This window comes from Rattus norvegicus, chromosome 8 (genome assembly GCF_021556685.1).
Source record: "Rattus norvegicus strain SHRSP/BbbUtx chromosome 8, alternate assembly SHRSP_T2T, whole genome shotgun sequence".
Lineage (NCBI taxonomy): Eukaryota > Metazoa > Chordata > Mammalia > Rodentia > Muridae > Rattus > Rattus norvegicus.
The window spans coordinates 45,372,026-45,444,114 of record NC_141541.1 but is presented as its reverse complement, the minus strand read 5'-3'; the positions used below and the strand labels follow the sequence as shown (position 1 = coordinate 45,444,114).

Below are 72,089 nucleotides of genomic sequence, written 5' to 3'. Positions count from 1 at the left end.
TCTTGTTAATATTTTTCACGTGTGAAAATACTTTTAAATATTTATATTAATATTCATTTTAATCCTTTTTTGTTTTAAATTGCATTCCTTATGAATAAAATTTGATTTGTAAGTCTTGACTCTTGAAACCATCTTGCTTATTCAAGTGTTCTGTCCCCTCCTGTGCTCTTAAAAATGATGGCTAGAGATGGATTCTGCATGGTCCAGAGTTTCTGGCCTAAACAGTGAATTCTAAGTCATCAAGGGGTACTAAGTGTGATAGCGTATATTGGCTGGATAATGTGTTCTTTTCTTGGATGCACATTTTATGATGTGATCACTGCCATTCTTTATCCATGCGGTCATGTGTTCTGCTAATCTTAGTATATAATAGTCTACAACACACATTCATCATTGATCCTGTGTACCACATATTGACTAATATACACTCATAGTTGTAGAGCTGCAGAAAAATTGACAATGATTCCAAAGAAATATAGAAGTAATCATAATGGAGAACCATGTGCTTCATGCTTTCTTGTAGTACGCGGTCAATATATCCACACAGATAATGACCTTCAAAATCATCTTGGGAAATAGGTTTTGATAAATGCTGTTGTCCTAGACCATACATATGCTGTGTTGTTATTGTTGCGGATTAGGCATAGAATGCTCATTTATGTCAATGGGTCTTTTTCTCTACTGAATGTCTGTGGCTTGTCCTGGGTGAAATTCCCTCATAGTCCAAAAGAAGAAATCACATCCCCTGTTGTAGATGATTGTTAGGAACCATGTGCTTCTTCTGAGAGAGCAGCAGATGCTCTAACCTGTGAGGCAAGACCACAGCTCCCGCAGGATGCTTTTGTATTTTGAGAGCATGTGCTCTCTTAGGTGGACAAGGTCACCTCCAATTAAATAGAAAGATCTCAGGGAATGTGTATTCAAATTTACCTTACTGAGCTGTGCAGGCTCAATGTGTTAGGCTACCAGGAATCCATACAGGGCCCTCTGTCATTGAGGATTCAGGATGTTCCTCCAGCATCACTTAGTTTCCATATTAGAGCAGATCCTTCACCTAGTATCAGTGATGACCATATCTACTATGCACATTTTATAAAACACAGAATGGAAACTATCTTCCTGTAGGCCAGCTGCACATAATGAATTCTTTTGATAGACAGCAAGAAAATTATCTTAATCTAAGCAGTTTAGGGAGGAACCTAAGAGCAAAAATAGTTAATGCAGCCTACAGCTGTGAGCACATGTTTCATTTGGATAGCAAGCCTGTGCAAACCCAGAACCTAGGTGGGCCAGTAAAATCTGCCTTTTTTCCATGACAAATCTAGGTCCCTGTTGTAACAAGTATTTTTTCCAGGTGACTGATTTCCAATTTATGGAATTGAACTGATTTACTCAGAGTCTGAGTTACTCAAAACGTAAAAATACAGAAGAAATAATCCAGAATGTCCACAAACAGTTGCTGTCACACCAGGGCTTTAAAGCTCAGCAGTTACAGAAGCAATGTAGTGTTTGTTTATTCTCAAACATAGGTCCTCTAGTCATTCATTATGAGCTAACCATGCCACAGAAAGTGTCATCTGTATCAAAACAGAAGCTAGTGGTAACTAGACATCCACCACACTATAACATTGTTACTGTATTTGAGGTCCTCAGTTACTATGTAAGGACCTGGGTCTTGCTACACATACTCATAATTTATAAGACTTCAAGACCATATGGGCTTTGTCCTGTTAATGCTACCATTGGCATACAATACCTTGGATAAATTCAACTGACTTCTGTAACAGGAAACAAAATTTCATGTCATCCCTTTCTGAACAAACTGTCCTTAGTGTAAAGTGTAATCTCAGGGGCCTTCCATTCTCTCTGTGATTCCCAAACATTTCAAGTCTTCAGACATTTCTGTCATTGTCCAATACATGTCTTGAGATGTCCACATTGTCAGCTAGGTGTCTTCATCCAGCTTGGCCTGTAATTTTCTAGAACATTAATAGTGTTCCAGCCTTAGGATTTCATTCAGTGTTACAGTACTTGCCAACCTGCTGAAAACCCTACTTTCCACCCTAGTCCTGTGTGCTATGGCAAAAGAAAAAAACGAACCCCAATTGTACTTGAAGGATAACCTCCAACAAAAGGAGAGGCTGCATGTGACCTTTTAAGTAACTCTAAGCCACCATTTCCCCACACCTTCCTCCATTTATTCAATTACTAGTATATTTTCATTAATGCTCACCTTATTTTGGTGTACAAAGAATATGCACCATGTCAGTAAAGTGTGTGTGTTTGTGTGTGTGTGTGTGTGTGTGTGTGTGCGTGTGTGTTCATGTCTAGGTTTGTGCCTGTTCTTCCATGAACTCACTATAAAATTTTATAAAATGACTTAGAAGACTCTAGTGAAAACTGTCGAGGTGCATGCAGACTTGTGTTACTACTGTCCCATGGTACCTTGCAGGAAACACTGAAACTATGGCCTACTTTAATACAACCTGAATCCGGCCTCTGCATGGTTCTCAGTAACATTTTGACATCGGTACCACTATAGAGAGCAGCAAAAGCTTCATTTAAGACATGCTGTTGGTACCAAGGTGAGGCAAAGCCTCGCCCCATAGACAAACTGGTAGGATGTGATGGCAGCAAATAAACAGGCTTTTCCCTGTCCTGTGTGTCTTTCCATCCACAGAGGTCTCTCCTGCAGGAAATACTTTCACGTGCTTCTTTAAAAGCACATGTTCCTCACATCTAGATCAGCTGTGAATATAGACTTTTCCAGGTAAGTCTGAGTGTTCCCACTCCCAGCTCAGAGCTGCACCACCATAGGGTCCTCCAGCCACAATGAAGGGTAGGTCCCATGGAGGAGTTAGAGCATAGTGCCCCTTCTGAGAAGTGACATAGAAAAGAAGGTTAAGAAATTATAGTCAACACCCAAGTGTTTCTTGTAGAGAAAGGAACCAGATCACACTGTTAAACAGTGTAGTCTATCACAGGACCCAGTTCTTTGCCTGCAGAAGATTGTTCTGGAGATTAGTTGCCCAGTCAGAATGGGGTTACATTTTTGATCCATGCTCACTCCCACAACAAAAGCTCCTCCGCTAGAAGTCCTTGAGTTGACCCAAGTCCTTTTAGGACCAACAGACAAGAGAGAACAGAGTGCATCCAAGGGAAGAGAAGAGGCCAGAATGATTATACCCTGGAGAAATCCCCCAAATCGGCCACCTAACAACTCTAGGGTTTGTGCTTATTTTGGATTTCAGAATCTTAAGGTCAGATTTTTCTGATAACACCTGCTAGGTGAAGCTGAAGTCTACTGTAGGTGGGATTATCCCAGGCAGGGAGGGGATCTGGGTCTCTAGGCCTGTCCAGCTTCTTCATTCTCCTGAATGTAAATGTTGGTCAGCTCTAAATCTGAAGTGGGAGTTGGTTTTTCTCAACTCAAACAGATGATATTTCAATTCTCATACACTATGTGAGAGACACACAGTTACCCACGGGGGATTTGAACTTATTTCTATAAAAGTGACTGTGGGCCGAAAGAGGGAAACCATTCCTGCCTTTAGCATTCTGCCTTTTTCAGAGACTACAGGGACTAGCTTCCTGGACATACATGTACAAGCAGACAGACATTGTAAGGGGGAAAATTGAGGTAAGAAATGTGCTGGGGACAGTGATTTCAGATTGTGCCTTTAGCAAGAAAACTCTGTTGTCATTAAGGCAAGCAGCCTTGAGCCTGCTGACACTTGTTACCACTTCTCCGTGTCTCTGCCATTATGACTACTCCAGGTCCTCCTTATATAAGGGCTTTCTTTTAAAAAAATTATATAAAGCAATGTTTCTCAGCCTGTGAGGCACAACCTCTCACATTGACAGCATATCAGATACGTTGCATATAAGATACCTTGCATATTATGACTTATAAGAACAGCAATATCAAGTATGAAGTAGCAATGAAAATTTTATGGTTGGGGTCACCACAGCATGAAGAGCTGTATTAAAGAGTTGCAGCACTAAGAGTGTTGAGACCCACTGCCATAGAAGCTGACACATGGGAACAGACTCCTCACATGAGTAGAGGCACATGGCAAGGGATACTGTGTCCCACCCTAGGACCCAGAGGCAGAATCTATCCCAGGAGTCTGTGTGCTCATCTTGTCTTCAGTTCTCCCAGGTTCAAGAAGAGCATTGATCATCTCAGGAGAGTCACCTTGCACAGCTCACATCAGGCCCAATGCTTCCCTTCACAGAGAAGGATGTGGGTCTAACTGACAGCCAGTGAGACTGAGGGATCTGGTGATCAATGGTTCTGAGCTGTGATTTCTTCACCTGTAAAATGGAGGGCTTTCTGCTGAATTGGGTTGTTGTGGAGATGAACAGAACATACACACTTGTCAGGGCCTCCCTGGCATGGTTAATTGGAAATTTTCTCTGGTGATGCATTGAAAAGTAGAATCTCCAGCCACGTGGGGTGAGATGCCAGGTGCCATACAGGTGGTGTAAACATACTGTGACTGTAATGCTACCTCGAATTTACACCCTAGGCTCTTGTTTTGAATTTAAAAAGACAGATCAAGTACAAACTGCCAATGTTAAATAGTCATGATCAAAATTAAGCTAATTCCTCTGAAGTCATTTAGTTTTTCTTTTTCTGCATCTATATTGAAGGCATCTAGAGTAGCACTAAATGAGATCCTAAAGCTTTCTATTAAAGTGCTACCCATCCATTCCTCTCTCCTTGAGGACCTCTCAGGTGACTAAAGGAAACCTGATTTCTTGTCAGATTGTTCCCAGCTGGTGTGATCTCTCTGTCCATGGACCTTGCCAAAAGCTGCAGAGCCAATGTGCTGTTTTACAACACAAAATTACAGACATTAATTTTACCAATGAAGTTCCTGGACTCAGATGCTGACATCAAGTAAAGCTCCCAAGTGTGCTTCATATTCACTGACCTCCCAGACGAAGGGCATTCTTGGTCCCTCTGAACACTTTCTTAAATATCCTTCAAATCAAAGACTTTCCATTGCCTTAGTTATCTTCATTTGCTTTCAAGTCCTGCCTTGATCTGCTCTGTACCTAAGTGCACTTTTTACCTTTGCAATAAAGGTGTGTGGTAGGTGAGCCATACAGTAATCAAGTCCATGTTACAGCAAGCAAACGGCTCTTGTATAAATGTCTGTGCCCTGGCAATGCTATAACACAAAATAGTTTTTCATTAAATAATACATTCTTTGAGATCACAGTCTGATCAGATATTTTGTAACCTAACTTACAAATGTTCTCTCTATTATATAAATCAAGTTCCCTCATGTGTATTCTGGTCTTTCTCTATCATGTCTGATTGCATCATCGTAGGAATCCCAGGGAACATGAATCCTGGGCTTTAGAAACTGTTGTATATGGCCAACCAGGAAAGAAACCCATCCAGGAGACTACTGATACTTGACACACAAGTTCACCTCCCTATTTACTATACTTTATGGCAAGAGGTCACCATTCCTGACCATGTCTCATTATCCATCAGGATAATAAATTGAAGAGTTGGGGTCAAGGAGGTCACCCAAGAAAGCACAAAAAATCCATCTCAGATAAACATTTACAATATATTGAATCCAAATATCCATGAATTTCAGGACACAACTTAAGTCTAAACCTAAGGATAACAGATATAGAGAGAATTGAAAAGGCCAAAAAAAAAAAAAAAAGAAAAAGAAAAAGAAAAACAGAAAAAAAAACCAACAAGCCTACAAAACATCAAATTAATTGTAGGAGAAAAATTCCTTCCTTCACATAAAAATTAAAACATTAAATGCACAGATCCAAGAAAGAACATTAAAAAGGGGTAAGGTATAAATATCCAGTACCAAATGAATTCAGACCTATTTGAATTACACCACATTTCTCAACAGAGACTCTAATAGCCAGAAAATCTTAGGCAGATGTAATGCAGACCCAAGCTCCTATACACTGTGTAGTTCCCAATCACCGTAAATGGAGAAACCAAGATATTACATGACAAAATCAAATTTAAACAATATTTTTCTCTAAGAAAGCACAAAAGAGGATGATAGGAGGTAAAATCCAAGACAATGAATTAAATTTTACCCAAGAAAAGCCAAGAAATTAATCATCTCACAAAAATTTCAAGAAAGAAAGGACACAAACATAATTTCCTCTATAACCAGAAAAAGAAGAGAAAGCAGCAATCATTGGTCTTTAATATCTAACCAGACCCTCTGTGACCAATTCCCCAGCTCCTAGGGATCTAACTGCAAGCCAACGTGTATACAAGTATGGGTCTATGTTCCTAGGTACTGTGTATAAGAGGATTGATTTATTTTGTATCAATGTGGTTGTAGGACCTTGACTCTGGTAGACCTGTTGCCCCACCAAATGGAGATCCTAGAGGTGTGAGGTGGGAATGGATATGTGTGAGTTGGGGAGCACTGTTATATAGGGAAAGTTGAGCAGAAATGTGATGATAGGCTTCATTAGGGGATTTTAGAAAGAGGAACAATATTGGAAATGTAAATAAATAAAATAAACAATTAATAAGAGATAGCCAAAGATCAAATAAAAAGTAAAAAGGTAAAGGAAAAATTAAACCAACCAAAAAATAAAAAATAAAAGAAAAGAAAACCCTTTAGGGGACTGACCTAATTCTGCTTGTATTTTAATGCTGATTGGTAGAATGTAAGACTGGTTAAACCCCCCAAAAAAGTGATTCTGCTCCCAGTTAATTGTGATTATAAAGAAGCACAGCAGAGAGATGGTGGAGGTGAGTTTTTGAGGGCTTTGCTAGAGAGGATCACTAGGAGGGAAGAAGGAAGAAGTAGCTGCCAAAGAAGAAAGGACTAATGGATGTGATGGTGAGGAAGGAGGAGGCAGGACAGCAGCCATGGTTTAAGGCAGAGGAAAGCCTGATCCTGAGGGCTGTCCAGGTGGAAGAAAGAGCAGCCAAGATGCTGCATATTAAGTAAGAGTTCAGAATCATTGTTTGGAAATGAGACCTATTTCCATGCAGGACAGGCAGCTGCCCAGCTACTGTGCTGATTATGGGATATTATAAATAATTTAAAAACTATGTATAACCATTAAGCCAGCTCTACAGAGGATCCTAATAGGAATACTTTATTTGCAGGGAAGGATAAAATACCAGAGGACACAGGAAATAAATTTACACCACTAGGACAGTCAATCAAAAGTAGCCTACAAAAATCTCATAAATTAACCAAATGACAACAGTTAACACAGAGGTTTAAATAATATTTTCATGTCACTAAACTCAATTCCCTAGTAAACAATTATATATTTAGCATGAATCAGGATTACCATCATGAGAGATATAGAGGGTATACTAGGGAAACAGAACTAAGAAACATGTCCCTATAGCAATCCTATGCAGTTTCTCTATCTAGCTGACAGAATAGATTTCAAACTCATCCTGTCCAGAGATGTAAGGAAATTCACTTCATACTTTGCAAATACTAAAACCTACTACAATTCTAAATATATACATATTAACACAGGCATTCCAAATTTAAAAATATGTTATCAAATAGATATGAAACTACAGATTAGTTATAATAGTAGTCTTGATTTGTTTTACTTCTCCATTTTGACCACTTAACAGATCATATGCAAATAAACAAAACAGGAGGTGCAGAATTAAGTGACATCATCAGGCAAATGGAGCTAACAAACTACAGTGTACTATACATATTTTTTCTATCAGCCTGTGGACATTTATCCAAAATTGACCAGAGAGTACGAAAAAAACAAGCCTCAGAAAATATAAGAGCGTTGAAATAATGTCGTGCGTTCTATCTGAGCCCAAAGGAATCAAACTGGTATCACACAATTAAAAGTACAGAAAATACAGACACTCATGGAAAGTAAGTAACATAAACAATATACTACTGAAAGGGTAAGGGGAGAAATAAATAAGGAAAAATGAAAAAATCCTAGAAATGAGTGATATTGAAAACACAACCACCATCCACAGATCTATATGATACAACAAATGTTTATGAATTATGTTTCAATCAGCAAAGGCAGAAGAGTGAACCCATCTAATCTCTTTCTCTTCTGTCAGAAGGAGAGAATGTGGAGTGTGGGCTATTGCGATTATGCCTTGAATTGGCTCGCCATCCTTCCCAACTTCACTTTGCAATGATAACATATGTGATTTGGCATTACACATTGGATGTGTGTAATTGGCCATTTGATTTCATAGGGGGAATAATTAAGGGACTGCCTGCAGTTTTATGAAGCTCTTTGGATAAACCGTGTAGACGGTGAAAGACTATAGGGCTTTTGCAAAGCAAGCTAAGTGCATTTTTCATTATGATATGTTTAAGATCCTATGGACAATTGGGAGTAGAATGTGGTCTTTTGAATGATAATGGTCTCCATAAACTCACATGTATGAATGTTTGTTGCTGGTTAGAGGAAATGTTCTGGAAGCAGTAGAAGATATAGTTTTGTTTTGTTTTGTTTTGTTTTGTTTTGTTTGGTTTGGTTTGGTTTTGTTTTGTTTTTTGTAGGATTGTTCTGGGATTGGCCTTTGAGGTTTCCAAATTCAATACCATTTGCACTTAAGTCTCATTTTCTCAGTGTCCAACTTGCAGATAAGATGTAAGATCTCAGCTAGCTCTCTAGAAACACGGTGACCTACCTGCTCCCATGTACCCCTGCATACTGATCACAGACTCATGATCCTTGAAACTGTAAGCCCCAATAAACTCTTTCTTCGAAAAGTTCCCTTGCTCATGGTATCTCTTTGCAGCCTATAAAACAAACAATGATGGGAAGGAACACATAAGTGAAAAATTTCTCAATAAAATCCTGGCAAATAAAATTCAGACATATACCAAACATATCAGGTACCATGATCAAGCTGGCTTGACTCCAGAGAGCGAGAATGTTTCAACAAATACAAATGAATAAACAATACACCACATGAAACCAAGAACAGGAAACACATGATCATTGCACTAGAGGCAGACAATTTATTTGGCAAAGTCTCACAGTGATACACAAAATAGTCGTGGAGAATCTGGGATATGGAGAAGATATACCTTAACAATATAAAGGCAATATACAAGGCCAACAGCATCCTAACTGGAGAATATCTTAATGCATTTCACTAAAATAAGTAATAAGTCACAGATGTTCAATCTTTTCATCTAATACAAGTAGTATGTGAAGTCTTATCAAAAACAGAAAATAGAAAGATGGAAAGGCATGTCCATATGAAGGAAAGCAGTCAGAGTATTCTCATTTGCAGGTGATATGATCTATATGTAAAGAACACTACGGTTCCACTAGAAAACTCCTAAAGCTCATGGACCCACTAACTAAAATCACATTAAAATCAATAAAATTCCTTATTAGAAACAATAAATATCAACAAACATACCAAAAAACAAAAACATTCAGAATAGCTTTAAAAATCTTGTAATAAACCTAAGAAAGTGAAGACTTGTTACAATGAAAACATTACAAAAATTAAGAAAAAAATTGAACAAACCAGAAAATGAAAAGACCTTTCATTTTCATGCATTACTATGATTATTATTGTTATATCAAATACTACCAGAATCATTTACTAGTTAACATCCATCCTGTCCTAATTAGGATGCAGGGCTTTATGGGAATGAAAAAAAGATCTCAAAATCCATGAAAGCACAAATGAGCAGGGCAGTCAGACACTGCTAAATAGTAAGACAGTACATCACTGCAGGATTCATCACCTTTAATAATTTCAAGTTCATTTTGGGGAATAGTAAAAAAGAAACCCAGCCTGTTGATGTCATGAGAACAGACACAAAGTCTATAGGAATTATATAAAAGACCCAGTTATTGGTGTATGTTCTCATCAGCCTCTGGTTTTTGAAAAAGAGGCCAAACTAACAAACAAAAGAAAACAAAAAACCCACCACCACCACCACCTCCACACACAAGATGCAGTTTTCAATCTGTTTCATGCAACCCCTTCTCAGGGCAATCACTCATGAGACATACTTTATACAGGATAATTACATTACAATTCCAAAGAGTAGTAATCTTACATTTATGACTTAGCAATGACATGATTTTGTAATTGGGGGTTGGTTACCACAATGTGAAAAACTGGATTCCTTGAGATGTTTTTGGTCATGGTAGTTTTTTGCAGTAATAGATATGTGACGGATATATAAACTGGAACCAGCACTAGTGGACTTTTTTTTTTTTGCGGGGAATCTCTTGTTTTTGGGAGGAGGGTGTAAGACTTTAGAGTGGGAAAACTTTTGAAATATGTAAGCAGATCATAACAGTCCATTTTAGTTTGCCACATGGGAGACATAAGTATTGTGAGTATTGTGCAAAATAGAGCTTCTCTGAAAAGACTTCAAAGGATTGCAGGAATTCTATTGGTGACTGGCATAGAAGTAATTAACATTATTTTGGCAAACAATCTCTCTCTTTTCTGCCTGTATACTAAGAAGATAAATGAAGGTATATAAAATAGTAATTGACCAATAATTTTGAGCAAACATCAAGAGGTAGATAGTGAGTGACCTTCCTCAAATTGTATGAATGTGTGTTTGTATTTTCAATTGTTAATGTAGCAAAGACTTCAGTTGTTCCCTCCACATTCAGGGCCTGAAAGCATAGGAAACTGTAAGAAATCACAGGATTTGGAAAATATCCCAATTATTGCAAGGTCCACAAAACTTGTTGTCACCCCACACTCATAAGGATACAACTTTAGAGAACATGACACCCTCATTCTCAAAAGAAGGATGGGTGGCTGCTTATTTGTCTGCAGTGGGTTAGAGATGTTTATTTTCATTTAGTGGGTTGGATGCAAGTTTTTACTGGTCATGGAATGTGAGGAAACAGTAAAGGTGGATAGAATCAGGGACATCTTACTTACTTTCTCTTTCTCTCCTCAACCATTTATCTCTCCTATCTAGGGTTTTGGGAAGCAGTAGAAAGGGGCTAACATGACAAAAAGCATAGATTATTCAATCTTTTTTTATACTAAGAAGCAACACCAAGTGTCAAATATTTTAGGATGACATGGAATTTGAATGATGATAGAATTTCATATTATACTTGAATAAATGATTAAACTCTTGTTTAAGATATAAGTATATGCATCTTATTCACAATTCGGTGTAAAATTCTAATTGTATAAAATTACTACTGTACACTGCCATGGATAATTAAGGAATGCAAATAGTACTATCCAACTATAAATACTCAGTGTTCTAGTGATGTTAGGTACTTGTTTAGTTAGGTACAGAAATAAGCTTTATTTAGCTTCTTGTATTTGTATTCAAATTAAACAGTAAATCCTTTGAAAAAATTCCACATTTGTGCACTGAGATAGACTTTACATAAAAAGATGGTTCTCTAATTCTTTAGAGATCTGAAGAATCTGCCATTTCACATGTCCTAGTAGTCAAAGGCTTTTCACAGTGGGAGAGACCGTAAGTCCGGGCAGTGTCCTCATGCTATTCTGAAGAAAATGATGGGCACTAAAGAACCCTAACTGGAGTGTCCTTCAAATGTGGCAAAGTGGCCATGGGGTGAAATACTACCCACTTACCTCCACTGCTGCCAGAAAGCTGTCCAGACTGTGGAGAAGGCTATCATGGGGAAGTCTATTGTCCCAGGCTTTGGAGAGAAAGTGAGGATAGTCCTTCAAATGACCTACTTCAAAGGATTGTTGTCAGAGCCCCTGACCCATTCAATTGACACTGGATGCCACAATGACACAAGAATATTTGCTGACTGTCTGTCACGGTAGCCAACAATTTCTGTCATTTCTTTAGAATTGGAAGCTATTAGCTCTGAATTTCCTGTTTCTTCAGGCAACATTTCTCCTTCTCAGGTCTCAAATGGAGTTGAAGACTAGATAGTTTACTGTTAAATTTTCTTGTCATGAGACTCAGAAAAGAAAACGAGGTCACCATCACACAGGAATGTGACAACTAGGAACCTGACAGGAACAGGGGGGACATGGGAGGTCCAGAATGAGGGGCTCGACAGACAACCCACTGCAGCATCAAAATGCCCACCACAACCGCTCTGGCACCATAAATCCTGAGCCCCAATGGGGATGACAACAGAGTGTGCATGGCCTGACTGCTGCCCTGGGCTTTTCAAAGCTTGTATCACCCCCGAGCACTTAGAAGAGCTTGAGCAGAGAGGGAGATGCCCAGATGCTGCTGCTGTAGTAGGAGGCAGTTTCAGCTATTGGAGGTGGAGATAGAGGCAGAGGTGGGATGGGAGGAGTTTCCCTGGAAGGACCAGAACAGACACTGTTCTTACCATGCCAGAACCCCACCCAAATACACCCCACCCCCACAAATACCCAGTCCACTGCCAAACCTCTGCACGCTAAGCATTCACTTCTTTATCCCCAATGTGCACATTTTAATTTTTTAAACTTCTCATTTGTTCTCTGTGAATTTCGCATCATCCAGCTCAACTCCATTGATATCCACCACCCCCTCATATCTGAAGTCCACCCTTGCATCCTTCTCCATATCAGAGAAAAAATAATCTACTTGTGGAAGATGAAAAAAGAAAAAGATTAAAAAATGGCAATATGTCCACAAAAGAGGTGTAAAATTAAAAAGAAGAAGGACATAGACCGTTAAATTGTTTACAATGAAAAATAGTTCTTTTCGATTCAGGGCAGTTTTTATGGTTAATAAATGAAAGTTATGATAGACAGAGGATAAAAAAGATTAAGAACTGAGAGAAAGTGATTCAGGTACAAAATTTTACACTAATATAATTTAGTTAATGAAGTACCTTCTCCAATTTTGCCAAATAGAAATGGACTGAATATTGGGACTGTCATTCTTATGTGATGCATCTCAAAATTTATCTTACTTTATCTAGCTTATCAATGTAAAGATAAAGGTATTTCTTGTTGTAAAAGAGGAAATGCTGAGGTGACGTCTCTTTGTACTTTGGTGTGTTAACTTCAATTGTTAGTTCTTTACTGGCAGAGAGCTAAGTGATAGCAGGATTTCTTTCTAATAATTTTATGATCCATCATCAGGTTTGCTACTTTGTAGATGTTTGTCCTTCTCATCAGCTCAACACAAGCTGAGATATCTATCAGGTCTTGTCTCACTGCTGATTGTACGTAATGAAGATCTTATGGCCAAGAGCTACCTCAGAATGTATGTGGGCAGAACTCCAGGCATACAGAGGAACATAGGGTGAGGCAAGCTGAAGCTGGAGATTCAGAATAGACATGGTAGGGAAGCGATATGGAGCAAAACAGTACGTACTTGTAAAAAGAGATAATCACCAGTTTGGTCTTAAAACTAGAAGAATAGGGTTAAATTTACAGAAGGTGAGGGCATGCCAAGTGAAAGGTAAAAACTGTCAGATAGGATCTCATGGTATAGCTTACAGAGGCCTGTGAGCAATGGTCCTTTGGTGAAATTGGTGCAAGGAGGAGAACCCCACAAGTAGCATGAGGGTGCCTTCATTGGTGGCTCCAACATTTTACTTTTCCTCTGTCAATTGGAATCCAAACTGTTCCTAGCACAATAATGATTTCAACTCTTTCTCCTAAGGGATTTTGTGGCAACTGTGGAATGCTAAGTACAAGGCTTCATGAGAGTTCCCATAACACACACCCATGTCGCAACCTACCCTGCAGGCTATTTCTTGATGTGATCTCAAGCACATGTACATAACGAGGCAAGAGAATCTTTTGACTGCATATTCAAACTGGTGTTATTTTTCAGGAATTTTTAATGGCTAATATTGCTGAATGAGGATAATTTGAGTTAAGATGAGACATTTTTGGGCAGGAATAGCAGGGAAATATTCATTAAAATGCATAGGAATTACTAAGGTTTTCATAATCAAGCCTTGAGGAATACTTGGCCTTGGAATCAGGAGTTGCTCAATGTCTATGCCCTAGGAAAGTCTCCTGGAAAGGGCACCTCAGCTTATGCACTATACAGGGAGGTTATTAGCAGGGAGGCAAAGTCTGTTCACCATGATATCAGATGTCCCTTCTTGGAAATTCTATGGTTTCCTAGAGAGTTCTTGGCATCGTCTGTGATGTCACCAGGGTTGTAGTAACAACCAATGCCCTACTTTTTCTCAGTCCCTGCCTGGCAAATACATAGGAAGACATGTTTTCCCATCTTCACAAGAATTTTGGGAGAGTGAATGGCGATTTTGGACAGACTAGTGTGAGGCAATCTGGCCTTTCATTAAAAAAAAGAAAGAAGGAAAGAAAAAGGTGGACAAAAGAAACAAGTCTGGGGAATGTGGAGTAAGTTCTGTGAACTGTATTCTGAGCTTTCTGTCAGTGGGAGTATAGGTTAAGCTGATATTTCTAACAATGGGCCACAACAACTGGAGCATCTGCAACGGAATTGAATTTCCATGAAGATCACAATTCCTGAGAGTCAAAGATTTCAGAACATTAGTTTACCCATCCCCAAAGGGAGGATATGGTAAGGCTAATGCTATTATTCTGTGAACTTCTGGCCTTTATTTTAAAGAGTATATGTTACATATGTTATGTTACATTGATATAATAACACCATCAGGAGACATTTAGGCTCCAACATTTCTGAATTTAGACAGGGCATCAATCTACCCCACTCTCATTGCTTCTTAAATACAGTAGATATCTGACTTTAGATTGCCCTGTAATTTTGTAGAACATTAATAGTGTTCCAGCCTTAGGATTTCATTCAATGTTACAGTACTTACCAAATATTCTGAAAACCCTAGCTTCCACCCTAGTCCTGCGTGCTATGGAGAAAGAAAATAACGAACTCCAGTTGCACTTGAAGTTTACCAACCAACAAAAGGCGAGCCTGCAAAGGACCTTTTAAGTAACTATAAGCCACAGTCTCTACACAGCTTCCTCCATTTATTCAATTATTAGTATATTTTAATTAATGCTCACCTTATTTTTGGTGTACAAAGAATATGCACCATGTCAGTAAAGTATATGTATGTATGTGTGTGTGTGTGTGTGTGTCTGTGTGTGTGTTTGTGTGTATGTTCCTGTCTATGTTTGAGCCTGTTCTTCCATGAACTCACTATAAAATTTTATAAAATGACTTAGAAGTCTGTAGTGAAAACTGTCCAGGTTCATGTAAACGTGCGTTACTACTGTCCCATGGTACCTTTCAGATAACACTGATACTGTGGCCTACTTTAAAACAGCCTAAGTCCGGGCTCTGCATGGTGCTCATTGACATTTTGACATCGGAACCACGACAGAAATCAGCAAAAGGTTCATTTATTACATGCTGTTGTTACTAAGGTGAGGCAAACCCTTGCCCCATATAGAGACTGGTAGGATGTGATGGCAGTACATAAACTCGCTTTTCCCTGTCCTGTGTGTCTTTGCCTGCAGAGGTCTCTCCTGCAGGAAATACTTTCACATGCTTCTTTAAAAGCACCTGTTCCTCACAACTAGATCAGCTGTGAAAAGAGGCTTCTCCAAGTCAGTCTGAGTGCTCCCAATCCCACCTCAGAGCTGCAAGACCATAGGATCCTCCAGCCACACTGAAGGGTAGGTCCCATTGAGGAGTTAGACAAAAGTGCCCGTTCTCAGAAGTGACTTAGAACAGAAGGTTGAGAAGTGAGAGTCAACACCCAAGTGCTTCTTCCTGGAGAAAGCAACCAGATCTCCCTGTTAAACTGTGTAGTCTATCACAGGACCCAGTTCTTTGCCTGCAGAAGATTTTTCTGGAGATTAGTTGCCCAGGCAGAATGGGGTTACATTCTTGATCCATGCTCACTCCCACAACAAAAGCTCCTCCCCTAGAAGTCCTTGAGTTGACCCAAGTCCTTTTAGGACCAACAGACAAGAGAGAACAGAGTGCATCCAAGGGAAGAGAAGAGGCCAGAATGATTATAACCTGGAGAAATCCCCCAAATCAGCCACCTAACAACTCTAGGGTTTGTGCATATTGTGGATTTCAGAATCTTAAGGTCAGATTTTTCTGATAACACCTGCTAGGTGAAGCTGAACTCTACTGTAGGTGGGATTATCCCAGGCAGGAAGGGGATCTGGATCTTCAGGCCTGGCCAGCTTCTTCATTCTCCTGAAAGTAATTGTTGGTCAGCTCTAAATCTGAAGTGGGAGTTGGTTTTTCTCAACTCAAAGAGATATTTCAATTCTCATACACTATGTGAGAGACACACATTTACCCACAGGGGATTTGAACTTACTTCTATACAAGTGACTGTGGGCCAAAAGAGGGAAACCATACCTGCCTTTAGCATTCTGTCTTTATCAGAGACTACAGAGACTAGCTTCCTGGACAGACATGTCCAAGCAGACAGACATTGTAAGGGGGAAAATTGAGGTAAGAAATGTCATGGGGCCAGTGATTTCAGACTGTACCTTTAGCGAGAAAATCTCTGTTGGCATTAAGGCAAGCAGCCTTGGGCCTGTTAAAACTTGTCACTACTTCACGGTGTCTCTGCCTTTATGTCTGCTCAGGGTCCTCATTATATGAAGGCCTTTCTTTTAAAAAAATTATATAAAGCAATGTTTCTCAGACTGTGAGGCACAACTTCACACACAGATTGCATATCAGATACCTTGCATATTATGACTTATAAGTACTGCAAACTTCATTAGGAAGTAGCAATGAAAAAATTTTATGGTTGGGGTCACCACAGCATGAAGAGCTGTATTACAGAGTTGCAGCACTAGGAGTGTTGAGACCCACTGCCATAGAAGCTGACACATGGGAACAGACTCCTAAGATGAGGAGAGGCACATGACAAGGGATACTGTGTCCCACCCTAGGACCCAGAGGCAGGATCTATCCCAGGAGTCTGTGTGCTCATCTTGTCTTCAGTTCTCCCAGGTTCAAGAAGAGCATTGATCATCTCAGGAGAGTCAGCTTGCACAGCCCACATCAGGCCCAAAGCTTCCCTTCACAGAGAAGGATGTGGGTGTAAGTGACAGCCAGTGAGACTGAGGGATCTGATGATAATTGGTTCTGAGCTGTGGTTTCTTCACCTGTAAAATGGAGGCGTTTCTGCTGAAGTGGGTTGTCGTGGACATGGACAGAACATACACACTGATCAGGGCCTCCCTAGCATGGTTGATTGTAGATTTTCTCTGGTGATCCAGTTAAAAGTAGAATCTCTAGCCACGGAGTGTTAGATGCTGGGCACCTTAAAGGTGGTGTAAACATACTGTGATTCTAAGGCTACCTCGAATTTACACCCTAGGCTCTTGTTTTAAATTTAAAAAGACGAATCAAGTATAAACTGCCAATGTGAAATAATCATGGTCAGAATTGTTCTAATTCCTGTGAAGTTATTTAGTTTTTCTTTTTCTGCATCTATCTTGAAGGCATCTAGAGTAGCACTATTGAGATCCTAAAGCCTTCTATTAAGGTGTTACCCGTCCATTCCTCTCTCCTTGAGGACCTCTCAGGTGACTAAAGGAAACTTGATTTCTTGTCAGATTGTTCCCAGCTGGTGTGATCTCTCTGTCCATGGACCTTGCCAAACGCTGCAGAGCCAATGTGCTGTTTCACAACACAAAATTCCAGACATTAATTTTACCAATGACGTTTCCAGACTCAGATGCTGACGTCAAGTAAAGCTCCCAAGTGTCCTTCCTAATTCACTGACCTCCCAGAGAAGGGCATTCTTGTTCCCTCTGAACACTTTCTTAATAATCCTTCAACTCTAAGAATTTCCATTGCCTTAGTTATCTTCATTTTCTGTCAAGTCGTGCCTCAATCTGCTCTGGACCTAAGTACACTTTTTACCTTTGAAATAAAGGTGTGTGGTAGGTGAGCCATACAGTAATAAAGTCCATGTTTACAGGAAACAAACAGATCTTGCGTAAATGTCCTTGCCCTTGCAATGCTATACCAAACCATAGTTTTTCGTTAAATAATACATTCTTGGAGATCACAGTGTGATCAGATATTCTGTATCCTAACTCAATAAGTTAGAACATTAATAATGTTCTCTCTATTATACAAATCACATTCTCTCATGTGTATTCTGGTCTTTTTCCGTCATGTCTGATTGCATCATCATGGGAATCCCAAGGAACATCAATCCTGGGCTTTTGAAACAGTTGCATATGTCCAACCAGGATCCAAAACCACCCAGGAGACTACTGATACTTGACACACATAAATTGACCTCACTATTTTCATATAGTTTATGGCAAGAGGTCACCATTCCTGACCATGTCTCATTATCCAACAAGATAATAAATGGAAGCGTAGGGGTCAAGCAGGTCACCCCACAAAGCACAAAAAATCCATCTCAGATAAACATGTACGGTTTGTTGAATCCAAAATATCCATGAATTTCAGGACTCAATGTAAGTCCAAACCTAAGGATAATAGATATTGAAGAGAATTAAGAGTTCCAGTTCATAGGTTCAGTAAATATCTTCAACAAATCATCGCAGAATACTTCCGTAAGCTGAAGAAAGGAAAGGCCAAAACATACAACAAGCCTACCGAACGCCAAATTAATTATACCAGAAAAATTCCTCCCTTCACATAAAAATTAAACACTAAATGCACAGATACAAGAAAGTACATTAAAAGGGGTAAGGTACAAATACCCAGTACCAAATTAATTCAGACCAATTTGAATTACACCAGACTTCTCAAGAGAGACTCTAAAAGCCAGAAAATCTTGGGCCGAAGTAATGCAGACCCAAGCTCCTATACACTGAGTAATTCCCAATCGCCATAAATGGAGAAACCAGGATATTACATGACAAAATCAAATTTAAACTATATTTTTCTCTATAAAGCACACCAGAGGATAATAGGAAGAAAACTCCAAGACAATGAACTAAATATTATCCAAGAAAATCCAAGAAATTAATCATCTGACAATAATTACAAAAAAGGGAAGTATACAAACATAATTTTACCTATAACCAAAAAAAGAAGAGAAAGCAGCAATCATTGGTTTTAAATATCTAACCAGACCCTCTCTCACCAATCTTCCTTGGTCCTAGGGAGTAAATAACTAGGCAATGTGTATACAAGTATGGGTCTATTGTCCTAGGTACTGGGTAGAAGAGGATTGACTTATCTGGTATCAGTGTGGTGGTAGCACCTTGACTCTGGTAGGAATGAGGCCCCACCAAATGGAGATCCTAGATGTGTGAGGTGGGAATGGATATGTGTAGTTCGGGGAAGGCTGTTATATAGAAAATGCTGAGAAGAAATATGATGATGAGGCTTGATGAGGGGAGTCTGGAAAGCGGGATAACATTTGAAATGTAAATTAATAAAATAACCAATTAATAAAAGATAGCCAAAATTAAAATAAAAAGTAAAAAGTTAAAAGAAAAATTAAACCAAAACAAAATGAAAGAAAACCCTGTGGTGTATTGATAAAATTCAGCTTGTATTTTAATGCTAATTTGTAGAATGTAAGACTGTTTAACCCCCAGAAAAGTGACCCTGCTCCCATTAATTGTGATTATAAAGAAGCACAGCAGACAGATGGTGGAGGTGAGTTTTTGAGGGCTTTGCTAGAGAGGATCATGATGGGGGAAGAAGGAAAAAGCTGCCAAGAAGAAAGGAAGAATGGATGTGATAGAGAGGAGAGAGGAAGGAGGACAGCAGCCATGGGTTAAGACAGAGGAAAGCCTGGTCCTGAGGGCTGACCAAGTGGAACAAAGAGCAGCCAAGATGCTGCATAGTAAGTAGGAGTTCAGAGACATTGTTTGGAAATTAGACCTAATTCCATGCAGGACAGTTGGCTAGCTGCGCAGCTACTGTGCAGATTAAGGGATATTATAAATAAATTAAAAACTATGTATAATCAGTAAGCCAGCTCTGTAGAGGATCCTAATAGGAATACTATAGTTTGCAGGGAAGGATAAAATACCAGAAGACACAGGAAATAAATTAACACCACTAGGACAGTCAATCAAATGAAATGGATGAAAAAGTCAAAAATTTTAAAAAATGACAAAATTAACACAGAGGTTTAAAAAATATTTACATATCACTAAACTCAATTCCCCAGTAAACAGACATATATTAAGCCAGAAACAGAATTACCATCCTGAGAGATATAGAAGGTATACTAGTGAAAATGAACTAAGAACCATCTCCCTATTCAGTTTGTCTATGTAGCTGACAGAATAGTTTCAAACTCATCCTGTCCAGAAGATGTAAGGAAATTCATTTCATACTTTGCAATGACAAAAAGATACTACAATTCTAAATATACACATATTAAACACAAGCTTCTCAAATTTAAAAATATACATTATCAGATACATATGAAACAACAGATTAGTTATAATAGTGGTTGTGATTTGTTTAAATTGTCTATTCAGACCACCTAACAGATCACATGCAAATAAACAAAACAGGAGGAGCAGAATTAAGGTACATCGTCAGGCAAATGAACCTAACAAACTACATTGAACTATACATATACTTTCTATCAGCCTGTGGACCTTTCTCCAAAATTGACCACATATTGGGATGCAAAACAACCCTCAGGAAATATAATAAAGTTGAAGTAATGTCATGCATTCTATCTGAGCACAAAGGAATCAAAGTGGTATCACACAATTAAAAGTACAGAAAATACACACACTCATGGAAAGTAAGTAACATAAACAATACAACAACTGAAAGGGTCAGGGGAGAAATAAATATGGAAAATTTAAAATAGGTCTAATCTCTTTGTCTACTATCAGAAGGAGAGAATTTGGAGTGTGTGCTCTTGGGATTATGCCTTGAATTGGCTCACCACATTCCCAATTTCCCTTGGCAATGATAAGATATATGATTCGGCATTACACATTGGAAGTGTGTAATTTGCCTTTTGATTTCATAGGGGGGAAATAATTATGGGACTGCCTGGAGTTTTATGAAGTTCTTTGGCTGAACTGTGTAGATTGTGAAACACTACAAGGATTTTTGAAGGATGTGGGAAATGCATTTTTTTTGATATGTTTAAAATCCTATGGATAATTGTGAGTAGGATATGGTGAATTGAATGATAATGGCCCACATAAACTCACATGTATGAATGTTTGTTTCTTGTGAGAGGAAATGTGCAGGAAGAATTATAAGATATGTATTGGTTGGAGGAGTATTATGGGATTGGGCTTTGAGGTTTCCAAATTAAATACCATTTATACTTAACGCTCACTTTCTCTGTCTCCAACTTGCAGATAAGATGTAAGCTCTCAGCTAGTTCTCTAGACACATGGTGACCTACCTGCTGCCATGTACCTCAGCATAATAGTCATAGCTCAGAATCCTTGAAACTGTAAGCAACAATATACTCTTTCTTCTATAAGTTCCCTTGGTCATGGTGTCTCTTCACAGCCTATAAAACAAAGATTGGAAGGAATACTTAAGTGAAAAATTTCTCAATAAAATACAGGCAAATAAAATTCAGATGTATACCAAACATATCAGGTACCATGATCAAGATGGCTTGACTACAGAGGGGCAAGAATATTTCAACAAATACAAATGAATAAACAATACACCACATGAAAGCAAGAACAAGAATCACATGATCATTGACTAGAGGCAGACAATTTCTTTGGCAAAATCTCACAGTGATACATGAAATAGTCCTGGAGAATCTGGGATATGGAGAAGATATACATTAACATTATGAAGAAAATATACAAGGCCAACAGCATCCTAACTGGAGAATATCTTAATGCATTTCCCTAAGATCAGTAATAAGTCACAGGTGTTCAATCTTTTCATCTAATCCAAGTAGTATGTGAAGTCTTATCCAAAACAGAAAATAGAAAGATGGAAAGGCCATGTCCATATAAAGGAAAGCAGTCAGAATTTTCTGATTTGCAGGTGATATGATCCATATATAAACAACACGGTGTTTCCACTAGATAACTCCTACAGCTCATAGACCCACTCACTAAAATCACATTAAGGTCAATGTATTAAGGTTCCTGTATACCAACAATAAATATCAACAAACATACCAAGAAAAGAAACCCATTCAGACTAGCCTTAAAAATTTTGTAATAAATCTAAGGAACTGAAGACTTGCTACGAAGAACACATTAAGAAAAATAAAAAAAACTGAAGAAAGCAGAAAATGAAGACACCTCTCGTCTTCATGTATCAATATGACTGATATTTTTTATCGAATTCCTATAAGAATCGTCTACAAGTTTAAATCCATCCCGTCCTAATTGTGATGCAGGGCTTCATGGGAATGAAAAAAAGATCTCAACCAATGAAAGCATAAATGAAGGGCAGTCAGACACTGGCAAATAGTAAGACAGTAAAACACTGCAGGACGCATCATCTTTAATAATTTCAAGTTCATTTTGGGGAATAGTAAAAAAAACCCAGCCTGTTGATACAATTAGAACAAACACAATGTCTAAAGGAAGATAATAAAGGACACAGATATTGGTGTATGTTCTCATCAGCATCTCGGTTTTGACAAAGAGGCCAAAGTAACAAACAAAAGAAAACAAAAACCCACAACCACCACCTCCACACATAAGGTGCAGTTTTCAACCAGTTGGTTGCAACTACTTCCTGGGGCAATCACATAGGAGACATACTTTATACAGGATATTTACATTACCATTCAAAAGTGTAGTAACCTTACATTTATGACTTAACAATGAAATAATTTTGTAGTTGGGGGTTGGCTACCACACCGTGAAACACTGGATTCCTTGACATGCTTTTGGTCATGGTATTTTTTTGAAGTAACAGAAATGTGACTGATATATAAACTGGTACCAGAGGGAATGGACTTGTTTTTGTGAGGAATCTCTTGTTTTTTGGAGGAGGGTGGAATACTTTGGATTGGGAAAACTTTTGAAATATGTAAGCAGATCATAACAGTCCATTTTAGTTTGCTACACGGGAGACATAAGAATTGTGAGTAGTGTGCAAAATAGAGCCTCTCTAATGAGACTTCAAAGGATTGCAGGAACTCTATTCGTGACTGGCTTAGAAGCTATTAACATTATTCAGCAATCTGTCTCGTTTCTGCCTGTAACTAAGAAGATACCTGAAGCTAAATAAAAAAGTCACTGAACAATTGTTTTGAGCAAAGGTCAAGAGGTAGATATTGTGTGACCTTCCTCAAATTGTATGAATGTGTGTTTGTATTTTCAATTGTTAATGTAGCCAGGACTTCAGTTACTCCCTACACATTCAGGACTTGGAAGCATATGAAACTGCAGGATCTCACAGGATTTGGAAAATATCCCAATTATTGTAAGGTCCCCAAAACTTGTTGTCACCCCACACTCATAGGGATACAACTTTAGAGAACATGGCACCCTCATTCTCAAAAGAAGGATGGGTAGCTGATTATTTGTCTGCAGTGGGTCATAAATTTTTATTGTCATTTAGTGGGTTGGCTGCAAGTTTTTACTGGTCATGGTCAGTGAGGAAAGAGTAAAGGAGATTAGAATCAGGGATGTCTTACTTATTTTCTCTTTCCCTCCTCAACCCTTTTCTCTCCTATCTAGAAGTTTTGGGAAGGAGGAGAATGGGGCTAAAATGATAAAAAAAAAGCATAGATTATTCAATCTCTTTTTGTACTAGAAAGCAACACCAAGTCTCAAATATTTCAGGATATCATGGATTTCGAATTTAAAATTGTATTTGCATAAATGATTGAAATCTTGTTTCAGATATAAGTATATGCATCTTATTCACAATGTGGTGTATAATTCTAATTGTATAAAATTACTACTGTACACTGCCATGGATAATTAAGGAATGCAAATAGTACCATCCAACTATAAATAATCAGTGTTCTAGTGATGTTAGGTACTAGTTCCTTTGGTACAGAAATGAGCTTTATTTAGCTTCTTTTATATGTATTCAAAGGTATAGAGAAAATAAATCCCTTGAAAAAAAGCCACGTTTGTCCACTGAGATAGACTTTACATAAAAAGGTGGTTCTCAAATCCTTTAGAGATCTGAAGAATCTGCCGTTTCTGATGTCCAAATAGTTAAAGGCTTTTCACAGTGGGAGTGACCTCAACTCTTGGCAGTGTCCCCAGTCTCTCTGAAGAAGATGATGGGAACTAAAGAACCCTAACTAGAGTTCCCTTCAAATGTGGCAAAGTGGCCATGGGGTGAAATACCACCCACTTACCTCTACTGCTGCCAGAAAGTTGTGCAGACTGTGGAGAAGTGGATGATGGGGAAGTCTATTGTCCCAGGCTTTGGAGAACAAAAAGAGGATAGTCCTTCAAGTGACCTACTTCAAAGGATTGATGTCAGAGACCCTGACCCGTTCATCTGAGGGTGGATGACAAAATGACATGAAAAATTTGCTGACTGTCTGTCTGGTAGCCAACAATTTCTGTCATTTCTTTAGAATTGGAAGCTATTTTCTCTGAATTTCCTGTTTCTTCAGGCAACATTTCTCCTTCTCAGGTCTCAGATGGAGATGATTAGATAGTTTACTCTTAACCTTTTCTTGTCATGAGACTCAAAAAAGAAAACGAGTTCACCATCACACAGGAATGTGACAACTAGGAACCTGACAGGACCAGGGGGGACATGGGAGGTCCAGAATGAGGGGCTCGACAGACAACCCACTGGAGCATCAAAATGCCCGCCACAACCGCTCTGGCACCATAAATCCTGAGCCCCTACGGGTTTGACAACAGAGTGTGCATGGCCTGACTGCTCCCCTGGACTTTTCAAAGATTGTATCACCCCCGAGCACTTCTGCTTGAGCAGAAAGGCAGATGCCCAGAAGCTGCTGCTGTAGTAGGAGGCAGTTATGGAAGTTGGAGGTTGAGGTGGAGGCAGAGGAAGGATGAGAGAAGAGGGAGGAGTTTCCCTGGAAGGACCAGAACAGACAACATTCTGACTACTCCAGAACCCCACCCAAACCCAGCCCACGCCATAAATGCAGAGTCTACTGACAAACCTCTCCATGCTAAGCATTCACTTCTTCGTCCTCACTGTGCTCATTTTAGTTTTTTTAAACGCCTTTTTTGTTCTCTGTGAATTTCGCATCATGCAGCTCAACTCCGTTGATATCCACCATCACCTCATATCTGAAGTCCACCCTTGCATCCTTCTCCATATCAGAGAAAAAATAATCTACTTGTGGAAGTTGAAAAAAGAAAAAAAAATGGCAATATGTCCACAAAAGAGGTGTAAAATTTTAAAGATGAAGGACATAAACCCTTAAATTATTTAAAATTAAGAAAATTGTTTTTCATTTCAGGAGAGTTGTTATGGCTAATAAGTGCAAGCTGCGATAAATAGAGAACAAAAAAGCTTAAAAAGTGAGAGAAAATGATTCTGTTACAAAATTTTACACTAAAATAATTTAGTTAATGAAGTACCTTCTCCAATTTTGCCAATTACAAATGGACTGAATATTGTGACAGTCATTCTTATCTGATGCATCCAATTAATTTTCTAATTTTATCTAGCTGATCAGTGGTAAAGATAGAGGTATTTTTTGGTGTAAAAGGGGAAATGCTGAGGTGACCTCCCTTTGTACTAAGGTGTGTCAACTTTCAATTTTTAGTTCTTTACTGGCAGAGAGCTAAGTGCTGGCAGGATTACTGTCTTGTCATTTCTACAGTCCATCATCAAGTTTGCTATTTTGTAGATGTTTCTCCTTCTCACCAGCTCAACACAAGCTGAGAGATCTCTTAGGTGTTGTCTAACTGCCGATTGGATATAATAAAGATCTGAAGGCCAAGATATGCTGCAGAAAGTATGTAGCAGAACTCCAGGCTTACAGAGGAATATAGGTTGAGGAAAGCTGAAGCTGGAGCTTCAGAATAGACATGGGAGGGAAGTGATATGGACGAAAACAGGGCATAGGGGCTAAGAGATAATCACCGGTTGGGTCTCAAAACTAGAAGAATGGGGTTAAATTTAGAGAAGATATGCATGCCCTGTGAAAGGCCTAAGACACAAACTGTCAGACAGAATCTCATGGTAGAGCTTACAGAGGCCTGTGAGCAATACTCCTTTGGTGACATTAGTAAAAAGAGGAGAACCCCCAAGCAGCATGAGGGTGCCTCCATTGGTGGCTCCTACATTTCACTTTCCTTTGGCAATTGGACTCCACACTGTTCCTAACAAGATAATGATTTCAACTCTTTCTCCTAAGGAATTTTGTGTCAACTGTCGAATGCTAAGCTAACGACAAGGCTTCATGAGTGTTCCCATAACACACAACCATGTCGCAACCTAACCTACAGGCTATTTCTTGATGTGATTTCAAGCACGTGTACATAAGGAGACAGGAGAACCTTCTGACTGCTTATTCAAACTGGTATTCTTTCTCAGGAATTTTTAATGGCTGATATTGATGAGTAAGGATAATTTGACTTAAGATGAGATATTTTTGGGCAGGATTTAGAGGGAAAAATTCATTAAAATGCATAGGAATTACTCAGGTTTTTATAATCAAGCCTTGACGAAAATTTGGTCTTGCGAGCAGGACTTGCTCAGTGGCTATGCCCTGGGAAGGTCTCCAGGAAAGGGCACCTCAGCTTATGCACTGTACAGGGAGATTATTAGCAGGGATGCAATGTCTGTTCACCATGACATCAGCGGTCCCTTCTTGGACATTCTATTGTGTCCTAGAGAGTTCTTAGCATCCTCTGTGATGTCACCAGTGTTGTAGTAACCACCAGTGCCCTACTTTTTCTCAGTCCCTGCCTGGCAGATACACAGGAAGACATGTTTTCCCGGCTTCGCAAGAATTTTGGGAGAGTGAACATCGATTTTGGACAGACTGGAATGAGGGAATCTCACCTTTCATCAAAAATAAATGATAGACAACGAAAGCTGGCCTGGGGAATGCTGAGTAAGTTCTGTGAATTGTATGCTGAGCTTTTTGTCAGAGGGAGAATAGGCTTATGCTGACCTGTCTAGCAATAGGCCAGAACAACTGGAGTATCTGCAAAGGAATTGAATTTCCATGAAGATCACAATTCCTAAAAGTCAAGGATTTCAGAATATTAGTTTGCCCATCCACAAAGGGAGGATATGGGAAGGCCAATGCTATTATTCTGTGAACTTCTGGCCTTCACTTTTAACGTGCATATGATACGATACATTGATATAATAACACGATCAAGAGACACTGAGTGTCCAACTTTACTGAATTTAGACAGGGTATCAATCTACTTCACTCTCATTGCTTCTTTAAGTAAAGTAGATCTCTGTCTTTAGTATCAGGAAGTAAATTATGCTTCTGGCCTTATGTTCTTAGAACTCCTCTGACTTTTTCTAATTGGCAGAGATGGGACATCCTTAGCATTATAAATTAGAGTTTGTGTGTTACAAACATTTTTTTACAGTACTAAAAGTATTTGTAGCAGGTAGACCAAGATTCAGCCTGTAACCAATTGGCAATTCTGTGGCATTTGGTGTTTCAGTTAGGGGAATTGATAAGTCTGTTGAGCATGACATCCCCCGCAATGCTTTTTAAATCCAAATGGTGTGGCCTAGAGTATCAGTGCAGGACATGTGAGTATCTCCAATCACTCAAATCTTTTGGAGGTTGAATTTATCATCTGACTTCTGAAAGTACAGCAGTGAGGGTCCTGAAAGAAAGTTGTACCCTGTTAAGTTGATAACAATCCCGTAGAAGCCATCTCTGTGGTACATGGAGCATGGGTCAGCAGGCATAGGGAACACCCGGCATCTGACATCTCTTGGTCTCTATAGAGTGCTGGGAGACTTGACTTCCACTGAGGAGGTCTCTTAGGCAACAACAAACTCTTTGTGGTGACACTGTGTTGTACACATGCTCTCCTCCTGTTTGGGGCTTGCCATGGTCTATGCACACTCATCAGTTTCCCCAAAAATGTTCACTTGTGTTCTTCTACCTACAGATGATGGGAGACTGACAGCATCCCCTGGCCCTGTGTTAATCAACAAGGAGACCAACACGGACAACACAGAAGAGCAGAGACTGATTAGACAGCTGCAGTCAGCTACTGAGGAGAGAAATGAGCTAAGAGATCTCCTGACTTACGTGACAGAGAGATACAGGAACAACAGGTATGCATTGCTCCAAACTGCCTTGTGTCACTCATGGACCTGCAATGTCACCTCCATCGTATTCTATTAAGGTGTTGGGGTCTAGAAAGCTGTGCCTCCCAAAATACTCGTCCTAAACCTCATTTCTGATATAGAGGAGATCAGAACCTGACCCTTGGTCAGGAGTGAGATGGGAAATGGTCTCATCTGCTGCCTCCAGCTGAAAATCTGAACTTGTGGCCTTAGTGAGGATTCAGGGATAACGTTACTGGAGCATGAGTTCCCAGTGTGCATTTGGAAAGCCCTTGACAGGTGGTAGCTTTGCAAGGTTCTAGGTGCTGTGAGTTTGGGTGTGTGCTAGGAAGGTGACTGAGTGCTGGACTCTTGTTGCAGTAGCCTGAGGTGACAGATCCCAAATTGTTCATCTCAATGTTTGACTAGATGGCCAGAGACACAGGGCTTTTCCTTCTTTTTTGTTTACCTCTGAGCCAATAATGTGGCATGCATTTTTTCTGATTCTGATTGTGTTCTCCGTTTGCATATTTCGCTCCCTTTTTCATTCTCTTACTGTTTACTTTTCTTTTCCTGTGTGTGTGTCCCAGTTTCTGTGTCTCTGTGTGTACACACCTACATGCACATGCGCAATTTTTATCTATTTATATTTCCCCCCACACTTGGAATCTAGGGGTCTATGTTTTTTTCCTGAGTATATTCATGTATAACAATTTCATGGTGATGTGAGTGCTTTGTTTTGGGAGCCCCTCTTTCAACTGCACACTTCTTTGCCAATGTGGTCACATTTGTCTGTATATTTGTGCCATTTGGGCAGATTATACTTTTGTGGCGATTTATGGTCTCAACTCCATAATTGTGTGAATTGTGTGTCTCTACAATATTAATTATTCAGGATGTAGAATTCCTGTTGTCAAAACAGGAAATTGAAATCACGGTTTTCTAGGTCTTGGATGTGGGAAAGCTGTAGCCTAGGCCCTTTTTACCATAACTAACTTGACTGCAGATCCAGCCCTTCTGAGTGAAGAAAGGGAACCTGGGAACCCTTTATCTCGATGCCGAGCTTATGGGGTCCTCGGCCCAGAATAACAAGTTTCTGAAGCTGAAGAAGCTCCCAATATGTAGAACTCAGAAATTGTCCTCCCAGGGCTGGGGTACTAGAAGACCCAGCCTGAGTTCATATATTCCTAAACGCCGATGTTCATTGGGTTTTACTGTCCTAGGGCCAGCCGCTACATCAGGTCAAATCCGTTTTATGAAATATTGAAGATAAAGGAGAGGGAGGTCATGTCATTACTGCACAACTTAGAGATGAGGAACATCGAGCATTGTGAGAAATTTCTAGAGCTCCAGAAGGAAATTAACTTCTATCGGTGAGCACTGGTCAGAGAGGCCATTAACTGTACTTTGCCCACAGGTGCCATCTTTTGTTCTGATTGGAGGTCTAGCAGCTCTGGCTCCGTGTCTTGTGCTCTTTAAACATCACTGTGCCCTGGGCCTTTTGGACTCAGTTTTTAGGTCCACAGGAGACTGTTACTCATACCCAGAGTGTCTAGGCATTTTCAGAAGGCTCTAGGTAGACCAGTACTTATTCAGCTCACCAAATGGCTAATAGCTGAACTGGGCCTCTGCGGTCACACCAGGTTTAACAAAACTCAGTGTGTGGACCACATGGGTAACATGAACTTCCCTTAATTCTACTGACCTCCTTTGAGGGTATTTGCCCACTATTTATTAATGTTGCCCCCATGCCTTTTGCTTCCATGGATAGATGTATATCCCCTGTTGTTTTGGAGAGAAATGAACGCTTTTTGGTACTTGGGTCACAGAAACAATTTATTCTTCCCTGAATTGGCTGTTTGATGTTTGTGCAGCAACCTTGTGTGTATCAAGATGTATTCTATGAAGTTTTCACTGGTATCTGGGTCCAGAGCGAGTTTGTGAGACTTGGGAGTAGGAATGGGAGGAAGATGGTGCAGGATCTAACTATGCAGTGTGTGTTTCCAGCAACCTGCCCAGCCGGATCCATATGGACAAGATATGTATGCAGAAGAACTTGTTCCCATTCAGAAAGGAGAGCAAAGCAGAACAGCTTGATTCTGCACCGCTGCTACAGAAATTTTTGTTTGATTTGAACAAGAAAGATAAAGACGAACAGGAGAAAACCAGCAACCTCCAGACCAAGCAACATCTGGTAGGGACAAGCAGCTGTGTCAGCCTAAAAATACCTGATTCCATTTGCCAATTTGATACATGTTTGCTTTCCCTACCACCTTAATAATGTACACTCCAACAATACAACCACCTCATGCAATGGAATGTTCATTCCTCTGTCTGTGCACGAGTATTCTGGGAAGACAACCACTTTTCAGGAACTGCCTTATTAACAACTATGCTTTGGTGCTCTTTTTGAAGCTGCAGTCTGGAAATGGTGACAATTGAATAACCTATCATATTACCGCATGTCCCTGTGATAGAATGGATGCTATGTAGCACTTTGAACAAGTTTTGTTCCTGTGATAAATGATATTCTGTGGTCATGTGACCTCCAAGTTGGGAAACACCTTTCAGGGATAAGAACCGAGTGCAAATGGCAAATTATTCTTTGTCATTGGCTTTCATCTTGGTGACAGGTTGACTTCTCCTTTCATCCTGCAACCCAATGAGGTCTCTTCCCATTGCCCTGTTTTTGGTTTGCACTGGTTAAAGTCTGAGGCCCAGATGGGCAGCCCACATTACTGTCCGGGTTGCTGTAGACTTTGCCCTGCCCACAGACACAGCACCAATGTTATCAGTTAACACATCAATGGTGACCTAAAATAGAGCTGAGTGGGTAGAAGGCAGCAACCTGACAGCTGGCATGCAAGTCCCCAACACATCAGTTTCTGAATAACTGCCTTCCTCTCCCTGGTCTCAGAAATTGCAAAAGAGCTGGAATGGGACACACAGCAGGAGGAGAGCCTCCTGAAGAATAGGTTGCTTTCTCAGGATTCCCCTGCTGACCGCCATCCTGAATAATAACAACCTTTTTTGGATGAATACTCTCCCTCATAGTTGAATTCATATTTTGCTAAGAAACACTAAATTTATCTTTCACTAAGCCAGTCTGAATGATTGATATCTTATTCTTTTTCTGTTTTGGATAACACCACTTGAGAGACCACTTGGGGACTGCATTGCCATTTTGCCTGCTAGAGGAGAAACAGCAATATAACTGTGCTTCTAAATGTTCACTAAGAATATGCTGTTTAGAAATATTTTTGTTATGATCTTAAATGAAGTTTTTGTTTTGTTATTTCATAGTTATATGTTCTTGTTAATATTTTTCACATCTGAAAATACTTTTAGATATTTATATTAATATTCATTTTAATCATTTTTTGTTTTGAATTGTATTCCTTATGAATAAAACTTGATTTTTAACTCTTGACTCTTGAGACCATCTTGCTTATTCAAGTGTCCTGTCCCCTCTTGTGCTCTTAGAACTGACAGCTAAAGATGGATTCTGCATGGTCCAGAGTTCCTGGGCTAAATAGTAAATTCAAAGCCACCAATGGTTACCTAGAGTGATAGTGTGTTTTGTGTGGATAATGTGTTCTTTTCTTGGATGTACATTTTATGATGTGATCACTGCCATACTTAATCCATGCAGTCATGTTTTCTGCTAATCTTAATAAAACAGTCTACAACACACGTTCATTATTGATCCTGTGTAGCACATTTTGACTAATATACACTCATATTTGTAGAGCTGCAGAAAAATTGACATTTCCAAAGGTATATGTAAGTAATCCTAATGGAGAACCATATGCTTCAGTCTTTCTTGCAATACACTGTCAATATACCCCCACAGATAATGACCTCCAAAGTCATGTTGGGAAAAAGGTTTTGATAAATGCTGTTGTCCTAGACCATACATATGCTGTGTTTTTATTGTTGTGGATTAGGCGTAGAATGATAATTTATGTCAGTGGGTCTTTTTCTCTACTGTATGTCTGTGGCCTGTCCTGGGTGAATTTCCCTCATAGTCCAAAAGAAGGAATCACATTCCCAGTTGTAGATTATTGTTGGGAACCATGTGCTTCTTCTGAGAGAGCAGCAGAGGTTCTAACCTGTGAGGCATCACCACAGATCCTGCAGGTTCTAACCTGTGAGTCATCACCACAGATCCTGCAGGTGGCTTTTGTCTTTCCAGGGCATGTGCTCCCTTAGGTAGACAGGGTACCTCAAATTAAACAGAGAGATCTCAGGAAATGTGTATTCTTACTGAGCTGTGCAGGCTCAATGTGTTAGGCTACCAGGCATCCATGCAGGGCTCAGGTGGCCCCACTGCTCATTGAGGATTCAGGGTGTTCCTACAGCATCACTTAGTTTCCATATTAGAGCAGATCCTTCACCTAGTATCAATGATGACCATATCTACTATGCACATTTATAAAATACAGAATGGAAACTATCTTCCTGTAGGCCTGCTGCACATAATGAATTCTTTTGATAGATATTAAGAAAATTATCTTAATCTAAGCAGTTTAGGACAGAACCTCAAGAGCAACCATAGTGAATGCAGCCTACAGCTGGGAACACATATTTCTTTTGGATAGCAAGCCTGTGCAAACCCAAACCTAGGTGGGCCAGTTCAAGCTGCCCTTTTTCCGTGGCAAATCTGGGTTCCTGTTGTAAAAGTATTTTTTTCCAGTTGACTGATTTCCAATTTATGGAATTGAACTGACTTACTCAGAGTCTGAGTTACTCAGAAAGTTAAAGTTCAGAAGGAATGATCCAGAATGTCCACAAACAGTTGCTGTGACACCAAGGCTTTTAAGAGCTCAGCATCTAGAGAAGCAATGTATTGTTCGTTTATTCTCAAGCATAGGTCCTCTAGTCATTCATTAGAAGCTGACCATGCCACAGAAAGGGTCGTCTGTATCAAAACAGAAGCTAGTGGTAACTAGATATCCACCACACTTTCACATTGCCACTGTATTTGAGGTTCTCAGTTACTATGAAAGGACCTGGAAGAGCTTGCGTCTTGCTATACATATTGCTAATTTATTAGCCTTCAAGACAAGGTGTGCTTTGTCTTGCTAATGCTACCACTGGCATACAATACCTTGCATAATTTCTACTGACATCTGTGACAGGAGACAATAGTTCAATTTATCCCTTACTTGAATAAACTGTTCTTAGAGTGAATTGAAGTCTGAGGGGCCTTCCATTCTCTCTGACATTGTAAACATTTCCAGTCTTCAGAAAAGTCTGTCACTGTCCAGTACAAATCTTAAGATGTCCACACTGTCAGCTCGGTGTCTTCATCCAGCTTGCCCTGTAATTTTGTGTAACATCAATACTGTTCCAGCCTAAGGATTTAATTCAATGTTACAGTACTTGCCAAACATGCTGAAAACCCTGGTTTCCACCCTAGTCCTATGTGCTATGCAAAAAGAAAATAGGGAACCCCAATTGCATTGAAGTTTAGCCTCCAGCAAAAGAAGAGCCTTCATAGGACCTTTTAAGTAACTCTAAGCCCCAGCTTCACCACAGCTTCCTCCATTGATTTAATAATTAGTGTATTTTCATTAATGCTCACCATATTTGCGGTGTGCAAAAATTATGCACCATGTCAGTAAAGTATGGGCGCGCGCGCGCGTGTGTGTGTGTGTGTGTGTGTGTGTGTGTGTGTGTGTCTGTGATTGTTCATGTCTATGTTTGAGCCCGTTCTTCCATGAACTCACTATAAAATTTTATAAAGTGAATTAGAAGACTACAGTGAAAACTGTCGAGGTGCATGCAGACTTGGGTTACTACTCTCCCATGGTACATTGCAGATAACACTGAAATTGTTGCCTACATTAATACAGCCTAAATCCAGGCTATGCATGATTCTCAGTGAGATTTTGACATCGGCTCCACTACAGAGAGCTGCAAAACTTCATTTATTACATGCTCTTGTTACCAAGGTGAGGGAATACTTCACCCCATAGAGAGTCTGGTAGGTTGTGATGGCAGCAAATGAACTCGCTTTTCCCTGTCCTGCCTGACTTTGCCAGCAGAGTGGGCATTCCTGCAGGAAAAACTTTCACATGCTTCTTTAAAAGCACCTGTTCCTCACATCTAGATAAACTTGAAAATAGGCTTCTCCAAGTCAGTCTCAGTGCTCCTACTCCCAGCTCAGAGCTGTAACACCATAGGATCCAGCCACACTGAAGGGTAGGTCCCATGGAGGAGTTAGAACAACGTGTCTCTTCTGAGAAGTGACTTAAAACAGAAGGTTGAGAAGTGATACTCAACCCCCAAGTGCTTCTTCCTGGAGAAAGCAACCAGATCTCCCTGTTAAACAGTGTAGCTCCCACATGACCCAAGTCTTTGCCTGGGGAAATTTTCTGGAGCTTATTTGCCCAGTCAGAATGCGTTTGCACTCTTGATCCATGTTCACTCCTACAACAAAAGTTCCTCCCCTAGAAGCCCATGAGTTGACCCAGGTCCTTCTAGGACCAACAGACAAGAGAGAACAGAGTGCATCCAAGGGGAGAGAAGAGGGCAGAATGATTATAACCTGGAGAAATCCCCCAAATCGGCCACCTAACAACTATAGGGTTTGTGCATATTGTGGTTTCAGAATCTTAAGGACAGACTTTTCTATAACACCTGCTAGGTGAAGCTGAAGTCTACTGTGGGTGGGATTATCCCAGGCAGGGAGGGGATCTGAGTCTCCAGGCCTGGCCAGCTTCTTCATTCTCCTGGAAGTAATTGTTGGTCAGCTCTAAATCTGAAGTGGGAGTTGGTTTTTGTCAACTCAAACAGGTGATATTTCAATTCTCATCCACTATGTGAGAGACACACAGTTACCCACGGGGGATTTGAACTTACTTCTATACAAGTGACTGTGGCCCGAAAGAGAGAAACCATTCCTGCCTTTAGCATTCTGCCTTTATCAGAGACTACAGAGACTAGCTTCCTGGACAAACATGTCCAAGCAGACAGACGTAACAGAGAAAATTGAGGTAAGAAAAGTAATGGGGACCGTGATTTCACATTGTGCCTTTAGCCAGAAATCTCTGATGTCGATAATGCAAGCAGCCTTGAGCCTGCTAAAACTTGTCACTACTTCATGGTGTCTCTGCACTTAGGACTGCCTCCGGTCCTCCTCATAGGAAGGCCTTTCTTTGAAAAATAAATTGTATAAAGCAATGTTTATCAACCTGTGAGGCACAACCTCTCACACAGATTGCACATCAGATACCTTGATAACAGATACCTTGCATATTATGACTTATAAGAACAGAAATATTTATTATGAAGTAGCAATGAAACAATTTTATGGCTGGGGTCACCACAGCAAGAAGAGCTGTATTAAAGAGTTGCAGCACGAAAAAGTGAAAAAAAAATAGAAAAAGAGTTGCAGCACTAGGAGTGTTGAGACCCACTGCCATAGAAGCTGACACATGGGAACAGATTCCTCAGATGAGGAGAGGCACATGGCAAGGGATACTGTGTCCCATCCTAGGACCCAGAGGCAGAATCTATCCCAGGAGTCTGTGTGTTCATCTTGTCTTCAGTTCTCCCAGGTTCAAGAATAGCATCGATCATCTCAGGAGAGTCAGCTTGCACAGCCCACATCAGGCCCAATGGTTCCCTTCACAGAGAAGGATGTGGGTGTATGTGACAGCCAGTGAGACTGAGGGATCTGGTGATCATTGGCTCTGAGCTGTGATTTCTTCACCTGTAAACTGGAGGTGTTTCTGCTGAAGTGGGTTGTCGTGGAGATGGACAGAGCATACACACTGATCAGGGCCTCCCTAGCATGGTTGATTGGAAATTTTCTCTGGTGATGCATTTAAAAGTAGAATTCCAGCCACATGGGTTAGATGCCGGGCACCTTACAGGTGGTGTAAACATACTGTGACTGTAATGCTACCTCGAATTTAAACCAAAGGCTCTTGTTTTGAATTTAAAAAGACGAATCAAGTATAAACTGCCAATGTGAAATTGTCATGATCAAAATTAAGCTAATTCCTCTGAAGTCATTTAGCTGTTCTTTTTCTGCATCTATATTGAAGGCATCTAGAGTAGCACTATTGAGATCCTAAAGCCTTCTATTAAAGTGCTACCCATCCATTCCTCTCTCCTTGAGGACCTCTCAGGTGACTAAAGGAAACCTGATTTCTTGTCAGATTGTTCCCAGCTGGTGTGATCTCTCTGTCCATGGACCTTGCCAAAAGCTGCAGAGCCAATGTGCTGTTTCACAACACAAAATTACAGACATTAATTTTACCAATGAAGTTCCTGGTTCAGATGCTGACGTCAAGTAAAGCTGCCAAGTGTCTGTCCTAAATCACTGACCTCCCAGACGAAGGGCATTCTTGGTCCCTCTGAACACTTTCTTAAATATCCTTCAAATCAAAGACTTTCCATTGCCTTAGTTATCTTCATTTGCTTTCAAGTCCTGCCTTGATCTGCTCTGGACCTAAGTGCACTTTTTACCTTTGCTAGAAAGGTGTGTGGTAGGTGAGCCATACAGTAATAAAGTCCATGTTTACAGCAAACAAACGGCTCTTGCATAAATGTCTGTGCCCTGGCAATGCTATAACACAAAATAGTTTTTCATTAAATAATACATTCTTTGAGATCACAGTCTGATCAGATATTTTGTAACCTAACTTACAAATGTTCTCTCTATTATATAAATCAAGTTCCCTCATGTGTATTCTGGTCTTTCTCTGTCATGTCTAATTGCATCATCGTAGGAATCCCAGGGAACATAAATCCTGGGCTTTAGAAACTGTTGTATTTGGCCAACCAGGAAAGAAACCCATCTAGAAGACTACTGATACTTGACACACAAGTTCACCATCCTATTTTTATATACTTTATGGCAAGAGGTCACCATTCCTGACCATGTCTCATTATCCAACAGGATAATAAATTGAAGAGTTGGGGTCAAGGAGGTCACCCAAAAAAGCACAAAAATCCATCTCACATTAACATTTACAATATATTGAATCCAAAATATCCATGAATTTCAGGACACAACTTAAGTCTAAACCTAAGGATAACATATACAAGAGAATTGAAAAGGCCAAAAAAAAAATAAATAAAAAGAAAAAGAAAAAAAGAAAAAAAACCAACAAGCATACAAAACATCAAATTAATTGTAGGAGAAAAATTCCTTCCTTCACATAAAAATTAAAACATTAAATGCACAGATCCAAGAAAGAACATGAAAAAGGGGTAAGGTATAAATATCCAGTACCAAATGAAGTCAGACCTATATGAATTACACCACATTTCTCAACAGAGACTCTAATAGCCAGAAAATCTTAGGCAGATGTAATGCAGACCCAAGCTCCTATACACTGTGTAATTCCCAATCACCATAAATGGAGAAACCAAGATATTACATGACAAAACCAAATTTAAACAATATTTTTTCTCTAAGAAAGCACAAAAGAGGATGATAGGAGGTAAAATCCAAGACAATGAATTAAATTTTACCCAAGAAAAGCCAAGAAATTAATCATCTGACAAAAATTTCAAGAAAGAAAGGACACAAACATAATTTCGACTATAACCAGAAAAAGAAGAGAAAGCAGTAATCATTGGTCTTTAATATCTAACCAGACCCTCTGTGACCGAACCCACAGCTCCTAGGGATTTAACTGCCAGCCAACTTGTATACAAGTATGGGTCTATGGTCCTAGGTACTGTGTATGAGAGGATTGATTTATTTTGTATCAATGTGGTTGTAGGACCTTGACTCTGCTAGGCCTGTTGCCCCACCAAATGGAGACCCTAGAGGTGTGAGGTCGGAATGGATATGTGTGAGTTGGGGAGCACTGTTATATAGGGAAAGCTGAGCAGAAATGTGATGATAGGCTTCATTAGGGGATTTTGGATAGAGGAACAACATTGGAAATGTAAATAAATAAAATAAACAATTAATAAGAGATAGCCAAAAATCAAATAAAACGTAAAAAGAAAGGTAAAGGAAAAATTAAACCAACCAAAAAATAAAAAAGAAAAGAAAAGAAAACCCTGTAGGGGATTGACCTAATTATGCTTGTATTTTAATGCTGATTGGTAGAATGTAAGACTGGTTAAACCCCCCCAAAAAGTGATTCTGCTCCCAGTTAATTGTGATTATAAAGAAGCACAGCAGAGAGATTGTGGAGGTGAGTTTTTGAGGGCTTTGCCAGAGAGGATCACTAGGAGGGAAGAAGGAAGAAGTAGCTGCCAAAGAAGAAAGGACTAATGGATGCGATAGTGAGGAAGGAGGAAGCAGGACAGCAGCCATGGTTTAAGGCAGAGGATAGCCTGATCCTGAGGGCTGTCCAGGTGGAACAAAGAGCAGCCAAGATGCTGCATAGTAAGTAAGAGTTCAGAGTCATTGTTTGGAAATGAGACCTATTTCCATGCAGGACAGGCAGCTGCCCAGCTACTGTGCTGATTAAGGGATATTATAAATAATTTAAAAACTATGTATAACCAGTAGGCCACCTCTACAGAGGATCCTCATAGGAATACTTTATTTGCAGGGAAGGATAAAATACCAGAGGACACAGGAAATAAATTTACACCACTAGGACAGTCAATCAAAAGTAGCCTACAAAAATCTCATAAATTAACCAAATGACAACAGTTAACAGAGGTTTAAATAATATTTTCATGTCACTAAACTCAATTCCCTAGTAAACAATTATATATTTAGCCTGAAACAGGATTACCATCATGAGAGATATACAGGTTATACTAGAGAAACAGAACTAAGAAACATGTCCCTATAGCAATCCTATGCAGTTTCTCTATCTAGCTGACAGAATAGATTTCAAACTCATCCTGTCCAGAGATGTAATGAAATTCACTTCATACTTTGCAATTACTAAAACATACTACAATTCTAAATATATACATATTAACAAAGGCTTCCCAAATTTAAAAATATATGTTATCAGATAGCTATGAAACTACAGATTCGTTCTAATAGTGTTTGTGATTTCTTTTGCTTCTCCATTCTGAACACTTAACAGATCATATGCAAATAAACAAAACAGGAGGGGCAGAATTAAGTGACATCATCAGGCCAATGGAACTAACAAACTACAGTGTACTATACATATATTTTCTATCAGCCTGTGGATATTTCTCCAAAATTGACCAGAGAATAGGTAAAAAAAACAAGCCTCAGAAAATATAAGAGCGTTGAAATAATGTCGTGCGTTCTATCTGAGCCCAAAGAAATCAAACTGGTATCACACAATTAAAAGTACAGAAAATACAGACACTCATGGAAAGTAAGTAACATAAACAATATACTACTGAAAGGGTAAGGGGATAAAAAAAAATGAAAAATTCCTAGAAATGAGTGACATTGAAAACACAACCACCATCCACAGATCTATATGGTACAACAAAAGTTTATGAATTATGTTTCAATCAGCAAAGCCAGAGGAGTGAACCCATCTAATCCCCTTCTCTTCTGTCAGAAGGAGAGAATGTGGAGTGTGGGCTATTGCGATTATGCCTTGAATTGGCTCGCCATCCTTCCCAACTTCACTTTGCAATGATAACATATGTGATTTGGCATTACACATTGGATGTGTGTAATTGGCCATTTGATTTCATAGGGGGAATGATTAAGGGACTGCCTGCAGTTTTAGGAAGCTCTTTGGATAAACTGTGTAGACGGTAAAGACTATAGGGATTTTGCAAAGCGAGCTAAGTGCATTTTTCATTATGATATGTTTAAGATCCTATGGACAATTGGGAGTAGAATGTGGTCTTTTGAATGATAATGGTCTCCATAAACTCACAATTATGAATGTTTGTTGCTGGTTAGAGGAAATGTTCGGGAAGAAGTAGAAGATATAGTTTTGTTTTGTTTTGTTTTGTTTTTTGTAGGACTGTTCTGGGATTGGCCTTTGAGGTTTCCAAATTCAATACCATTTACACTTAAGTCTCATTTTCTCAGTGTCCAACTTGCAGATAAGATGTAAGATCTCAGCTAGTTCTCTAGAAACACGGTGACCTACCTGCTGCCATGTACCCCTGATATCAGACTCATGATCCTTGAAACTGTAAGCCCCAATAAACTCTTTCTTCGAAAAGTTCCCTTGCTCATGGTATCTCTTTGCAGCCTATAAAAAAACAAAGATTGGAAGGAACACATAAGTGAAAAATTTCTCAATAGAATCCTGGCAAATAAAATTCAGACATATACCAAACATATCAGGTACCATGATCAAGCTGGCTTGACTCCAGAGAGCGAGAATGTTTCAACAAATACAGATGAATAAACAATACACCACATGAAACCAAGAACAGGAAACACATGATCATTGCACTAGAGGCAGACAATTTCTTTGGCAAAGTCTCACAGTGATACACAAAATAGTCCTGGAGAATCTGGGATATGGAGAAGATGTACCTTAACAATATAAAGGCAATATACAAGGCCAACAGCATCCTAACTGGAGAATATCTTAATGCATTTCACTAAAATAAGTAATAAGTCACAGGTGTACAATCTTTTCATCTAATCCAAGTAGTATGTGAAGTCTTATCCAAAACAGAAAATAGAAAGATGGAAAGGCATGTCCATATGAAGGAAAGCAGTCAGAGTATTCTCATTTGCAGGTGATATGATCTATATGTAAAGAACACTATGGTTCCACTAGAAAACTCCTACAGCTCATGGACCCACTAACTGAAATCACATTAAAATCAATAAAATTCCTGTATAGCAACAATAAATATCAACAAACATACCAAAAAAACAAAAACATTCAGAATAGCTTTAAAAGTCTTGTAATAAATCTAAGAAAGTGAAGACTTGTTACAATGAAAACATTACAAAAATTAAGAAAAAAATTGAAGAAACCAGAAAATGAAAAGACCTTTCATTTTCATGCATCAGTATGATTAATATTGTTATATCAAATCCTAGCAGAATCATTTACTAGTTAAGATCCATCCTGTCCTAATTAGGATGAGGGCTTTATGGGAATGAAAAAAAAGATCTCAAAATCCATGAAAGCACAAAGGAGCAGGGCAGTCAGACACTGCTAAATAGTAAGACAGTTCATCACTGCAGGATGCATCACCTTTAATAATTTCAAGTTCATTTTGGAGAATAGTAAAAAAGAAACCCAGCCTGTTGATGTCATGAGAACAGACACAAAGGCTATAGGAATTATATAAAAGACCCAGTTATTGGTGTATGTTCTCATCAGCCTCTGGTTTTTGAAAAAGAGGCCAAACTAACAAACAAAACAAAACAAAAAACCCACCACCACCACCACCTCCACACACAAGATGCAGTTTTCAATCTGTTTCTTGCAACCCCTTCTCAGGGCAATCACTCATGAGACATACTTTATAGGGGATAATTACATTACAATTCCAAAGAGAAGTAATCTTACATTTATGACTTAGGAATGACATAATTTTGTAATTGGGGGTTGGTTACCACAATGTGAAAAACTGGATTCCTTGAGATGTTTTCGGTCATGGTAGTTTTTTGCAGTAATAGATATGTGACGGATATATAAACTGGAACCAGCACTAGTGGACTTTTTTTTGCGAGGAATCTCTTGTTTTTTGGAGGAGGGTGTAAGACTTTGTAGTGGGAAAACTTTTGAAATATATAAGCAGATCATAACAGTCCATTTTAGTTTGCCACATGGGAGACATAAGTATTGTGAGTATTGTGCAAAATAGAGCTTCTCTGAAAGACTTCAAAGGATTGCAGGAATTCTATTGGTGACTGGCATTGAAGTAATTAACATTATTTTGGCAAACAATCTGTCTCTTTTCTGCCCGTATACTAAGAAGATAAATGAAGCTACATAAAATAGTAATTGACCAATAATTTGAGCAAATATCAAGATGTAGATAGTGTGTGACCTTCCTCAAATTGTATGAATGTGTGTTTGTATTTTCAATTGTTAATGTAGCAAAGACTTCAGTTATTCCCTCCACATTCAGGGCCTGAAAGCATAGGAAACTGTAAGAAATCACAGGATTTGGAAAATATCCCAATTATTGCAAGGTCCCCAAAACTTGTTGTCACCCCACACTCATAGGGATACAACTTTAGAGAACATGACACCCTCATTCTCAAAAGAAGGATGGGTGGCTGCTTATTTGTCTTCAGTGGGTTAGAGATGTTTATTGTCATTTAGTGGGTTGTATGCAAGTTTTTACTAGTCATGGAATGTTTGGAAACAGTAAAGGAGAATAGAATCAGGACATCTTACTTACTTTCTCTTTCTCTCCTCAACCATTTATCTCTCCTATCTAGGGTTTGGGGAAGCAGGAGAAAGGGGCTAACATGACAAAAAGCATAGATTATTCAATCTTTTTTTATACTAGGAAGCAACACCAAGTGTCAAATATTTTAGGATGACATGGAATTTGAATGATGATAGAATTTCATATTATACTTGAATAAATGATTAAACTCTTGTTTAAGATATAAGTATATGCATCATATTCACAATACGGTGTAAAATTCTAATTGTATAAAATTACTACTGTACACTGCCATGGATAATTAAGGAATGCAAATAGTACTATCCAACTATAAATACTCAGTGTTCTAGTGATGTTAGGTACTTGTTTAGTTAGGTACAGAAATAAGCTTTATTTAGCTTCTTGTATATGTATTCAAATTAAACAGTAAATCCTTTGAAAAAATTCCACATTTGTGCACTGAGATAGACTTTACATAAAAAGATGGTTCTCTAATTCTTTAGAGATCTGAAGAATCTGCCATTTCACATGTCCTTGTAGTCAAAGGCTTTTCACAGTGGGAGAGACCTCAAGTCCGAGCAGTGTCCTCATGCTATTCTGAAGAAAATGATGGGAACTAAAGAACCCTAACTGGAGTGTCCTTCAAATGTGGCAAATTGGCCAAGGGGTGAAACACTACCCACTTACCTCCACTGCTGCCAGAAAGCTGTCCAGACTGTGGAGAAGGGGATCATGGGGAAGGCTATTGTCCCAGGCTTTGGAGAGAAAGTGAGGATAGTCCTTCAAGTGATCTACTTCAAAGGATTGTTATCAGAGTCCCTGACCCGTTCAATTGACACTGGATGCCACAATGACACAAGAATATTTGCTGACTGTCTGTCACGGTAGCCAACAATTTCTGTCATTTCTTTAGAATTGGAAGCTATTAGCTCTGAATTTCCTGTTTCTTCAGGCAATTCTCCTTCTCAGGTCTCAAATGGAGTTGAAGACTAGATAGTTTACTGTTAAATTTTCTTGTCATGAGACTCAGAAAAGAAAACGAGTTCACCATCACACAGGAATGTGACAACTAGGAACCTGACAGGACCAGGGGGGACATGGGAGGTGCAGAATGAGGGGCTCGACAGACAACCCACTGCAGCATCAAAATGCCTGCCACAACCACTCTGGCACCATAAATCCTGAGCCCCTACGGGGATGACAACAGAGTGTGCATGGCCTGACTGCTGCCCCAGGCTTTTCAATGCTTGTATCACCCCCGAGCACTTAGAAGAGCTTGAGCAGAGAGGGAGATGCCCAGAAGCTGCTGCTGTAAGTAGGAGGCAGTTTCAGCTGTTGGAGGAGGAGATAGAGGCAGAGGTGAGATTGGAGAAGGTGTTTCCCTGGAAGGACCAGAACAGACAGTGTTCTTACCATGCCAGAACCCCACCCAAATACACCCCACCCCCACAAATACCCAGTCCACTGCCAAACCTCTGCACGCTAAGCATTCACTGCTTTATCCCCAATGTGCACATTTTAATTTTTTTAAACTTCTCATTTGTTCTCTGTTAATTTCGCAACATGCAGCTCAACTCCGTTGATATCCACCACCCCCTCATATCTGAAGTGCACCCTTGCATCCTTCTCCATATCAGAGAAAAAATGATCTACTTGTGGAAGATGAAAAAATAAAAAATAAAAAATGGCAATATGTCCACAAAAGAGGTATAAAATTAAAAAGATGAAGGACATAGACCCTTAAATTGTTTACAATGAAAAATAGTACATTTTGATTCAGGGAAGTTATTATGGTTAATAAATGAAAGTTATGATAGACAGAGGATAAAAAAGTTTAAGAACTGAGAGAAAGTGATTCAGGTACAAAATTTTACACTAATATAATTTAGTTAATGAAGTACCTTCTCCAATTTTGCCAAATAGAAATGGACTGAATATTGGGACTGTCATTCTTATGTGATGCATCTCAAAATTTATCTTACTTTATCTAGCTTATCAATGTAAAGATAAGGGTATTACTTGGTGTAAAAGAGGAAATGCTGAGGTGAGGTCTCTTTGTACTAAGGTGTGTCAACTTCAATTCTTAGTTCTTTACTGGCAGAGAGCTAAGTGATAGCAGGATTTCTTTCTAATCATTTTATGATCCATCATCAGGTTTGCTACTTTGTAGATGTTTGTCCTTCTCACCAGCTCAACACAAGCTGAGAATTCTATCAGGTCTTGTCTCACTGCCGATTGTACGGAATGAAATTCTTATGGCCAAGAGCTACCTCAGAATGTATGTGGGCAGAACTCCAGGCAAACAGAGGAACATAGGGTGAGGCAAGCTGAAGCTGGAGATTCAGAATAGACATGGTAGGGAAGCGATATGGACCAAAACAGTACGTACTTGTAAAGAGATAATCACCATTTGGTCTTAAAACTAGAAGAATGGGGTTAAATATACAGAAGGTGAGGGCATGCCCAGTGAAAGGCCCAAGGTAAAAACTGTCAGATAGGATCTCATGGTATAGCTTACAGAGGCCTGTGAGCAATGGTCCTTTGGTGAAATTGGTGCAAGGAGGAGAACCCCACAAGCAGTATGAAGGTGCCTTCATTGGTGGCTCCAACATTTCACTTTTCCTCTGTCAATTGGAATCCAAACTGTTCCTAGCACAATAATGATTTCAATAATGATTTCTTTCTCCTAAGGGATTTTGTGGCAACTGTGGAATGCTAAGTACAAGGCTTCATGAGAGTTCCCATAACACACACCCATGTCGCAACCTACCCTGCAGGCTATTTCTTGATGTGATCTCAAGCACATGTACATAACGAGGCAAGAGAATCTTTTGACTGCATATTCAAACTGGTGTTATTTTTCAGGAATTTTTAATGGCTAATATTGCTGAATGAGGATAATTTGAGTTAAGATGAGACATTTTTGGGCAGGAATAGCAGGGAAATATTCATTAAAATGCATAGGAATTACTAAGGTTTTTCATAATCAAGCCTTGAGGAATACTTGGCCTTGGAATCAGGAGTTGCTCAGTGTCTATGCCCTAGGAAATTCTCCTGGAAAGGGCACCTCAGCTTATGCACTATACAGGGAGGTTATTAGCAGGGAGGCAAATTATGTTCACCATGATATCAGATGTCCCTTCTTGGAAATTCTATGGTTTCCTAGAGAGTTCTTGGCATCCTCTGTGATGTCACCAGGGTTGTAGTAACAACCAGTGCCCTACTTTTTGTCAGTCCCTGCCTGGCAGATACATAGGAAGACATGTTTTCCCATCTTCCCAAGAATTTTGGGAGAGTGAATGGCAATTTTCGACAGAGTAGTGTGAGGCAATCTGGCCTTTCATCAAAAAAAAAATAATGGACAAAAGAAACAAGTCTGGGGAATGTGGAGTAAGTTCTGTGAATTGTATTCTGAGCTTTCTGTCAGATGGAGTATAGGTTTAGGCTGATATTTCTAACAATGGGCCACAACAACTGGACCATCTGCAACGGAATTAAATTTCCATGAAGATCACAATTCCTGAGAGTCAAAGATTTCAGAACATTAGTTTTCCCATCCCCAAGGGAGGATATGGTAAGGCCAATGCTATTATTCTGTGAACTTCTGGCCTTTACTTTTAAAGAGCATATGTTACATATGTTATGTTACATTGATAAAATAACACCATCAGGAGACATTCGGGCTCCAACATTTCTGAATTTAGACAGGGCATCAATCTACCTCGCTCTCATTGCTTCTTTAAATACAGTAGATATCTGACTTTAGCTTGCCCTGTAAATTTTTAGAACATTAATAGTGTTCCAGCCTTAGGATTTCATTCAATGTTACAATACTTACCAAATATTCTGAAAACCCTAGCTTCCACCCTAGTCCTGCGTGCTATGGAGAAAGAAAATAACGAACCCCAATTGCACTTGAAGTTTACCCACCAACAAGAAGAGAGCCTGGTGAGGACCTTTTTTTTTTTTGGTTCTTTTTTTTTTTTTTTTTTTTTTTCGGAGCTGGGGACTGAACCCAGGGCCTTGCGCTTCCTAGGTAAGCGCTCTACCACTGAGCTAAATCCCCAGCCCCTGGTGAGGACCTTTTAAGTAACTATAAGCCACAGTCTCTACACAGCTTCCTCCACTTATTCAATTATTAGAATATTTTCATTAATGCTCACCTTATTTTTGGTGTACAAAGAATATGCACCATGTCAGTAAAGTATATGTATATGTATGTATGTATGTGTGTGTGTGTGTGTGTGTGTGTGTGTGTGTGTGTGTATGTTCCTGTCTATGTTTGAGCCTGTTCTTCCATGAACTCACTATAAAATTTTATAAAATGACTTAGAAGACTGTAGTGAAAACTGTCCAGGTTCATGCAAACATGCATTACTACTGTCCCATGGTACCTTGCAGATAACACTGATACTGTGGACTACTTTAATACAGCCTAAGTCCGGGCTCTGCATGGTACTCATTGACATTTTGACATCGGAACCACGACAGAAATCAGCAAAAGGTTCATTTATTACATGCTGTTGTTACTAAGGTGAGGCAAAGCCTTGCCCCATATAGAGACTGGTAGGATGTGATGGCAGTACATAAACTCGCTTTTCCCTGTCCTGTGTGTCTTTGCCTGCAGAGGTCTCTCCTGCAGGAAATACTTTCACATGCTTCTTTAAAAGCACCTGTTCCTTACATCTAGATCAGCTGTGAAAAGAGGCTTCTCCAAGTCAGTCTGAGTGCTCCCACTACCAACTCAGAGCTGCAACACCATAGGATCCTCCAGCCACAATGAAGGGTAGGTACCTTTGAGGAGTTAGACGAAAGTGCCCTTTCTCAGAAGTGACTTAGAACAGAAGGTTGAGAAGTGAGAGTCAACACCCAAGTGCTTCTTCCTGGAGAAAGCAACCAGATCTCCCTGTTAAACTGTGTAGTCTATCACAAGACCAGTTCTTTGCCTGCAGAAGATTTTTCTGGAGATTAGTTGCCCAGTCAGAATGGGGTTACATTCTTGATCCATGCTCACTCCCACAACAAAAGCTCCTCCCCTAGAAGTCCTTGAGTTGACCCAAGTCCTTTTAGGACCAACAGACTAGAGAGAACAGAGTGCATCCAAGGGAAGAGAAGAGGCCAGAATGATTATAACCTGGAGAAATCCCCCAAATCGGCCACCTAACAACTCTAGGGTTTGTGCATATTGTGGATTTCAGAATCTTAAGGTCAGATTTTTCTGATAACACCTGCTAGGTGAAGCTGAAGTCTACTGTAGGTGGGATTATCCGAGGCAGGGAGGGGATCTGGATCTTCAGGCCTGGCCAGCTTCTTCATTCTCCTGAAAGTAATTGTTGGTCAGCTCTAAATCTGAAGTGGGAGTTGGTTTTTCTCAACTCAAACAGATATTTCAATTCTCATACACTATGTGAGAGACACACATTTACCCACGGGGGATTTGCACTTACTTCTATACAAGTGACTGTGGGCCAAAAGAGGGAAACCATACCTGCCTTTAGCATTCTGCCTTTATCAGAGAACACAGGGACTAGCTTCCTGGACAGATATGTCCAAGCAGACAGACATTGTAAGGGGGAAAATTGAGGTAAGAAATGTCATGGGGCCAGTGATTTCAGATTGTACCTTTAGCCAGAAAATCTCTGTTGGCATTAAGGCAAGCAGCCTTGGGCCTGCTGACACTTGTCACTACTTCACGGTGTCTCTGCCTTTATGTCTGCTCCGGGTCCTCCTCATAGGAAGGCCTTTCTTTAAAAAAAAATTATATAAAGCAATGTTTCTCAGACTGTGAGGCACAACTTCACACACAGATTGCATATCAGATACCTTGCATATTATGACTTATAAGTACTGCAAACTTCATTAGGAAGTAGCAATGAAAAAATTTTATACTTGGGGTCACCACAGCATGAAGAGCTCTATTACAGAGTTGCAGCACTAGGAGTGTTGAGACCCACTGCCAGAGAAGCTGACACATGGGAACAGATTCCTCAGATGAGGAGAGGCACATGGCAAGGGATACTGTGTCCCACCCTAGGACCCAGAGGCAGGATCTATCCCAGGAGTCTGTGTGCTCATCTTGTCTTCAGTTCTCCCAGGTTCAAGAAGGCATTGATCATCTCAGGAGAGTCAGCTTGCACAGCCCACATCAGGCCCAAAGCTTCCCTTCACAGAGAAGGATGTGGGTGTAACTGACAGCCAGTGAGACTGAGGGATCTGATGATAATTGGCTCTGAGCTGTGATTTCTTCACCTGTTAACTGGAGGTGTTTCTGCTGAAGTGGGTTGTCGTGGACATGGACAGAACATACACACTGATCAGGGCCTCCCTAGCATGGTTGATTGTAGATTTTCTCTGGTGATCCAGTTAAAAGTAGAATCTCTAGCCACGGAGTGTTAGATGCTGGGCACCTTAAAGGTGGTGTAAACATACTGTGATTCTAATGCTACCTCGAATTTACACCCTAGGCTCTTGTTTTAAATTTAAAAAGACGAATCAAGTATAAACTGCCAATGTGAAATAATCATGGTCAGAATTGTTCTAATTCCTGTGAAGTTATTTAGTTTTTCTTTTTCTGCATCTATCTTGAAGGCATCTAGAGTAGCACTATTGAGATCATAAATCCTTCTATTAAGGTGCTACCCATCCATTCCCCTCTCCTTGAGGATTTCACAGGTAACTGAATAAAACCTGATTTCTTTTCAGATTGTTTCCAGCTGGTGTAATCTCTCTGTCCATGGACCTTGCCAAATGCTGCAGAGCCAATGTGCTGTTTCACAACACAAAATTCCAGACATTAATTTTACCAATGACGTTTCCAGACTTAGATGCTGACGTCAAGTAAAGCTCCCAACTGTCCTTCCTAATTCACTGACCTCCCAGAGAGGGGATTCTTGTTCCCTCTGAGCACTTTCTTAGTAATCCTTCAACTCTAAGACTTTCCATTGCCTTAGTTATCTTCATTTTCTGTCAAGTCGTGCCTCGATCTGCTCTGGACCTAACTGCACTTTTTACCTTTGCAATAAAGGTGTGTGGTAGGTGAACCATACAGTAATAAAGTCCATGTTTACAGGAAACAAACAGATCTTGCGTAAATGTCCTTGCCCTTGCAATGCTATACCAAACCATAGTTTTTCGTTAAATAATACATTCTTGGAGATCACAGTGTGATCAGATATTCTGTATCCTAACTTAATAAGTTAGAACATTAATAATGTTCTCTCTATTATACAAATCACATTCTCTGATGTGTATTCTGGTCTTTTTCTGTCATGTCTGATTGCATCATCATGGGACCCCAAGGAATATCAATCCTGGGCTTTTGAAATAGTTGCATATGTCCAACCAGGATCCAAAACCACCCAGAAGACTACGGATATTGACACACATAAATTGACCTCACTATTTTCATATAGTTTATGGCAAGAGGTCACCATTCCTGACCATGTCTCATTATCCAACAAGATAATAAATGGAAGCGTAGGGGTCAAGGAGGTCACCCCACAAAGCACAAAAAATCCATCTCAGATAAACATGTACGGTTTGTTGAATCCAAAATATCCATGAATTTCAGGACTCAATGTAAGTCCAAACCTAAGGATAATAGATATTGAAGAGAATTAAGAGTTCCAGCTCATAGGTTCAGTAAATATCTTCATCATCGCAGAATACTTCCGTAAGCTGAAGAAAGAAAAGGCCAAAACATTCAACAAGCCTACAGAACGCCAAATTAATTATACCAGAAAAATTCCTCCCTTCAAATAAAAATTAAACGCTAAATGCACAGATACAAGAAAGTACATTAAAAGGGGTAAGGTACAAATATCCAGTACCAAATTAATTCAGACCAATTTGAATTACACCAGACTTCTCAAGAGAGACTCTAAAAGCCAGAAAATCTTGGGCTGATGTAATGCAGACCCAAGCTCCTATACACTGAGTAATTCCCAATCGCTATAAATGGAGAAACCAGGATATTACATGACAAAATCAAATTTAAACTATATTTTTCTCTATAAAGCACACCAGAGGATAATAGGAAGAAAACTCCAAGACAATGAAGTAAATATTATCCAAGAAAATCCAAGAAATTAATCATCTCACAATAATTACAAAAAAGAGAAGTATACAAACATATTTTTACCAATAACCAAAAAAAGAAGAGAAAGCAGCAATCATTGGTTTTAAATATCTAACCAGACCCTCTCTCACCAATCTTCCTTGGTCCTAGGGAGTAAATAACTACGCAATGTGTATACAAGTATGGGTCTATTGTCCTAGGTACTGGGTAGAAGAGGATTGACTTATCTGGTATCAATGTGGTGGTAGCACCTTGACTCTGGTAGGAATGAGGCCCCACCAAATGGAGATCCTAGATGTGTGAGGTGGGAATGGATATGTGTAGTTCGGGGAAGGCTGTTATATAGAAAATGCTGAGAAGAAATATGATGATGAGGCTTGATGAGGGGAGTCTCGAAAGCGGGATAACATGTGAAATGTAAATTAATAAAATAACCAATTAATAAAAGATAGCCAAAAATGAAATAAAAAGTTAAAAGTTAAAAGAAAAATTAAACCAAAACAAAGCGAAAGAAAATCCTGTGGTGTATTGATAAAATTCAGCTTGTATTTTAATGCTAATTTGTAGAATGTAAGACTGTTTAACCCGCAGAAAAGTGACCCTTCTCCCATTAATTGTGATTATAAAGAAGCACAGCAGACAGATGGTGGAGGTGCGTTTTTGAGGGCTTTGCTAGAGAGGATCATGAGTGGGGAAGAAGGAAGAAGCTGCCAAGAAGAAAGGAAGAATGGATATGATGGAGAGGAGAGAGGAAGGAGGACAGCAGCCATGGGTTAAGACAGAGGAAAGCCTGGTCCTGAGGGCTGACCAAGTGGAACAAAGAGCAGCCAAGATGCTGCATAGTAAGTAGGAGTTCAGAGACATTGTTTGGAAATTAGACCTAATTCCATGCAGGACAGGCAGCTGCCCAGCTACTGTGCTGATTAAGGGATATTATAAATAAATTAAAAACTATGTATAACCAGTAAGCCAGCTCTATAGAGGATCCTAATAGGAATACTATAGTTTGCAGGGAAGGATAAAATACCAGAGGTCGCAGGAAATAAATTAACACCACTAGGACAGTCAATCAAATGAAATGGATGAAAAAGTCAAAAATTTTAAAAAATGACAAAATTAACACAGAGGTTTGAAAAATATTTACATATCACTAAACTCAATTCCCCAGTAAACAGACATATATTAAGCCAGAAACAGGATTACCATCCTGAGAGATATAGAAGGTATACTAGTGAAACCGAACTAAGAACCATGTCCCTATTCAGTTTGTCTATGTAGCTGACAGAATAGATTTCAAACTCATCCTGTCCAGAAGATGTAAGGAAATTCATTTCATACTTTGCAATGACAAAAAGATACTACAATTCTAAATATACACATATTAAACACAAGCTTCTCAAATTTAAAAATATACATTATCAGCAGCTCTCTGCTCCCAGACCCGGTGAGAGAGAGACCCCACCGCCTGGTCAGGTGGGCACTCCTGAGGCTGCAGAGCAGAAGAGACCACTAACACTGCTCACCCCTGCCCACATCCCTGGCCCAAGAGGAAACTGTATAAGGCCTCTGGGCTCCCGTGGGGGGGGGCCCAGGAGCGGCAGGACCCCTCTGCCTGAGACACCACCAGAACCAGAAGGAAACAGACCGGATAAACAGTTCTCTGCACCCAAATCCCGTGGGAGGGAGAGCTAAACCTTCAGAGAGGCAGACAAGCCTGGGAAACCAGAAGAGACTGCTCCCTGCACACAGATCTCGGACACCAGAGGAAAAAGCCAAAGACCATCTGGAACCCTGGTGCACTGAAGCTCCCGGAAGGGGCAGCACAGGTCTTCCTGGTTGCTGCCGCTGCAGAGAGCCCCTGGGCAGCACCCCACGAGCGAACTTGAGCCTCAGGAAGCAAGAAACTAATCGTCTTGGCAACAAAACAAAGAGAATGAAAGCACACAAACATAACCTCACATCCAAATATGAATATAAAGGGAAACAATAATCACTATTCCTTAATATCTCTCAATATCAATGGCCTCAACTCCCCAATAAAAAGACATAGATTAACAAACTGGATACGCAACGAGGACCCTGCATTCTGCTGCCTACAGGAAACACACCTCAGAGACAAAGACAGACACTACCTCAGAGTGAAAGGCTGGAAAACAACTTTCCAAGCAAATGGTCAGAAGAAGCAAGCTGGAGTAGCCATTCTAATATCAAATAAAATCAATTTCCAACTAAAAGTCATCAAAAAAGATAAGGAAGGACACTTCATATTCATCAAAGGAAAAATCCACCAAGATGAACTCTCAATCCTAAATATCTATGCCCCAAAACAAGGGCACCTACATACGTAAAAGAAACCTTACTAAAGGTCAAAATACACATTGCACCTCACACAATAATAGTGGGAGATTTCAACACCCCACTCTCATCAATGGACAGATCATGGAAACAGAAATTAAACAGAGATGTAGACAGACTAAGAGAAGTCATGAGCCAAATGGACTTAACGGATATTTATAGAACATTCTATCCTAAAGCAAAAGGATATACCTTCTTCTCAGCTCCTCATGGTACTTTCTCCAAAATTGACCATATAATTGGTCAAAAAACGGGCCTCAACAGGTACAGAAAGATAGAAATAATCCCATGCGTGCTATCGGACCACCACAGCCTAAAACTGGTCTTCAATAACAATAAGGGAAGAATGCCCACATATACGTGGAAATGGAACAATGCTCTACTCAATGATAACCTGGTCAAGGCAGAAATAAAGAAAGAAATTAAAAACTTTTTAGAATTTAATGAAAATGAAGGTACAACATACCCAAACTTATGGGACACCATGAAAGCTGTGCTAAGAGGAAAATTCATAGCGCTGAGTGCCTGCAGAAAGAAACAGGAAAGAGCATATGTCAGCAGCTTGACAGCACACCTAAAAGCTCTAGAACAAAAAGAAGCAAATACACCCAGGAGGAGTAGAAGGCAGGAAATAATCAAACTCAGAGCTGAAATCAACCAAGTAGAAACAAAAGGACCATAGAAAGAATCAACAGAACCAAAAGTTGGTTCTTTGAGAAAATCAACAAGATAGATAAGCCCTTAGCCAGACTAACGAGAGGACACAGAGAGTGCGTCCAAATTAACAAAATCAGAAATGAAAAGGGAGACATAACTACAGATTCGGAGGAAATTCAAAAAATCATCAGATCTTACTATAAAAACCTATATTCAACAAAATTTGAAAATCTTCAGGAAATGGACAATTTCCTAGACAGATACCAGGTATCGAAGTTAAATCAGGAACAGATAAACCAGTTAAACAACCCCATAACTCCTACGGAAATAGAAGCAGTCATTAAAGGTCTCCCAACCAAAAAGAGCCCAGGTCCAGACGGGTTTAGTGCAGAATTCTATCAAACCTTCATAGAAGACCTCATACCAATATTATCCAAACTATTCCACAAAATTGAAACAGATGGAGCCCTACCAAATTCCTTCTACGAAGCCACAATTACTCTTACACCTAAACCACACAAAGACACAACAAAGAAAGAGAACTTCAGACCAATTTCCCTTATGAGTATCGACGCAAAAATACTCAATAAAATTCTGGCAAACCGAATTCAAGAGCACATCAAAACAATCATCCACCATGATCAAGTAGGCTTCATCCCAGGCATGCAGGGATGGTTTAATATACGGAAAACCATCAACGTGATCCATTATATAAACAAACTGAAAGAACAGAACCACATGATCATTTCATTAGATGCTGAGAAAGCATTTGACAAAATTCAACACCCCTTCATGATAAAAGTCCTGGAAAGAATAGGAATTCAAGGCCCATACCTAAACATAGTAAAAGCCATATACAGCAAACCAGTTACTAACATTAAACTAAATGAAGAGAAACTTGAAGCAATCCCACTAAAATCAGGGACTAGACAAGGCTGCCCACTCTCTCCCTACTTATTCAATATAGTTCTTGAAGTTCTAGCCAGAGCAATCAGACAACAAAAGGAGATCAAAGGGATACAGATCGGAAAAGAAGAGGTCAAAATATCACTATTTGCAGATGACATGATAGTATATTTAAGTGATGCCAAAAGTTCCACCAGAGAACTACTAAAGCTGATAAACAACTTCAGCAAAGTGGCTGGGTATAAAATTAACTCAAATAAATCAGTTGCCTTCCTCTATGCAAAAGAGAAACAAGCCGAGAAAGAAATTAGGGAAACGACACCCTTCATAATAGACCCAAATAATATAAAGTACCTCGGTGTGACTTTAACCAAGCAAGTAAAAGATCTGTACAATAAGAACTTCAAGACACTGAGGAAAGAAATTGAAGAAGACCTCAGAAGATGGAAAGATCTCCCATGCTCATGGATTGGCAGGATTAATATAGTAAAAATGGCCATTTTACCAAAAGCAATCTACAGATTCAATGCAATCCCCATCAAAAAACCAATCCAATTCTTCAAAGAGTTAGACAGAACAATTTGCAAATTCATCTGGAATAACAAAAAACCCAGGATAGCTAAAGCTATCCTCAACAATAAAAGGACTTCAGGGGGAATCACTATCCCTGAATTCAAGCAGTATTACAGAGCAATAGTGATAAAAACTGCATGGTATTGGTACAGAGACAGACAGATAGACCAATGGAATAGAATTGAAAACCCAGAAATGAACCCACACACCTATGGTCACTTGATTTTTGACAAAGGAGCCAAAACCATCCAATGGAAAAAAGATAGCATTTTCAGCAAATGGTGCTGGTTCAACTGGAGGTCAACATGTAGAAGAATGCAGATCGATCCATGCTTATCACCCTGTACAAAGCTTAAGTCCAAGTGGATCAAGGACCTCCTCATCAAACCAGACACACTCAAAGTAATAGAAGAAAAACTAGGGAAGCATCTGGAACACATGGGCACTGGAAAAAATTTCCTGAACAAAACACCAATGGCTTATGCTCTAAGATCAAGAATCGACAAATGGGATCTCATAAAACTGCAAAGCTTCTGTAAGGCAAAGGACACGGTGGTTAGGACAAAACGGCAACCAACAGATTGGGAAAAGATCTTTACCAATCCTACAACATAGAGGCCTTATATCCAAAATATACAAAGAACTCAAGAAGTTAGACCGCAGGGAAACAAATAACCCTATTAAAAAATGGGGTTCAGAGCTAAACAAAGAATTCACAGCTGAGGAATGCCGAATGGCAGAGAAACACCTAAAGAAATGTTCAACATCTTTAGTCATAAGGGAAATGCAAATCAAAACAACCCTGAGATTTCACCTCACACCAGTGCGATTGGCTAAGATCAAAAACTCAGGTGACAGCAGATGCTGGCGAGGATGTGGAGAAAGAGGAACACTCCTCCATTGTTGGTGGGATTGCAGACTGGTAAAACCATTCTGGAAATCAGTCTGGAGGTTCCTCAGAAAATTGGACATTGAACTGCCTGAGGATCCAGCTATACCTCTCTTGGGCATATACCCAAAAGATGCCTCAACATATAAAAGAGATACGTGCTCCACTATGTTCATAGCAGCCTTATTTATAATAGCCAGGAAATGGAAAGAACCCAGATGCCCTTCAACAGAGGAATGGATACAGAAAATGTGGTACATCTACACAATGGAATATTACTCAGCTATCAAAAACAACGAGTTTATGAAATTCGTAGGCAAATGGTTGGAACTGGAAAATATCATCCTGAGTGAGCTAACCCAATCACAGAAAGACATACATTGTATGCACTCATTGATAAGTGGCTATTAGACCAAATGCTTGAATTACCCTAGATCTCTAGAACAAAGGAAACTCAAGACGGATGATCAAAATGTGAATGCTTCACTCCTTCTTTAAATGAGGAAAAAGAATACCCTTGGCAGGGAAGGGAGAGGCAAAGATTAAAACAGAGACTGAAGGAACACCCATTCAGAGCCTGCCCCACAGGTGGCCCATACATATACAGCCACCCAATTAGACAAGATGGATGAAGCAAAGAAGTGCAGGCTGACAGGAACCGGATGTAGATTTCTCCTGAGAGACACAGCCAGAATACAGCAAATACAGAGGCGAATGCCAGCAGCAAACCACGGAACTGAGAATAGGTCCCCTATTGAAGGAATCAGAGAAAGAACTGGAAGAGCTTGAAGGGGCTCGAGACCCCAAAAGTACAACAATGCCAAGCAACCAGAGCTTCCAGGGATTAAGCCACTACCTAAAGACTATACATGGACTCACCCTGGACCCTGACCCCATAGGTAGCAATGAATATCCTAGTAAGAGCACCAGTGGAAGGAGAAGCCCTGGGTCCTGCTAAGACTGAATCCCCAGTGAACTAGTCTATGGGGGGAGGGCGGCAATGGGGGGAGGGTTGGGAGGGGAACACCCATAAGGAAGGGGAGGGGGGAGGGGGATGTTTGCCCGGAAACCGGGAAAGGGAATAACACTCGAAATGTATATAAGAAATACTCAAGTTAATAAAAAAAAAAGTGTGAACAATAAAAAAAATATATATACATTATCAGATACATATGAAACAACAGATTAGTTATAATAGTGGTTGTGATTTGTTTAAATTGTCTATTCAGACCACCTAACAGATCACATGCAAATAAACAAAACAGGAGGAGCAGAATTAAGGTACATCGTCAGGCAAATGAACCTAACAAACTACATTGAAGTATACATATACTTTCTATCAGCCTGTGGACCTTTCTCGAAAATTGACCACATATAAGGATGCAAAACAAACCTCAGGAAATATAATAAAGTTGAAGTAATGTCATGCATTCTATCTGAGCACAAAGGAATCAAAGTGGTATCACACAATTAAAAGTACAGAAAATACACACACTCATGGAAAGTAAGTAACATAAACAATACAACAACTGAAAGGGTCAGGGGAGAAATAAATAAGGAAAATTTAAAATAGGTCTAATCTCTTTGTCTACTATGAGAAGGAGAGAATTTGGAGTGTGTGCTCTTGGGATTATGCCTTGAAGTGGCTCACCACATTCCCAATTTCCCTTGGCAATGATAAGATATATGATTCGGCATTACACATTGGAAGTGTGTAATTTGCCTTTTGATTTCATAGGGGGGAAATAATTATGGGACTGCCTGGAGTTTTATGAAGTTCTTTGGCTGAACTGTGTAGACTGTGAAACACTACAAGGATTTTTGAAGGATGTGGGAAATGCATTTTTATTTTGATATGTTTAAAATCCTATGGATAATTGTGAGTAGGATATGGTGAATTGAATGATAATGGCCCACATAAACTCACATGTATGAATGTTTGTTTCTTGTGAGAGGAAATGTGCAGGAAGAATTATAAGATATGTATTGGTTGGAGGAGTATTATGGGATTGGGCTTGGAGGTTTCCAAATTCAATACCATTTATACTTAACGCTCACTTTCTCTGTCTCCAACTTGCAGATAAGATGTAAGCTCTCAGCTAGTTCTCTAGAAACATGGTGACCTACCTGCTGCCATGTACCTCAGCATAATAGTCATAACTCAGAATCCTTGAAACTGTAAGCAACAATATACTCTTTCTTCTATAAGTTCCCTTGGTCATGGTGTCTCTTCACAGCCTATAAAACAAAGATTGGAAGGAATACTTAAGTGAAAAATTTCTCAATAAAATACAGGCAAATAAAATTCAGACGTATAACAAACATATCAGGTACCATGATCAAGATGGCTTGACTACAGAGGGGCAAGAATATTTCAACAAATACAAATGAATAAACAATACACCACATGAAACCAAGAACAAGAAACACATGATCATTGACTAGAGGCAGACAATTTCTTTGGCAAAATCTCACAGTGATACATGAAACAGTCCTGGTGGGGCTGGAGAGATGGCTCAGTGGTTAAGAGCACTGGTTGCTCGTCCAGAGGTCCTGAGTTCAAATCCCAGCAACCACATGGTGGCTCACAACCATCTGTAATGAGATCTGATGCCCTCTTCTGGTGTGTCTGAAGACAGCTACAGTGTACTGATATATAATAAATAAATAAAATCTTTAAAAAAAAAAAGAAAGCAAGAACAAGAAAAACATGAACATTGACTAGAGGCAGACAATTTCTTTGGCAAAATCTCACAGTGATACATGAAACAGTCCTGGTGAATCTGGGATATGGAGAAGATATACCTTAACAATATAATGGCAATATACAAGGCCAACAGCATCCTGACTGGAGAATATCTTAATGCATTTCCCTAAGATAAGTAATAAGTCACAGGTGTTCAATCTTTTCATCTAATCCAAGTAGTATGTGAAGTCTTATCCAAAACAGAATATAGAAAGATGGAAAGGCCATGTCCATATGAAGGAAAGCAGTCAGAATTTTCTGATTTGCAGGTGATATGATCCATATATAAACAGCACGATGTTTCCACTAGAAAACTCCTACAGCTCATAGACCCACTCACTAAAATCACTTTAAAGTCAATAAAATTCCTGTATACCAACAATAAATATCAACAAACATACCAAGAAAAGAAACCCATTCAGACTAGCCTTAAAAATTTTGTAATAAATCTAAGGAACTTAAGACTTGCTACGAAGAACACATTAAGAAAAATAAGAAAAAACTGAAGAAAGCAGAAAATGAAGACACCTCTCGTTTTCATGTATCAATGTGACTGATATTTTTTATCGAATTCCTACCAGAATCATCTACAATCCATCCCGTCCTAATTTTGATGCAGGGCTTCATGGGAATGAAAAAAAGATCTCAACCAATGAAAGCAAAAATGAAGGGCAGTCAGACACTGCCAAATAGTAAGACAGTAAAACACTGCAGGACGCATCATCTTTAATAATTTCAAGTTCATTTTGGGGAATAGTAAAAAAAAAAACCCAGCCTGTTGATACAATGAGAACAAACACAATGTCTAAAGGAAGATAATAAAGGATGCAGATATTGGTGTATGTTCTCATCAGCATCTCGGTTTTGACAAAGAGGCCAAAGTAACAAACAAAAGAAAACAAAAAACCCACAACCACCACCTCCACACATAAGGTGCAGTTTTCAACTAGTTGGTTGCAACTACTTCCTGGGGCAATCACATAGGAGACATACTTTATACAGGATATTTACATTACCATTCAAAAGAGTAGTAACCTTACATTTATGACTTAACAATGAAATAATTTTGTAGTTGGGGGTTGGCTACCACACCGTGAAACACTGTATTCCTTGACATGCTTTTGGTCATGGTATTTTTTTGAAGTAACAGAAATGTGACCGATATATAAACTGGTACCAGAGGGAGTGGACTTGTTTTTGTGAGGAATACTTGTTTTTTGGAGGAGGGTGGAATACTTTGGATTGGGAAAACTTTTGAAAAATGTAAGCATATCATAACAGTCCATTTTAGTTTGCTACACGGGAGACATAAGAATTGTGAGTAGTGTTCAAAATAGAGCCTCTCTAATGAGACTTCAAAGGATTGCAGGAACTCTATTCGTGACTGGTTTAGAAGCTATTAACATTATTTTAGCAAACGATCTGTCTCATTTCTGCCTGTATACTAAGAAGATACCTGAAGCTAAATAAAAAAGTCACTGAACAATTGTTTTGAGCAAACTTCAAGAGGTAGATATTGTGTGACCTTCCTCAAATTGAATGAATGTGTGTTTGTATTTTCAATTGTTAATGTAGCCAGGACTTCAGTTAATCCCTCCACATTCAGGACTTGGAAGCATATGAAACTGCAAGATCTCACAGGATTTGGAAAATATCCCAATTATTGTAAGGTCCCCAAAACTTGTTGTCACCCCACACTCATAGGGATACAACTTTAGAGAACATGACACCCTCATTCTCAAAAGAAGGATGGGTAGCTGATTATTTGTCTGCAGTGGGTCATAGATTTTTATTGTCATTTAGTGGGTTGGTTGCAAGTTTTTACTGGTCATGGTCAGTGAAAAGGGTAAAGGATAAAGGAATCAGGGATGTCTTACTTATTTTCTCTTTCCCTCCTCAACCCTTTTCTCTCCTATCTAGAAGTTTTGGGAAGCAGGATAAAGGGGCTAAAATGATAAAAAAGCATAGATTATTCAATTTCTTTTTGTACTAGAAAGCAACACCAAGTCTCAAATATTTCAGGATGTCATGGATTTCGAATTTAAATTGTATTTGCATAAATGATAGATATCTTGTTTCAGATATAAGTATATGCATCTTATTCACAATGTGGTGTATAATTCTAATTGTATAAAATTACTACTGTACACTGCCATGGATAATTAAGGAATGCAAATAGTACTATCCAACTATAAATAATCAGTGTTCTAGTGATGTTAGGTAGTAGTTCAGTTGGTACAGAAATGAGCTTTATTTAGCTTTTTTTAAATGTATTCAAAGGTACAGAGAAAGTAAATCCCTTGAAAAAAAGCCACGTTTGTCCACTGATATAGACTTTACATAAAAAGGTGGTGCTCAAATCCTTTAGAGATCTGAAGAATCTGCCATTTCTGATGTCCAAATAGTTAAACGCTTTTCACAGTGGGAGAGACCTCAACTCCTGGCAGTGTCCCAGGTCTGTCTGAAGAAGATGATGGGAACTAAAGAACACTAACTGGAGTTCCCTTTAATGTGGCAAAGTGGCCATGGGGTGAAATACCATCCGCTTACCTCCACTGCTGCCAGAAAGTTGTCCAGACTGTGGAGAAGTGGATGATGGGGAAGTCAATTGTCCCAGGCTTTGGAGAAAAAAAAGAGGATAGTCCTTCAAGTGACCTACTTCAAAGGATTGTTGTCAGAGCCGTTGACCCGTTCAACTGAGGGTGGATGCCACAATGACATGGAAAAATTTGCTGACTGTCTGTCTGGTAGCCAACAATTTCTGTCATTTCTTTAGAATTGGAAGCTATTTTCTCTGAATTTCCTGTTTCTTCAGGCAACATTTCTCCTTCTCAGGTCTCAGATGGAGATGATTAGATAGTTTACTCTTAACCTTTTCTTGTCATGAGACTCAGAAAAGAAAATGAGGTCACCATCACACAGGAATGTAACAACTAGGAACCTGACAGGACCAGGGGGGACATGGGAGGTCCAGAATGAGGGGCTCGACAGACAACCCACTAGAGCATCAAAATGCCCGACACAACCGCTCTGGCACCATAAATCCTGAGCCCCGACAGGGATGACAACAGAGTGTGCATGGCCTGACTGCTCCCCTGGACTTTTCAAAGCTTGTATCACCCCCGAGCACTTCTGCTTGAGCAGAAAGGCAGATGCCCAGAAGCTGCTGCTGTAGTAGGAGGCAGTTATGGCAGTTGGAGGTTGAGGTGGAGGCAGAGGAGGGATGAGAGAAGAGGGAGGAGTTTCCCTGGAAGGACCAGAACAGACAACATTCTGACTACTCCAGAACCCCACCCAAACCCAGCCCAGGCCACAAATGCAGAGTCTACTGACGAACATTTCCATGCTAAGCATTCATTTCTTCATCCCCACTGCTCTCATTTCAGTTTTTTTAAACTCCTTTTTTGTTCTCTGTGAATTTCGCATCATGCAGCTCAACTCCGTTGACATCCACCATCACCTCATATCTGAAGTCCACCCTTGCATCCTTCTCCATATCAGAGAAAAAATAATCTACTTGTGGGTGTTGAAAAAAGAAAAAAAATGGCAATATGTCCACAAAAGAGGTGTAAAATTATAAAGATGAAAGACATAAACCCTTAAATTATTTAAAATTAACAAAATTGTTTTTCATTTCAGGAGAGTTTTTATGGCTAATAAGTGCAAGCTATGATAAATAGAGAATAAAAAAGCTTAAAAAGGGAGAGAAAATGATTCAGGTACAAAATTTTACACTAATATAATTTAGTTCATGAAGTACCTTCTCCAATTTGGCCAAATACAAATGGACTAAATGTTGTGACAGTCATTCTTATCTGATGCATCCTATAAATTTTCTAATTTTATCTAGCTGATCAGTGTTAAAGATAAAGTTTTTTTTTTTTTTTTGGTGTAAAAGGGGAAATGAGGAGGTGAGCTCCCTTTGTACTAAGGTGTGTCAACTTTCAATTGTTAGTTCTTTACTGGCAGAGAGATAAGTGCTGGCAGGATTACTGTCTTGTCATTTCTACGGTCCATCATCAAGTTTGCTATTTTGTAGATGTTTGTCCTTCTCACCAGCTCAAAACAAACTGAGAGATCTCTTAGGTGTTGTCTAACTGCCGATTGGACATAATAAAGATCTGAAGGCCAAGATATGCTGCAGAAAGTATGTGGGCAGAACTCCAGGCTTACAGAGGAACATAGGGTGAGGAAAGCTGAAGCTGGAGCTTCAGAATAGACATGGTAGGGAAGTGATATGGACCAAAACAGGACATAGGGGGTAAGAGATAATCACCGGTTGGGTCTCAAAACTAGAAGAATGGGGTTAAATTTAGAGAAGATAGTGCATGCCCTGTGAAAGGCCTAAGACACAAACTGTCAGACAGAATCTCATGGTAGAGCTTACAGAGGCCTGTGAGCAATGCTCCTTTGGTGACATTAGTAAAAAGAGGAGAACCCCCAAGCAGCATGAGGGTGCCTCCATTGGTGGCTCCTACATTTCACTTTCCTTTGGCAATTGGACTCCACACTTTTCCCAAAAACATAATGATTTCAACTCTTTCTCCTAAGGAATTTTGTGGCAACTGTCTAATGCTAAGCAAAGGACAAGGCTTCATGAGTGTTCCCATAACACACAGCCATGTTGCAACCTAACCTACAGGCTATTTCTTGATGTGATTTCAAGCACGTGTACATAAGGAGACAGGAGAACCTTCTGACTGCTTATTCAAACTGGTATTATTTCTCAGGAATTTTTAATGGCTGATATTGATGAGTAAGGATAATTTGACTTAAGATGAGATATTTTTGGGCAGGATTTAGAGGGAAAAATTCATTAAAGTACATAGGAATTACTCAGGTTTTTATAATCAAGCCTTGACGAAAATTTGGTCTTGCAAGCAGGAGTTGCTCAGTGGCTATGCCCTGGGAAGGTCTCCAGGAAAGGGCACCTCAGCTTATGCACTGTACAGGGAGATTATTAACAGGGAGGCAATGTCTGTTCACCATGACATCAGGGACCTTCTTGGACATTCTATTGTGTCCTAGAGAGTTCTTGGCATCCTCTGTGATGTCACCAGTGTTGTAGTAACCACCAGTGCCCTACGTTTTCTCAGTCCCTGCCTGGCAGATACACAGGAAGACATGTTTTCCCGGCTTCGCAAGAATTTTGGGAGAGTGAACGCCGATTTTGGACAGACTGGAGTGAGGGAATCTCGCCTTTCACCAAAAATAAAAGATGGACAACGAAAGCTGGCCTGGGGAATGCTGAGTAAGTTCTGTGAATTGTATGCTGCGCTTTCTGTCAGAGGGAGAATAGGCTTATGCTGACCTGTCTAGCAATAGGCCAGAACAACTGGAGTATCTGCAAAGGAATTGAATTTCCATGAAGATCACAATTCCTAAAAGTCAAGGATTTCAGAACATTAGTTTGCCCATCCCCAAAGGGAGGATACGATAAGGCCAATGCTATTATTCTGTGAACTTCTGGCCTTCACTTTTAACGTGCATATGATACGTTACATTGATATAATAACACGATCAGGAGACACTGAGTGTCCCACTTTATTGAATTTAGACAGGGCATCAATCTACTATACTCTCATTGCTTCTTTAAATAAAGTAGATCTCTGTCTTTAGTATCAGGGAGAGAATTATGCTTCTGGCTTTATGTTCTTAGAACTCCTCTGACTTTTTCTAATTGGCAGAGATGGGACATCCTTAGCATTATAAATTAGAGTTTGTGTGTTACAAACAGTTTTTTACAGTACAAAAACTATTTGTAGCAGGTAGACCAAGATTCAGCCTGTAACCAATTGGCACTTCTGTGGCATTTGGTGTTTCAGTTAGGGGAATTGATAGTCCGTTGACCATGAAATCCCCCGCAATGCTTTTAAATTCCAAATGGTGTGGCCTAGAGTATCAGTGCAGGACATCTGAGTATCTCCAATCACTCAAGTCTTTTGGAGGTTGAATTTATCATCTGACTTCTGAAAGTACAGCGGTGAGGGTCCTGAAAGAAAGTTGTACCCTGTTAAGTTGATAACAATCCCGTAGAAGCCATCTCTGTGGTACATGGAGCATGGGTCAGCAGGCATAGGGAACACCTGGCATCTGACATCTCTTGGTCTCTATAGAGGGCTGGGAGAGTTGACTTCCACTGAGGAGGTCTCTTAGGCAACAACAAACTCTTTGTGGTGACACTGTGTTGTACACATGCTCTCCTCCTGTTTGGGGCTTGCCATGGTCTATGCACACTCATCAGTTTCCCCAAAAATGTTCACTTGTGTTCTTCTACCTACAGAGGATGGGGGACTGACATCATCCCCTGGCCCTGTGGTAATCAACAAGGAGGACAACACGGAGAACACAGAAGAACAGAGACTGATTAGACAGCTGCAGTCAGCTACTGAGGAGAGAAATGAGCTAAGAGATCTCCTGACTTACGTGACAGAGAGATACAGGAACAATAGGTATGCATTGCTCCAAACTGCCTTGTGTCACTCATGGACCTGCAATGTCACCTCCATCGTATTCTATTAAGGTGTTGGGTCTAGAAAGCTGTGCCTCCCAAAATACTCGTCCTAAACCTCATTTCTGATATAGAGGAGATCAGAACCTGACCCTTGGTCAGGAGTGAGATGGGAAATGGTCTCATCTGCTGCCTCCAGCTGAAAATCTGAACTTGTGGCCTTAGTGAGGATTCAGGGATAACGTTCCTGGAGCATGAGTTCCCAGTGTGCATTTGGAAAGCCCTTGACAGGTGGTAGCTTTGCAAGGTTCTAGGTGCTGTGAGTTTGGGTGTGTGCTAGGAAGGTGACTGAGTGAGGACTCTTGTTGCAGTAGCCTGAGGTGACAGATCCCAAATTGTTTATCTCAATGTTTGACTAGATGGCCAGAGACACAGGGCTTTTCCTTCTTTTTTGTTTACCTCTGAGCCAATAATGTGACATGCGTTTTTTCTGATTCTGATTGTGTTCTCCGTTTGCATATTTCGCTCCCTTTTTCATTCTCTTACTGTTTACTTTTCTTTTCCTGTGTGTGTGTCCCAGTTTCTGTGTCTCTGTGTGTACACACCTACATGCATATGCGCAATTTTTATATGTTTATATTTCCCCCCCACACTTGGAATCTAGGGGTCTATGTTTTTTCCTGAGTATATTCATGTATAACAATTTCATGGTGATGTGAGTGCTTTGTTTTGGGAGTCCCTCTTTCAACTGCAAACTTCTTTGCCAATGTGGTCACATTTGTCTGTATATTTGTGCCATTTGGGCAGATTATACTTTTGTGGCGATTTATGGTCTCAACTCCATAATTGTGTGAATTGTGTGTCTCTACAATATTAATTATTCAGGATGTAGAATTCCTGTTGTCAAAACAGAAAAATTGAAATCACAGTTTTCTAGATCTTGGATGTGGGAGAGCTGTGGCCTAGGCCCTTGTTAGCATAAGTAGCTTGACTGCAGATCCAGCCCTTCTGAGTGAAGAAAGGGAACCTGGGAACCCTTTATCTCGATGCGGAGCTTATGGGGTCCTGGGCCCAGAATAACAGGTTTCTGAAGCTGAAGAAGCTCCCAATATGTAGAACTCAGAAATTGTCCTCCCAGGACTGGGGTACTAGAAGACCCAGCCTGAGTTCATATATCCCTAAACACAGATGTTCATTGGGTTTTACTCTCCTAGGGCCAGCCGCTACATCAGGTCAAATCCATTTTATGAAAAATTGAAGATAAAGGAGAGGGAGGTCATGTCATTACTGCACAACTTAGAGATGAGGAACATCGAGCATTGTGAGAAATTTCAGGAGCTCCAGAAGGAGATTAACTTCTATCGGTGAGCACTGGTCAGAGAGGCCATTAACTGTGCTTTGCCCACACCTGCCTTCCTTTGTTCTGATTGGAGGTCTGCAGCTCTGTTCCATGTCTTGTGCTCTTTAAACATCACTGTGTCCTGGGTCTTTTGGACTCAGTTTTTAGGTCCACAGGAGACTGTTACTCATACCCAGAGTGTCTAGAGATCTTCAGAAGGCTCTAGGTAGACCAGTACTGATTCAGCTCACCAAATGGCTAATAGGCTGAACTGGGCCTCTGGGGTCACACCAGGTTTAACAAAACTCAATGTGTGGACCAACTGCATAACATGACCTTCCCTTAATTCTACTGACCTCCTTTGAGGGTATTTGCCCACTATTTATTAATGTTGCCCCCATGCATTTTCTTTCCATGGATAGATGTAGATCCCCTGTTGTTTTGGAGAGACATGGTACTTGGGTACTTATTGGTACTTGGGTCACTGAATCAATTTATTCTTCCCTGAATTGGCTGCTTGATGTTTGTTCAGCAGCCTTGTGTGCATAGAGAGGTAGTATATGAAGTTTTCACTGGTATCTAGGTCCAGGGCAAGTTTGTGGGACTTGGGAGTAGAAATGGGAGGAAGAAGCTGCAGGATCTAACTATGCAGAGTGTGCTTCCAGCTACCTGCCCAGCCGGATCCATATGGACAAGATATGTGTGCAGAAGAAGTTGTTCCCATTCAAGAAGGCGAGCAAAGCAGAACATCTGGATTGTGCACCGCTGGTACAGAAATACTTGATTGACTTGCACAAGAATGATAAGGATGAACAGGATAAGAAGAGCAACCTCCAGACCCAGCAACATCTGGTAGGGGCAAGCAGCTGTGTCAGCTTAACAACATCTCATTCCATTTGCTAATTTCATACCTGTTTGCTTTCCCCTACCACCTTACTAATTTACACTCCCAACAAGCCAACCACCTCATGCAATTGAACTGTTCATTGCTCTGTCTATGCACAAGTATTCACGGAAGTCCAGCACTTTTCAGAAACTGAATGGTTAACAAGTATGCTTTGCTGCTCTTTTTGAAGCTGCAGTCTAGAAATGGTGACAGACAATTGATATCATAATATTTCCTGTCCCAGTGATAGAATGGATGCTATGTAGCACTTTGAACAAGTTTTGGTCCTGTGATAAATGACATTTTTTGGTCATGTGACCTCCAAGTTGGGAAGCACCTTTCTGTGATAATTACCACGTGCAAATGGCAAATTAATCCTTGTCATTGTCTTTAATCTTGGTGACACATGGCCTTCACATTTCTTCCTGTAACCCAATGAGGTCTCTTCCCATTGCCCTGTTCTTGGTTTGCACTGGTTTAAGTCTGAGTCCCAGATGGGCAGCCCACATTACTGTCAGGGTTGCTGTAGACTTTGCCCTGCCCACAGACACACCAGCAATGTTATCAGATAACACATCAATGGTGACGTCCAATAGAGCTGAGGTGGTACAAGGCAGAAACCTGACAGCTGGCATGCAGGTCTCCAACAAATCAGTGTCTGAATAACTGCCTTCCTCTCCCTGGTCTCAGAAAGTGCAAGAGAGCGGGAATGGGACACAGCAGGAAGGGAGCATCCTGAAGAATGGGTTGCTTTCTCAGGAGTCCCCTGCTGACTACCATCCTGAATAGTAACAACATATTTTGGATGAATAATATCCCTCACAGTTAATTTATTAACTGCTAAGAAACCCTAAATTTATCTTTCACTAAGCCAGCCTGACTGATTGAGGTCTTACTCCCTTTCTTTTCAGGATAACACCACTTGAGAGAAGACTTGGGGACTGCAATGCCATTTTGCCTGCTAGAGGAGAAACAGCAATATAACTGTGCTTCAAAATGTTCACTAAGAATATGCTGTTTAGAAATATTTTTTATGATTTTAAATGAAGTTTTCTTTTTGTTATTTCATAGTTATATGTTCTTGTTAATATTTTTCATGTTTGAAAATACTTTTAAATATTTATATTAATATTCATTTTAATCCTTTTTTGTTTTAAATTGCATTCCTTATGAATTAAATTTGATTTGTAAGTCTTGACTCTTGAAACCATCTTGCTTATTCAAGTGTTCTGTCCCCTCCTGTGCTCTTAAAACTGACGGCTAGAGATGGATTCTGCATGGTCCAGAGTTTCTGGCCTAAACAGTGAATTCAAAGTCACCAAGGGGTACTAAGTGTGATAGCGTATATTGGCTGGATAATGTGTTCTTTTCTTGGATGCACATTTTATGATGTGATCACTGCCATTCTTTATCCATGCGGTCATGTGTTCTGCTAATCTTAGTATATAATAGTCTACAACACACATTCATCATTGATCCTGTGTACCACATATTGACTAATAAACACTCATAGTTGTAGAGCTGCAGAAAAATTGACAATGATTCCAAAGAAATATAGAAGTAATCATAATGGAGAACCATGTGCTTCATGCTTTCTTGTAGTACGCGGTCAATATATCCACACAGATAATGACCTTCAAAATCATCTTGGGAAATAGGTTTTGATAAATGCTGTTGTCCTAGACCATACATATGCTGTGTTGTTATTGTTGCGGATTAGGCATAGAATGCTCATTTATGTCAATGGGTCTTTTTCTCTACTGAATGTCTGTGGCTTGTCCTGGGTGAAATTCCCTCATAGTCCAAAAGAAGAAATCACATCCCCTGTTGTAGATGATTGTTAGGAACCATGTGCTTCTTCTGAGAGAGCAGCAGATGCTCTAACCTGTGAGGCAAGACCACAGCTCCTACAGGATGCTTTTGTATTTTGAGAGCATGTGCTCTCTTAGGTGGACAAGGTCACCTCCAATTAAATAGAAAGATCTCAGGAAATGTGTATTCAAATTTACCTTACTGAGCTGTGCAGGCTCAATGTGTTAGGCTACCAGGAATCCATACAGGGCCCTCTGTCATTCTGGATTCAGGATGTTCCTCCAGCATCACTTAGTTTCCATATTAGAGCAGATCCTTCACCTAGTATCAGTGATGACCATATCTACTATGCACATTTATAAATACAGAATGGGGACTATCTTCCTGCAGGCCAGCTGCACATAATGAATTCTTTTGATAGACAGCAAGAAAATTATCTTAATCTAAGCAGTTTAGGGAGGAACCTAAGAGCAAAAATAGTGAATGCAGCCTACAGCTGTGAGCACATGTTTCATTTGGATAGCAAGCCTGTGCAAACCCAGAACCTAGGTGGGCCAGTAAAAGCTGCCTTTTTTCCATGACAAATCTAGGTCCCTGTTGTAACAAGTATTTTTTCCAGGTGACTGATTTCCAATTTATGGAATTGAACTGATTTACTCAGAGTCTGAGTTACTCAAAACGTAAAAATACAGAGGTAATAATCCAGAATGTCCACAAACAGTTGCTGTCACACCAGGGCTTTAAAGCTCAGCAGTTACAGAAGCAATGTAGTGTTTGTTTATTCTCAAACATAGGTCCTCTAGTCATTCATTATGAGCTAACCATGCCACAGAAAGAGTCATCTGTATCAAAACAGAAGCTAGTGGTAACTAGATATCCACCACACTATAACATTGTTACTGTATTTGAGGTCTTCAGTTATTATGTAAGGACCTGGAAGAACCTGGGTCTTGCTACACATACTCATAATTTATAAGACTTCAAGACAATATGGGCTTTGTCCTTTTAATGCTACCATTGGCATACCTTGGATAAATTCAACTGACTTCTGTAACAGGAAACAAAATTTCATGTCATCCCTTTCTGAACAAACTGTCCTTAGTGTAAAGTGTAATCTCAGGGGCCTTCCATTCTCTCTGTGATTCCCAAACATTTCAAGTCTTCAGACATTTCTGTCATTGTCCAGTACATGTCTTGAGATGTCCACATTGTCAGCTAGGTGTCTTCATCAGCTTGGCCTGTAATTTTCTAGAACATTAATAGTGTTCCAGCCTTAGGATTCAGTGTTACAGTACTTGCCAACCTGCTGAAAACCCTACTTTCCACCCTAGTCCTGTGTGCTATGGCAAAAGAAAATAACGAAACCCAATAGCACTTGAAGGTTAACCTCCAACAAAAGGAGAGGCTGCATATGACATTTTAAGTAACTCTAAGCCACCATTTCCCCACACCTTCCTCCATTTATTCAATTACTAGTATATTTTCATTAATGCTCACCTTATTTTGGTGTACAAAGAATATGCACCATGTCAGTAAAGTGTGTGTGTGTGTGTGTATGTGTGTGTGTGTGTGTGTGTGTGTGTGTGTGTGTTCATGTCTAGGTTTGTGCCTGTTCTTATATGAACTCACTATAAAATTTTATAAAATGACTTAAAAGACCCTAGTGAAAACTGTCGAGGTGCATGCAGACTTGCGTTACTACTCTCCCATGGTACCTTGCAGGAAACACTGAAACAATGGCCTACTTTAATACAGCCTGAATCCGGGCTCTGCATGGTTCTCAGTAACATTTTGACATCGGCACCACTATAGAGAGCAGCAAAAGCTTCATTTAAGACATGCTGTTGGTACCAAGGTGAGGCAAAGCCTCCCCCCATAGAGAAACTGGTAGGATGTGATGGCAGCAAATAAACAGGCTTTTCCCTGTCCTGTCTGTCTTTCCATGCACAGAGGTCTCTCCTGCAGGAAATACTTTCACATGCTTCTTTAAAAGCACATGTTCCTCACATCTAGATCAGCTGTGAAAATAGACTTTTCCAAGTAAGTCTGAGTGCTCCCACTCCCAGCTCAGAGCTGCACCACCATAGGGTCCTCCAGCCACAATGAAGGGTAGGTCCCATGGAGGAGTTAGAGCAAAGTGCCCCTTCTGAAAAGTGACATAGAAAAGAAGGTTAAGAAATTATAGTCAACACCCAAGTGCTTCTTGTGGAGAAAGGAACCAGATCTCCCTGTTAAACAGTGTAGGCTCCCACATGACCCAGTTCTCTGCCTGGGGAAGATTTTCTGGACCTTAGTTGCCCTGTCAGAATGGGGATACATTCTTGATCCATGTTCACTCCCACAACAAAAGCTCCTTCCCAAGAAGTCCTTGAGTTGACCAAGGTCCTTCTAGGACCAACTGACAAGAGAGAACAGAGTGAATCCAAGGGAAGAGAAGAGGCCAGAATGATTATAACCTGCAGAAATCCCCCAAATCAGCCACCTAACAACTCTAGGGTTTGTGCATATTGTGGATTTCAGAATCTTAAGGTCAGATTTTTCTGATAACACCTGCTAGGTGAAGCTGAAATCTACTGTAGGTGGGATTATCCCAGGCAGGGAGGTGATCTGGGTCTTCAGGCCTGGCCAGCTTCTTCATTCTCCTGAAAGTACTTGTTGGTCAGCTCTAAATCTGAAGTGGGAGTTGGTTTTTCTCAACTCAAACAGATGATATTTCAATTCTCATACACTATGTGAGAGACACACAGTTACCCACGGGGGATTTGAACTTACTTCTATACAAGTGACGGTGGTCCGAAAGAGGGAAAACATTCCTGTCTTTAGCATTCTGCCTTTATCAGAGACTACAAGGACTAGCTTCCTGGACAGACATGTCCAAGCAGACAGACATTGTAAGGGGGAAAATTGAGGTAAGAAATGTGCTGGGGACAGTGATTTCAGATTGTGCCTTTAGCAAGAAAACTCTATTGTCATTAAGGCAAGCAGCCTTGAGCCTGCGGACACTTGTCACTACTTCTCGGTGTCTCTGCCATTATGACTACTCCAGGTCCTCCTTATATAAAGGCTTTCTTTAAAAAAAAAATTATATAAAGCAATGTTTCTCAGCCTGTGAGGCACAACCTTTCACAT

General features: G+C 39.8%; 3 protein-coding genes and 1 long non-coding RNA gene across 7 annotated transcripts in view; all 4 read left to right on the top strand.

Moving 5' to 3' along the window:
• Window positions 1–133, top strand: part of LOC148004073 (uncharacterized) — a 4,815-nt gene extending 4,682 nt beyond the window's left edge. For both annotated transcript variants that reach the window (XM_087564056.1, XM_087564055.1), the window contains one exon: window positions 1–133. This exon is cut by the window's left edge and continues 170 nt beyond it. The gene's annotated coding sequence lies outside the window, so the exon portion shown is untranslated.
• A 13,945-nt stretch (window positions 134–14,078) lies between these two features.
• LOC148004072 (disks large homolog 5-like) lies at window positions 14,079–31,451 on the top strand. Of its 2 annotated transcripts, XM_087564053.1 has the most exons (7): window positions 14,079–14,477; window positions 15,169–15,301; window positions 26,128–26,292; window positions 26,675–26,829; window positions 27,863–28,031; window positions 29,246–29,395; window positions 30,030–31,451. In XM_087564053.1, exons 4-7 carry the CDS (start codon window positions 26,703–26,705, stop codon window positions 30,298–30,300), a joined length of 717 nt encoding a protein of 238 aa, XP_087420179.1. In that variant the 5' UTR covers window positions 14,079–14,477; window positions 15,169–15,301; window positions 26,128–26,292; window positions 26,675–26,702; the 3' UTR covers window positions 30,301–31,451. The 2 variants fall into 2 exon arrangements, with proteins under 2 accessions (XP_087420179.1, XP_087420180.1); XM_087564054.1 differs by lacking the exons at window positions 14,079–14,477; window positions 15,169–15,301; window positions 26,128–26,292; window positions 29,246–29,395 and having other exon boundaries at window positions 26,682–26,829; window positions 30,030–31,449.
• Window positions 31,452–45,471: 14,020 nt separating this feature from the next.
• Window positions 45,472–49,349, top strand: LOC148004071 (uncharacterized). 2 transcript variants are annotated; one of them, XR_015627175.1, is made up of 4 exons: window positions 45,472–45,659; window positions 46,129–46,217; window positions 46,960–47,055; window positions 48,972–49,349. It is a non-coding gene; the product is annotated as an uncharacterized LOC148004071 (long non-coding RNA). The 2 variants fall into 2 exon arrangements; XR_015627176.1 differs by having other exon boundaries at window positions 45,498–45,659; window positions 46,897–47,055; window positions 48,972–49,344.
• Window positions 49,350–63,574: 14,225 nt separating this feature from the next.
• LOC148004070 (disks large homolog 5-like) lies at window positions 63,575–68,341 on the top strand. The gene is made up of 5 exons (XM_087564052.1): window positions 63,575–63,723; window positions 64,756–64,924; window positions 66,138–66,287; window positions 66,928–67,114; window positions 68,060–68,341. Exons 1-5 carry the CDS (start codon window positions 63,597–63,599, stop codon window positions 68,072–68,074), a joined length of 648 nt encoding a protein of 215 aa, XP_087420178.1. The 5' UTR covers window positions 63,575–63,596; the 3' UTR covers window positions 68,075–68,341.
• The last annotated feature ends 3,748 nt before the right edge of the window (window positions 68,342–72,089 follow it).

Bases quoted from the DNA above. Each gene is read 5' to 3' on its own strand.
- LOC148004072 (XM_087564053.1), top strand. From the start codon at position 26,703: ATGTTTTCCCGGCTTCGCAAGAATTTTGGGAGAGTGAACATCGATTTT. The intron at 28,032-29,245 runs GTATGCATTGCT...TTACTGTCCTAG, and splicing joins GAGAGATACAGGAACAACAG to GGCCAGCCGCTACATCAGGT. The intron at 29,396-30,029 runs GTGAGCACTGGT...GTGTGTTTCCAG, and splicing joins AAGGAAATTAACTTCTATCG to CAACCTGCCCAGCCGGATCC.
- LOC148004070 (XM_087564052.1), top strand. From the start codon at position 63,597: ATGTTTTCCCGGCTTCGCAAGAATTTTGGGAGAGTGAACGCCGATTTT. The intron at 63,724-64,755 runs GTAAGTTCTGTG...TTCTACCTACAG, and splicing joins GCTGGCCTGGGGAATGCTGA to AGGATGGGGGACTGACATCA. The intron at 66,288-66,927 runs GTGAGCACTGGT...GTGTGCTTCCAG, and splicing joins AAGGAGATTAACTTCTATCG to CTACCTGCCCAGCCGGATCC.